Below are 72,089 nucleotides of genomic sequence, written 5' to 3' on the forward strand. Positions count from 1 at the left end.
TCAAATTGTCATTGCGATGACCTGCAAATCTATTGCTTGATTACAAGCTGGGAAAAAAATAAATAAAATAAATAAAAGCAGTAATTAGCAAACCAATACAAGTCATTAGTGTAATGATTTGGAAACAGGATGTGGGCTCAAATCCAGGGATTAGCGAGCAGGAACTTGAGGATATTGAATTTATAATCTGAATACACAACGGAGGCAAAACCATGACATAGGAGTAGCTATGGAATGAATAACCCATGAATTGTGCAACAATCTAAAGGAATATCACATTAGCAACACAAAGACAACACTTAAATCTAAAAGGAGAAGAAAAAAATGTACATACCAACAATACAGTCATAAAAACATTTTATGTTTTTAATTGAAAATACATAGAAACATTTGAAAATGCCTTTATATGCATGCCAAACCATAAGATAGAAGTATAAATTCAAAATGCCACAGAATGCATGTTGTCTTAAGAATAAGCATAAGAATAAGAATAAGAATAAGAATAAGAATAAGAATAAGAATAAGAATAAGAATAAGAACAACTTTATTTATCCCGAAGGAAATTGTTGTGCCAGAGTTTCAAGTAGAACATAACAATAATAAATAGTAGAAGGAAATTGTATAAACAGTTAAAAAAAAAAAGGGGGGGGGGGGGGTAAGAAATACAAATAAAACTATAAAGTGTCAAAGTCAAGGCTATAAAGTGTTTTAAGGTCTCAAGTGCAAAGATTTGAAAATTCCCTGCAGCTGAAGGAAGAGGAATTAAAAAGTCTGATAGCCTCAGGTAGGAAAGACCTCCTGTGGCGTTCAGTGGAGCTCCTTGGTGGTATCAATAGTCTTGGTCTTCTAAGCACAGTGAACACAAACTCACCAGTTCATTGTCCAACCTCTTATTCTTGGACACGCCATGTTGACTGCAGACTGTCTCAGTTAACTAAGGTACCCATGTTCTTGTCGAAGCACCCCAAAAATTCTCGTGGGAACCTGAAGTTGTTATCCAAACAGGATATACTTTCTATCTGGTGCGTCTTAAGTCTACGACTGGGTCTCTTACATAGTAGGAGTGCCCAGAATCCCATAAATGGGAGGGCCCCATTAGGTGACTTCTCAAGGATGATTGCACACTAGCAAGTAACCACACTGACGTTGGTAGTTTTTGAGCACTTGCCTTTACAAATGTCACCTCACTTCTCCAATCAACTTCACTCACTTTAACCAGGAGATTTCCTTTTTTTACTTTAGTCACTTTACCAATGGCAAAGTTGGCATTTGAAAACCCTTTAAAATGTTGTATCCAAATTTTTGTGGTCCTCTAAAACTGCGCTGCCATGTGAATGAAAAGGCAAACTCCAAAAAAAGTGGTATGGTATTAGGCTGGACACATTTCTGTAAAGATTTATTCATTTACTGTCTATACTACTTATCCCATATAGCAAAGGTTGTGAATGGCTGTTGTCAGGTTTAACCTGCTCCTGTTATCAGTTGATCAGGAGGCCACATTTAGAGACATACAACTTTTTACTCTCCCATTAAATTTGGAGTCTTCTATTTCCTTTCCTTTCAGCTGTTCCCATCAGGCGTCACAACAACAAGTCAGCTTCCTCCAATTAACCCTATCCTCTGTATCCTCTTCTCTCACACCAACTAACTTTATGTCCTTTTTCACAACATCCATAAATCTTGTCTTTGGTTTTCCTCTAGACCTTCAGCCTGCTAGTTCCAACCTCAGCATCTTCCTACCTATATACACTGTCCCCCCGATGTACATGATCAAACCATTTCTGGCCTCACTGACCTTCTCTCCATAAACATCAAACATCTGCTGAGCCTCTGATGGACTCATTCCTGATTTTATCCATCCTTGTTGCTCTAAGAGGGAACCTCAAAATCTTCATCTCTGCTGCCTTCGGCTCTGCTTCCTGTCTTTTTCTCACTGCCGATGTCTGCAAACCACACAGCATCGCCGGTCTCAACACTGTCGTGTGCACCATTTCCTTTAATTCTCACTGATACTCTATAATCACACATTTCCCTTGACACTTTTCTTTAGCTGTTCCAACTTGCCTGAACATGTTTCTTCACCTCATTTCCACACTCTCTATTGCTCTGGACTGTTAACCTAAAAACTTTCTTTATCTCCTCATGCATTCAGTCTTGCTGAGACTAACGTTCATTCCTCTCCTTTCCTCCAACTCTCGATACTTTCCCACACCTGTTCTCTGCTCTCACAATAGATCACAATTCATCGGCAAACATCATGGTCCATGGAGATTCCTGTTTAGAGTCATCTGTCATGGCTGGCCATCACCATTGGAAACAAAGAGGGGCTCAGGGCTGATCCCGGATGTAGTCCAACCTCCACCTTGAACTTCTCTGTCACACCACTGTCTCACAGCAAGCATACATGTCCTGCACCAGTGTAGCATACTTCCTCATACAATATCAGAGTTCCTCTCTTGGCACCTTGTCATATGCTTTTTCTAGGTCTACAAAAACACAATGCAGCTCCCTCTGGCCATCTCTATACTTCCCTATTAGCATTCTTAACCCTCCTCCTGTGTTAGGTTTCTGGTAGCATCCCCGGTGTTAACGGGTCGGTTTCGACCCGTGTCTTAAATCAGCTTTAAAATACACTAAAAATAAAAATTTAAATTCCAATTATTTTTCTCATCTCTTGGTTACCTTGTTAGGCTTCCTTATCCATGAAAATATTGGATTTAAAATTTTTTGTTGTGGTTCTCTGGGCCTTTTTATTGTTATTAGTATACTTCTCGATTTCAATAAAAAACAGAAAAATTAACCTCAAGAGAATAATATAAATAAATTAAAGGATGTTGTGTTACCAGAATATTGGTAAGGGGTATAGAACACATCTCTGAAATGAATTTGTTGATTTATTTTTTTCATTTTAAAATTTTTAACTATAGTAACATCTATGGTGTTATGGGTCATTTTCGACCCATATATATTTTCTTCAAGAAAATGCAAAGAAACAAAAAAATGTCAGCAATAGGACTTTAAAATGAACACACTGAAACACAGGACAGGTCATAACACAAATATCATTGGCCATCTTCTGGTCATACGCTGGCAAGTGTAGGTGGCTGTCAGCTTGTCCAGGTTGTCCACTCCTCCTTTGTTTTTATTATAGTCAAGGATTATTGTGGGCTTTTTATCACTTCCTGATGACACAACTGCAGCTTTGTGAAGAGTAGACAGAAGTATCACATTCTGTCTTCTTTTTGGACAATATGAGACAACAGTGGTGGTCTGTAAACGCAAACTTGGAGGAAGGTGGAGCCCTGTCGTTCACCTGCACGATTTCAGCAGGCAACTCAGGTTTATTTTTCTTCACTGTGCCCTCCATGGTAAGTTTCCTCTTGGGAAGTTCTTGTCCAAAGTCATAGGTGGTAAGAAAATTGTCACAAGTGATATTGTGACCCTGCAGTCCAGTGGTCATGTCAAGGACGTGACTGGACATGCTCATCTTTGTTTGCTTTGTTTTTTGGAGCAATACTGGACAAATGAGCATCCCCAGAAGCTCACATGATTGGGGGAGGAGGTGGCTGTCATCGTGTTGGCTGACAATGCATTTATGATTTAAATTTTGGCTATAATTATTGATTTGTAATCTTATTTTTATACCCGGGTCAAAACCGACCCTAACACTACAAAGGACATAATTTTAACTAGAGCATTTTATAATGCAGTGAAAAAAAATGTTTTTGTTGAATTTTGTTGAAATCAAGGTTCCTGACAAAGTCAAGAAGCCTTGATGCAATAAAAAAATTTTAAGTGATTATTTTATGCATTTAAAAACTAAAACGGGTCGCTGGCGACCCTAACACAAGAGGAGGGTTAAACAAAGTACTGCATTTGTAGGCATGAAACCATACTGTTGCTCGCAAATACCCGCTCCTCTCAGTCTAGTTTCACTACTCTTTGCCATGATTTCATTGTATGTCTCATTAACTTTATTCCTCAATAGTTACTACAATTCTGCACATCTCCCTTATTCTTAAGAATGTGCACCATCACACGTCTTCTCTATTCCTCAGGCTTCTTCACACTCTCTTAGATCTTGTTGAATAATCCAACCAGAAACTCTGCTACCGCCTCTCCCTGACATTTCCATACTTCCAAAGATATATCATCGGGACCATTTTAATTTTGAGTCTACAGAGACAGGGCTGAACCATAAGCCCTCTTGTTATGAGGCAAATACTCACCACAACACTGCAACAGTATCCCTAATTATGTACACGATCCTAAATATACTACATATGATAAAGTTTGCCTCATTATGAGAGGTCGGTAGATGATTGGATGAAGAAAAAACAAAGGGGGAGAGCAGAGGTGATGAAGACTGACTGAATGACAAGACGTAGGTGATTGAAAAAGAGGGGAGGGGAACTAGGAAGTATCAGAAACACAAGACTGAAACTATTCAAAGGAAAAGAAGTGCTTGTTTGTGTCACTTCTCACCTCATTTGTCATTTAGAAAAAGATGTGCCTGCCCCGTTCTTTTTTTATCCATACAATTAATATGGTGTCTCTTTGAAGAAGCAACATTGGGTCATTTGTGCTTCATATAATGTTATGCTTATTTTTTTTTTCACATTGTGTCTTGCTATCTGACTTACTAAGCACTAAGTGAACACCACAGATATATAAAAAAGATGATTTCATCAAACATTTTCCTCATACACCTCCATCCCATGACTGCGCACTTGGCACACCTTATATTTTTAATGAAATATTCAGTTTTTTCTGGTAAACATCTAATCTGTTCAAAGCACAACAAAAAAAAAATATCAATATCACTGTTGATGGCGTCCTCTCCATTGCGCTCATTGTCAAAACTACTGGCCCACCCAGAAAAATAACTGTGCGGCATATGACTGAGACTCCACAGCACTATTAAATGTACAACAGAAATTGAATTTTGTCCAAGGCATTAGACTTTCAAGTCAAGGCTTGTGGACATCCATTACCTCCAAACTTGATTAGATCTTATTGGCAGGACCGCTACAGTTTGGTTTACTTTTTGTCTGCAGACGCTGACTTTTTTAGAAGTAACTCAGCGGCTTAGCAAACGACAAATAAGTGTTATACTGAAGCCTATGCACTTTCTATTGCAACATCATTGAAAGTAGTTTAAAAGCATTGCACCCATTTGTGTATATATAAAATATTACAATGCTCTCCACCCACCCGGTGTACTGTGCCAAAACAATTGAACTTTGGCCAAGTATAAATGTCATCCTCTGCCCTCTGCTATTCATATCTACAAATCATTCTTTCTGTTCCTCTCATCGCCCTCATAAAACGAGCACATCACATCAGAGCAATCATTATAACCACTGACCACGAATAAACTCAGTTATGTTACTCATGAGCGTCGCATCTGCTCAGGACCTCACCACCCAAACACCTCAGCTCTCTCCAGCTGATGGAATTGAATGTAGATCCTTGGACCCGGGCAGCAGGTGAAAGTTATCCGTTGCCATCTCAGGCCTGTGCAGCCCCCATAGCAGAATGGCAACAACCATCATTCATGACTGGAGGAGTCAGAGGGGAAACTGAGGTCTAGTCTACAGCATTCACACACACTCTGTAATTACTCATGTCAGCCCATAATGCACTGGGAGTTACTACAGTGATGGATGGTCATCATCTCCCTCACTTCCTCATTTTGTGCCATGCTTTCTTTCATCCTGATAGTCTCATTCTCTCAGTCTTACACGCTCCTATTTATTCCGCATTGCTTCATTTATCTCTTTGTTTCTTTTCTTCTCTTCTCCTCTCTCAGCCTTGACTTCATTCATTTGGTATTAATGTCTTGCCCTGCTAGATGCCAACCCTCTGTCTGCAGACAGAAATGCGGTACCACCGGGTGTTCTGAGTTGGAAATTTCTCACAGATAGGGGAGTAGTGCTGAGTATTGAAAAGCGTTTCTGCTTAGGGGTCACATAAGGATGTTTTAAATCAAAATAAAATGAATGAATAAATAAATAAATGTGTGATTTAACAGATTCCTCACCCTCTCTTTGCAGTTGAAATCGGGGAGAATCATGAAACCCAGGGTTCTTGACACAGGAATTGAAACTGTTTAATTTTTTTTAACAGTGCTGCGATGGTGGACTGGGTCATTTTTAGTCCACATTCTGCGGTGATACTGGTAACATAGTACCGTATGGTAGTTTGGAGATACTGTGTTAAAGCAAAGTGCACTGAATTTGCATTCTCATCATGCATCTAACCCAGGTATACGGTGGGAAGTATTAGAGACAGTCATTACCGACCAGTTACAGATGTCCTTCAGTGGTCATCTTAATTACTGTGACTCAAGATGGTTGTTTAGGGCAAGTAACAGGGGACTAATGTTTATTTCTTGTCACGTTTCCAAATTTTCAACTGCAAGTGAATACCTTAATCAAGAGGCATGCTATTTGTTGCGTCCAGTTCATATGAATTTGTGGTCTCCTTTTTAGTGTGAAACATATGGTTCCCTGTGCTTTCATATCCTTATATGGAAAGTTCATTACATTACACCCTCAATAAAATAAAATAACATAACATAAATTGACAACAAACCTTAAAAGACCTCATGGAGGTAAAATTCCAAGACATGAACTCCTCAACCCCAGCGAAACATTTGTGTGTCGTATCAAAACATTTTTTTAAGCATAGCACTCCATTCGTTTTCGTTGCATATTTCTCAAGATGTTATGATTATAGTTCCTGTCAAAATCTGATTAATATGTCTAACCACTATAACAGACTCATAAGTGGCATTACTTTATGAAATGCTCCATAATGGGTCATAACTGCTCCCTGAATGTCTGAGTTGGCTTGGATGGAACCTGTGAGCGGTAGTTCAAATGGGACGGATGTGGAATGGCAAAACTGCATGAAAGATACAGTAAAATGGTTATATCTCTAACGACTACTACCAGTTTGAAAAGTATTTTTAGCGTCCGTTTTCTAGAAGCAACTTGCAATTTAAATCGTTTAAGCGATAAGTAGATCAATTTATATAAGTGAGGATAATTTATCTTTATGGAGCCTGTGGAATGAGATGCCTCACAGGGCATGTTAACTTCTGGGGATCTTGTAACTTTTCAGATTTATATTCAACCATGTGATTTGTACATTATTGGTGGCTCACGAATAAAGAATATATTTAAAGTAAGAAAAAGAAAAAAAAGCAACTCAGGGAAATAAGATATAATAAAATAGTCAATGCGGTAAAGTAAAAAACTTGATGTAGATCTGTGTAGTGTCACTATTGGTAGAAAACACCAAAAATTTAAAACCAATACAAGTGGATTCAGCAGCCATAAACCCACATAGACTCTTGTGAATAACAACTTAAAAATATTTAAAGTTACAATGTCACACCAAAGCCATGGGAATGTCCATTTACTGTTTTATATCTCACCTTACGGATGGGATCGCTTCTAGCATCCCTGCAACCCTGAGTGCAGGATTAGCAGTAGATAAGGATGGATAATGTGGCGCCAGCATGCTAACATTAGCTTGAGACTCAGGTGATGCCCAAATTTTAAATAAGAGCATATAGTCAGGCTATCCTTCTGTGACATTCTGCATGATATGTCTAAGGTCACTTTAATTGCTCTCATGAGAAAATGGCAAGTATACATGAAGCACATGTGCAACATGTAGGATAGAGAACAATTTGACACAGGAGCGTCACCTAGTAACAGTTATTCGTGAGCAGCACCAGGTAATATTCGCATTTAAGGATTTTAATCAAAGCATTGCTCTGTTGGAAACGCTATCCTCATTCCGCTAATTGTTTAATTGTGTCTAATGACTATGCTAACATTTATTTACTGTTAAAGTAGAAGAAGTGTCAAAACTGGGTCAACTGAAAACACAGTATGAACTGAAGTTAGACATGGCTGAGTTAGTTCAATGTAACACAAATGCCTAGTAAGGACAATGGAACTGTGAATAAAAAAAAAAAATCACAAGTGCTACTTGCCTTTCATACACATTTTAAAGACTCATACAGAATAAAACTCCCTCCAGGCTGGAAGGCTCTATTAAGTAGATCTGAAACGCTATCTCTAGCCCTTGCCATTATAAGGAGGCACTGCTGTGTTTCTAGTGAGGGAACCACAGAGCCGCTTAAAAAGATTATTACATTTTGCAAATTATTTCCACTGGAAATGGCAGTGATCAGATTGGTCATGGATCGGGGGGCAAGCAGGTTAAGGTAGAAATAGATATTGTGCACCTCCTGGCTTCAGTCTTATTACAAACCATTAAAAGCATTTTTTCAATCTTTCTTTTTGATGCCTTTTCTTCACCCCAAGAGGAAACTTGTCATGTTAAATGGCACTCCAATCACCATCCCAACGCATTTTTTTTAGTGGAATTTAAGTAAATGTGTAATGAATACAGTGAATAAAAACACAATCAAACATATTGATTTGCACTATGAAGTCATTAATCGAGTCATTGTCCAAGATGTTTCAAGTAAATAACAGTTAAATTTGGAGTTATTCAAATAAAAACCAAGGCTGCACAGTGATTTTTAAGAAACTCAAGAATGATTTATTGTATTTCTATAAAGATTCGAAGGGACATCTTTGATTCTAGGGAAATGTAAATTCTCTACATTCACAGATAATGAGGCAGGTACAATAACCCAATCTATTGTTGAGATCTGGGAGGCCTAAAAACATGTTACTGAAACAAAAAGGGGGCCAAGGTACCAGCGGTTACTTTGATGCATGGCTCTCGGCAGTGGGGGGCCTGGACCAAACGGGAGTAGACAGCTGGTTGCAAGATCACCTGAGAAGATCCCTGGAAGGCAGAGTCACACCAATTTAGGTCTTGGTGCAATCAGTGTACAAATTTCCTCCCTAGCCCTGCCAACCTGTTCATCTGGGGCCTGGTAGACTCACCTGCTTGCCAACTCTGCCAGAAAAGGGGATCATTAGAGCACATCCTCAGCTGCTGCCCAAAGGCCTTGAGAGATGCTACTGTTACCACCATGACCAGGTCCTGAAGGCAGTAGCAGACACCATCTGGACTAGCATCAACATCAGCAAGCAGCGACACAGACCATAGTCCACAAGCCCCTTAGCAAGTCCCAGGGGACTTGCAGCTCCTGGTCGGCTTAGGGAGACACTTGAGATTCAACATTCTCTCGCCATTTTAATTGGCATCGCTCTGACCTGACATGGTCTTGAAGTCCACTGCAAGCATACGAGTGGTGCAGCAAGAGCTAACTGCCCCATGGGAGGATCGAGTGGGTGAAGCGAAGGGTTTGCAGGCCAGTCTCTACACCGAGTCCGAGGACTCTTCTGGATTTGTAGGCAGCACAGGCAAAGAGCCATCATAAACGTCCTGGAAGTTGCTTCAGGGTGGCTCTGGTAAAGGAGGGGGGTCACATGGTGGAGGGCGCTACCTGGTCACAAGTCATGGCTTGATCATTCCCGGCTGGGTTGCCAGGTTGAGGCTGTAAGACCCAAAAACACCTTATTGCCCTGAGAAAATCACCAACGTTATGTCCAGGTATCAGGTACCGAAGCGTACGGTACTGAACACAGGGTTGATAACTGCCCGCCTGCCTGGATGCCAGTACGGGGCTGCTGTCAGAGAAGCTGTGTGGGGACGGAGCCAGAGCGGCAGAAAGCAACAAGACAGAGAGCCAGTCTCGGTTTGACAGTTGGCGGCGGGGCGGACCTAGCAGCCCAGCTGGATCACACCGTGGCCAGCCTCCTGTCCCCCGTCAGGCTGCCGAGTCAAGCCGTGCCACCGCCATTGGATCCCCCAATGGGCTGCTAACTGCAGCTCGCACCAGCCCAGTTGGCTCCATGCTGACAGACTTACAGAGCCAACCCAGAAGCAACGGCCACCATGACCTTGTATCCCAGGACTTCTTTGAGCAATGGGTGGATCTTGTCACGGGTTCCTCGTCTTCCTCTTCTCAATGGCTGCCTGAGTTTCAGCGATGCTCCATTTGTCAATGGGATGGGGAAAACTCTTCTTCATACGTTCCCCCACATCCTGCACACTGTGAGACATAGTGTGGCACAACATGCTCGTCCTTGAATATGTGGCAAGTACATATAAGGCCTATGAATACAAATATCATGAATCCATCATGCACAAATTCATTATTGTGTGTTTGCTGAAGCAGCTGGTCAGCAGGTTATTTCATGTACAGGGTGTGTGTAGCTCAACTTAGTATTTGGTGTTTGAAAATCAGGACTGTGCCTTTACCAGGATATACATGGACAGCAACATATATATTTTCATAGTTTGGAGGTGATTCCTTGGTGTGTTTATGTTATCCTAAAGTGTTTCATGTCCTTGCTATCAGTAGAAACACTGAAGATGCACCTTTGAGTAGCACTTCAATGATCCTCCAGACTGTTTCTCTGTCCAACTGTTGATTTGTTTCTACGACACACTTACAAGGGATGATACACAGTCTGAAATAGAGATATGCAAAGAACGTTCAGTCTTTGTCATATCATTTTCATCTGTGTTTTATTGGGGCGCAAACAAAATACATCTATATTTATATATCCTATGTATACATCTTGGCGAAAGCTGTCGTATGCATGCTAAACCATGATAAAGAGGCGTGACTAAGACAGACTGGTGTAGCTTTCAGGATAAGTATATATTCTTGACTCGATCGAGTGGACCGTGAGGCTGATTATGGATTTACTGAAGCAGAAATGGAGGCGATGGCTGTGGCATTCTAACTTAATACGCAGCAGGCACTAATGAAAATGTATTTTTAAGGACATTTTGCAGGCAGGTAAGTGCCTGTATTATAGTATCTATGCATTAATAATACATACAAATGACTTCTCCTTCCATGCCTTAAATACTTATCATAATTTCAGCTTAAAAAAAAAAAAGACTCATGTGTCTAGCATGTCAGTTGGCCATAAAGATAGTTATATTGACTTTAACCAAGATCCACCTCTGAGTGATGCCATCTGGGGTTGAACCCATTAGTGTTCCATCCAAAGTAACTGGAACATTGAAAATAGAGACGCCGTCTCAATGCCGGATAGAGAGCATACTAAAGTGTTTAAAATGTGCTACATGGACTGACTTGTGTATGCTCTGCTGTTTGTGATATAATCTCTTTAAACCACCACATGAAAATGCATAACTTCTATAAACACATGAACAACAGTTACTCGGGATTTAGTGGTCCAACAAAATATCTAATTTGTAAGAGCAAACAGATGCCATTCAGCCTCAAAGGAAGCCTGACAACATAGAGTGGGTTTGTTTAAAGAAAATTTACACATCAATCCATTGATGTGATACGATCAAATATAAATCTGCATGATAGATCTCCCGTGACTTAAAGAGCATGTGGTGAGGAGACCTTACTCTAAAAGAAACCCCATAAAGTGGACACCAACATTCATTTAAAACAAAGAACACTAAAGTGCAGCCGGTTGGAATTAGAGTCTGGATGCCAACACACACTATTTTAGATTTCCCCTTACATTATAAGCATGAATGAAACACATTTCATTAATAACTACTATTTTTTCTCTCTTCAGCACTCCAGGATGACAAGTAACGGCAGCAAAATAAAAGGTCATGAGCACCCGAAGGGGCACTTGATTTGAATGTATGTGTCGTTTGGCGCACGAGTGAAACTTATAAATGTGATCCTGTAATGACTGTTCGGCGATAAATTTTCTTGGTTATCTGTAGGTCATCAATCATGCACAAATCTTTTACGATGATGGGCCGGGAAAGGTCATGAAAATGTGTACAATTGAATTAAATGCCATACACATCTTTCTAATAACAAAAAAAATTTTAGCAGCTCCCTGACTGCATATGACTCTACCACTTTCCATTAAATCCACAAGCCATCTTTGGGATCAAGAGGGTGGAGGTTTAAAGCTTTACACAAATGCACCTGAATTATTCAAAAATTTCAGCTCTTACAAGTAATTATACTTTAAAAAAATATTAAAATTCATGAGTGGCACCGAGGTTAGAGCTTCCGCTTCACAGCACGAAGGAATCTGGCTCGATTCCCACAGGTAACCTTTCTGCGTGGAGTTTGCATGTTCTCCCTGTGTCTGTGTAGGTTCCCGCCCAGCTTCTTTTCACAGTCCAAAAGATGCGCCTGAGATGAATAGGAAAAAATTGCCGAGATGTGTGAATAAGAGCATGAACGGTTGTCTGTCTCTATATGCGGCCCTGCAATCGACTGGCGATCGGCCTAGAGTGTACTCCGGCTCCTGCCCGATGACAGCTGGAATAGGTTCGGCATCAACCGCCACCCTAAGAGTAGGATAGGCGGTCGATAATGGATGGATTAACAGTCATCAATAATACCTCCCTCTTAATAATGTTTAATTTACATTTCATCTAAATTCTGGGTACCACCTTGAAATCCAGGGAAACAGCCATTTGATAAAATCTGCATCAGTGATCTTAAGTAATCTCACAAATCAAATTAATCGAACTAAATTAAAATAGCACTAGCTAATGGTATCCAAGGATTTCTGACACACTTCTTAAGAAAAAGTAGTACTGCATCAAAAATATAGCATCTAAATAACAAAAGTATTTTCTAAATGAAAAAACAAACAAACAAACAAAACAAAACTATGATCTAATCATGTGTAAAGGTAAACAATTGTGAGCAAAAGTGTGTATATTTGTCACAGGAGTATGGCAGACTAAGAACACAACCCGATGGGAAAACAAATTAAAACAATGAAAACTAAATTATAATTGAGTTGAACAACTAGGCTTGAAGTGGCATTAAGACAAATAAATCGATTTACCGCCTTAATTTGAGTTATGTACAATACACTAGTAAGTAATTTTGGGTGAATAAAGTTGCAACATTTACTGCCTGTTAAGTTGACATAAGAAGATCTGGATGTGTTGGGAGTTCATGTTCTGTTGTGTAATCTAACTTGCTTTTTCCAAGTAAAAACTATACTCCAGGCCCAAGAAGAAGGACATTTAATTTCACAGCAAGTGTTTTTGGATGAAATCTTGTGTTTTTCTAAAAGCATCATTAAATCAGTGCACTCACACTCATGTAAAGGGTTGACTACACAGACATGTGGGGTACAGCGCTTTTGGACAATGTAGCCATCGGTCACAGACAATCGATATTTCGCATGCAAATAGTCTTTCAGAGGGATACAAAGGGATCCAATCATTAATGAAAAAAGTATTTGTGCTCTTCATTTGAAATGTTCAAAAAAGAACATCTGATTGTTAGGGTGAAAACAAGAAAAATATTGTGTATGAACCCTTTTTCATTCAGTCATTGTTTATACCGTTTACATCCTGTCTATATGGCCTGTGTGATTGATTCAATTAAGACCATTATGCTTAGCAGCCATTTCGGCTCTTCAGATTACATACATTAAGCATCTGACATCATCATGCACAGCAGTACACATAAACACAATGAATGATAGTGATTAAAATAAAGAACAGCATGAATTTCAGACCCGAAATTATACAGACGCTATCCTGAAGCTGTGAGTATGAAAGCAAATGTCAAATTGAGTCAGATCAGACATAAAATGCTCTTTAACCAGTCACTTCCGGAGTTCAATGTCCATGTTATGGCTGATCAACCTCACAGCAGTGCCTTTACCAATGGATTCAATGCATGTGTGCGTGTGTGTGTGTGTGTGTGTGAGGAACAGTTTATCCTGCAAATGGAGCGAAATAAAAACATCTGCCGCTGAATAAACATCATCTATACAATAGACACCAACGAAGTGCGACGATGACGTAACATGAATGAAACTGGAGAAACGACAAGGTTTGGGAAAATTGGTGGCATTGTGGCTGCTAACAAAGTATTGTAATCTCTGCAGTGCAGCGTTCTGGCTCGCATCCTGCCTCAACTTCTACTGCCATTTCCACTTCCTGTCTAACTGTGAACTCGTCCTATTTGAGCCAGGATGTGTTGCATAGTTGTGCTATTTTGATCACTTAAAATATCTATTTAAAAAAAAAAAAAAAAAACCTACTTAATGTTTCAGCCTGGTGGCTAATTGCATTCTTTCTGGAATCCTAACAACTGAATTGACATTGATTATATTTCAAATAGTGAAGCATTTAGGGTTGATTGCTCTTATGCAACATAAACAAGCTGGAAGACAATTAGTTTTTAATATAATGTTTGACTCATACCTCGATCTATTAAAAATTAAGAACACATGTATATTGCATCATTATTATGAAACCCATCAATATTTCCTGATCAATTATCCCCTGAATGAATAGCCGCACATTCTCTAATGCTTGGCATTAAGTATACAAGGAACGTCTGACCTAATATGATACATTTAAAACAAAAAGATATAACTGCCAAAGTAAAAAAAAACTCAAAAATCAATTATTGTTTCAGACAAGTATAAAGTAATGCTGTTCTTAGTGAAGGGGGTAATCAATTTATTTCTCAGAAGGACTGTCTCCAGGGTGAAAAAAAAAAAAAATCACTGAGCAATGTAAAAGAAAAAGTCATTCAGACTTGTAATATTCATCGGTTAAGACACTGGATTGTAATTTCTGGACACACGCCGGCTCCATAAGAGTAAAACCTGTGATTCATTAGAGTTTTGGCTTTCTCTGATTTACACAATCATATCAACAAAGGATGTTCGATCAAGGTGCTTTGCGAGCTACGGACTGAGGAGAATAATCTGCTGGAGCTTTTCCGTGAAGAAACACAGACCGGTGAATGCACCTGCAGAAAGTTAAAAGGGGATAAAGGGCTATGTCAAAGGGAGCCATGGTTTAACGTCTTCTTAAAATCAGGGCGTTTGATGAATACTCAAAATCCTGTTAAATCTGATCTTGGATGAGAGAGTGATTTTCTCTGGATCTTTGACTAATGTTCAAATTGTTTTTCTGATTGGGACCCTGAAACCTACGTGTGTGAGCCTGATCTATTGAACTGGATCTATTTTTACAGAACATTTACACCAGTGATTTTATTATATTCTATGTTATTTGGTTTTATTTTGGGAAATGCAAATCTACGCTGTTGAAGTCACTTAAGCCAGCAGGTCTAACTAACAAGGTAGATGTCACAACACTAATAGAATGCATACATATGTGAATTAAAAAAAAAAAAAATCAGGATTCAGGATTAGCAGCAAAAACACATATAAATAAAAGCTCTCATAATGTGCTCTAATAAGAAAGAGGACTCATCCCACAACTATTTATGACCACAGTGAGTTAGTCAGCTGTGAAAGACTTTTATCTGATATGTGTGACCCAACTACAAATAAAATCAATTATGACAAAATATCTATAAATGCTATCAGAACATCCAGATCTTATTTCCCTCAAATTTCATGTAGAAAATTAGATTAAGTTTTTGTTATTTTAATTTCTTGGTTACTACATTTGTATTTAAATGCCTTAAAGATAAGAAAGTAGCAGAAGAGCGTTCTGTAAATTGGCAAACATTTGTGCTGCTGTATCAACCTTTGCGTAAAAAAACCATAGAAACTTAAAAACATGTAAGAAACGTATACAGTTTTGTTCGATAATTTGTCTTTGTTCACAATATAAAGTGGGTTTCGTGTGTCAAGATAAATAGCAAAGTGTGTCATAATAAATTAAACATGCTTTCCTATTTTCTTTTCCTTTTATTGAATTAATTATTTCATTTTTTATTTGTTCCCCGTGTTATTGCCTGGTTCAGAATAGTCGGGCGGTTCACCCTGTTCAAATCATGACTGAGATCAAAGATTTGATATGTTTTAAATAGCATATCTGAGTTTCATCATTCATTGCAGTCTGTCAGACCCTTGACGGATTTGCGCACAAGGCTTTGTACGTCACAAAGACAACTGGCAATAATAGATTTGCGATTATGAAAGGAAAATGAATTTAAAAATAATAACGATATCTCAAGAGATAGTCAACCTAAGGCTCCGATTACCCCGTTCAGAAGACAGGAGTCAAATATAGAACTTCGGTATGATATAAAAAATATTCTTGTGCTACGTCTTCATGCATTTACAGAAGTGTATTTGATTCAGAAAGAAATTATGCTGAAAAGAACAGGCCATTAGAAGCACCTGCTGGAGGACAAGATGACCTGAAATGAGTAAAAATAAAGCAAGACGAGTGGTAGATAATGAATGAATGAATAAGTCCCAAGTCCATTATGTTTGCCAAGTCCTGGAAACAACATTCACAATTACAAATACTGATGACGATGTGATGATTATTAATATTATTATTATTATTATCGTCTCTCAAAATGACAGCCGTGATGAGCTCCAGCACAAATATTATTACCGTCCATCCATCCATCCATCCATCCATCCATCCATCCATCCATCCATCCATCCATCCATCCATCTTCTGCCGTTTATTCTGCACTCTGGGCTGCAGGGAATGCAGGAGTCTATCCCAGCTGTCATCGAGCGAGAGGTACGCACAGGGCACTCACTAATTCAGGGCAATTTTCCCCAATATTTTCCTAATCAACCCTCTGAATGTTTTTGGACTGCGGGAGGAAAGCGGAGAACCTGGAGGAAACCCACGCAGACAACATGCAAACTCTAAACACAAAGGTCCCCTTTGTCGATTCAAACCAGGGTCTAACCACTGCGCCACCGTATCTATAATCTAGTTTTTGGAAAAATACCTTTGCCTGCTGATGTGAAATCTGATTACTTTGAGCAGAGAGAGAAAACTTTCATGATGTTAATTAAACTGCCCGGATAGATCAACTTCAGAATAGGAACTAGAAACAATCACGGCAGGAAAAAGATGAATACTCATGACTTAAAATTTCTTATCTAAATTCCTGATGAACATCACTTTGATCTGGCAGGTGTCTATCCAGATGCATCCTGCAGTGGTTCTGTTGTTGGCATATTAATGTGTATTTGGTTAAGATCGTATCTTGCTTTTGCGAGATCATAGCACATCATTTTTCATGAAAGCACCGAGCAACCGATTCAGCCTCAGCTGTATTTTGATTTATTCAAAGTAAATGAGTTTAATCATTAATTGTTAATTATTTCCATAGGCATTATCTTCCCTCCCATCCTTGTACGAGCCGGTGGAAGACACCCGATCTTTAATTCCACCATTGAGTCCACTAACTTTGCTATTTGTTGACTAATATGTTTTGTGACAACACCCCGCTTAAACTGCTGCTGGATGTTTTGCCAGCTTTGCCTTGTACATCACACACCGTGTGATCTGTGTTGAAGAGGAAAGAATCCCAGATGACTTATGGACCATGAATCACAGTAGTAGGCAGCCCACTTTAAATCTTAATATCCTGTGCTCCCACAGCAGTATGATACTCTTCCCAAAAATCAATATTAAACCACCAAACGATACATCAACGTGTTGTGGCTGTAGCAGTACTAGCTGGCGCGAGTCACCAGTGACAAACAGGCTGAATTTGTACATTCAGTCACTTGGATTGCTCCTTGTGTTGTACTGGAACTCAGGCAATTCCACACATCAAACACAAACTATTTTGATGGATAAAATTCATGTCTGCTCAACATTTCATGTCCCCGATGGTTTAGATTCTATAAAATAATGATAGGAGATAGTATTTAATGTTTTATCTTGATACACTCTAGAGTGAAGCAGTCCACTTGTTCCCTTCTGTGAAATGGGAACAAGTTTTTTAGTCTAAGTTTACCCCACACTTGTGTGCGTTTTCTCTGGGTTCACCATTTTCCTCCCGCAATCTAAAGGACTCTAAATCGTCCAATGTGAACGAGAAAGTGAACGCATCGATCTCACGATATGTGGCTGTTGATTGACAGGTGCTCCTCACCCCAGTGTCAGCTGGCATTGACTCCTGGTTGCAAGATAAGTAGTATTGGCTGTTGCGTAAACAACAACAGGAATATACTGTACATGCGTGGGTGGGCAGGTCCCCTGGGCCTTGGCTCCAAACTGTACATCTGTAGATCAGTTGATCAGCGATGTGAGGGTCCGCAGAACATCTGTTATACCAGGGTACATCGCTGATTATTTGAGGATTGGGATGCCCTGTGTGGTAACCGGGCTACTGCTAAGGACATTTGCAACCTTCGCCCATTTGTTTTAGTTGTCAAGGTTGTTGCATCATGTTTCCGCAGCCCATGGGTAAGATACTATTAGTGTGGAATTGAGCAAAGGTAATGTGGTGCCCTAGCAGAAGTGAGTTTAATTTTCTTTTTTTCTATCTTTTGTTCACCCACTTACTTTGACCACATGCCATCATGACAGGGGCATAAATCTCCAGATAGATTGAGCAGCTGCAACGGCGTAACAGTTTCTTGATGTAATTCTCTTGGATTTTTTTCACTTCAATTCTGGTTTAATAAGAGTTTTATTCAGGACTCACGTCTACATATTTGGATATGCACACTAATATACATAAGAAAACTGTTTTGGATTGTATTAGCTTTCTTTGTTACTGTAATATCTGATGTATTGCTCCAGCAATTTTGTCATCATGGGCCATTACGGATTAATCCCTGCCGGGCCACAGGCATTTAAGTAAAATGCAGCTTAGATGTTTGTTTTTTTTTTTTCCATTTCATTATTTTTCTCATTTTTTCGCAATTAAGTTTTAATCTGTCAGCAGTTTTGAAATGTTGTTCTGTGAAAGCACTTTAAAACCTTTTGAAGATGTGCATTAGCTTTTCTTTGGTTACTCCATCCTCTTCATCTCCTATGAGTCGCGCATCTTACAGTAAATACTAGATTATATCAGAGAGTTTAACTATAAATATATTAGGAACATCAAAACTTAAATTGGTTAATACATTTGCCTCATATAACAGAGGGGATTTACTGCTTGAAACTGCTATTTAAACATACTGTAAAAGTTACATTTTCATGCAGCATAAACAAATATAACCATTCAGTTTCTCCAGTTTCTCTGGTTTTTCCTGATTTTCCAAAAACATGCAGTAGGTACATTGGAGACGCTAAATTTCCAGTTGTGTGAATGGTTGTATGTCTCTATATATGACATGTGAATGAGTGAATAAGTGGCTGTTTATCTCTATAGTGTAAATGAGTGAGTTAAAGTATATAGTTGTATGTCTATATAATGTGTGAATGAAAGCATGAATGGTTCTTTCATTCATTCATTCAGATGAATGAATGAATGAACTACGGGGAAATAATGAGCAAATGATAAGCCTATCAACAAAAAAAAAAAAAAAAATTGGACATTTAGTTGTAGGCGATGTAACTCATACAATCGGAACGTTTCTCCCTCCATTGAACAGTTAATGTTTTTTTCATGCTTTGGTTGATTATTCACTAAGAAGCTAACAACCCGATAAATCCTGGCGTGCTCTAAAACCTGCGGCGTTGTAAATTTCTCAAGCCCGGTTGTTCATGTAACACTTCTCTTCGGGGCATATCGAAGTAGAGAGCGTTTTAATTTGTTGAGCCATTCAGAGTTGCTGCTGAACAGTCAAGACCATTGGATATCAATATCTGTCAACACAAGAGTAGAAAACGGCTATGTATGTAACATCCCTCTCTATATGCTGATGGTCAACAGAATATGATGTTTTTAGTTTTTAAGAAGACACAACAGGTAAATGGGTGCTGTACCATTTCAAACAATGTCAAATCACATCATGTCCTTCTTCTTGATGACAAGTATATATTATATTTCCAATTCAGAACAATGCTAGTTGTAAAATGTATTTTCATTGGTGGGATTGAATATCTGAACATGAAAGCTTGGCGATTATCTTATTCCTGCCCTTATTTTCATACAAGTCAGTCAAGAAATATGTAAATTGAGCTAGTAGGTCACTTTTAATATGCTAAACTTGTCACAGTCGTGGGAGGAAGATGACTCCTGGCCCACTTTTCTAGCATTTGAAATTTGATTTTTCCTTCAATATGTGCATGGCAGTCACATGACCTGGCAAGTTTACTTCATTTTATGAAATGTGGGTTTTTCATTCCTTCCTTTTTGTGTATTTGTGTATATATGGGATGAAAAAAAAAAAAAAATTGTCAAAGGCAAACCGGTTAAGATGGTCGTATATGTTACAAAATGGATAACTGGAACATTGTGATTACAAGTTCATTTAGCAGATGTTCTTATCCAAAGTGAGGCACATCCGAGACTCTAATATGAGTGAGCTCAAACAGTTGAGTCTGGGGAAACGCTGGTGCCAAACAAAAGTGCATACAATGTTCAAAGCTCTCCCATAATTTAGAATTTGGATATTTATTCAACCACTTACAACTACAGAGGAGACGAGTCTGGCAAGTGACTCAGGTGTAGTGGTAAAGGTGCCAAGTTCCTCTCACCGGCAGTGTAATGAGTGTGAATAAGTATACGGCTGAATGAAGGAATTCTGGTTTGGTTTATTTTTTAACAAGGACCAAGTACTAAGGAATAAGGTTTTTTGAAATTGTGCATGCATGCACGGCTGAATAAAGTCACTCTGTTCCCCTTGTTCACAGGTAAGGTGGTTAGGGTAGGGGAGATACCAGATTCTGTAATAAAGTTGATATTTACAGAAAACAAGGTAAGGCCAGGTGGGACTTGTTTGGTGGTTGTGCTTGCATCCATGGGACCCGGTCAAACAAGGCCTTAAAGGAAAGAGTGGGTCCCCCCTTTTGCAGTGGCTCACCAAACATAGGCGGAAGCCAGGGGGTGAAGCATTTAGATCTTTGTGGCGGTGAAAGTTGGCGACCTCAGCTGCAGAAGCTGGTGGAAGGAACATAGAATGTCAACTCTCCGGTGTGTGAGACTAGATATGGTTGTGCCTGCATCAAACCTCAACTTGGGCTCCTGGAACCAGTACTCTTGAGAGGGGTAGGGCTCCCCAGAATGAGAGACGAAAGGCAGGTGCTATAATGAAGAATGCATTATTGTATTTTGCTGTTTTAGAAAGGAAAATGTGGGGTTGTTACTGGTGAGGCCACAATTATGTAGCCTGTTTCGCCGATTGACTGATGTTTACTTGCATCTCAATTACACTGACTTTTGCATTTTGAAGGTGTTCTTTACTGGAATTTTCCATGGAGGACCAATAAAGATAAGATAAGATGAGATAAGATAAGAACAACTTTATTAATCCCGAAGGAAATTGTTGTGCCAGAGTTACAGAAAAAATAACAGTAATAAATAATAAAAAGAAAAAGGCAGAATTAGAAATAAAAATAAACTATAAACTATAAAGTGTCTCAGTGAAACTATAAAGTGTCTTAGTAAACAAGTGATAAAACTATAAGTGTCTTAGTAACAAGTGAGGTAAGGAGTGCACAATAGTATGATAAATTATGACGGATTTGTGCAAAGGCAGTTAGACATTCCAAATAATGTTGCTATAAATTCCTGAAATGAACAACACTGCGTTTATGGGGCCAAGCAAACACCATCTGGTGTAAATGTGAGATTCACCACTTTATAAGGATTCCTAAGGCTTGAGTTGTGTTGAAAAGTACTCCCTCGTTCAAAATAAACTTTTTCTCTCACTCGTGACTCAAGCAAGAGCCTCGAGTGATTTTGAATTTTGATGGAAGGTTAATGGTAAGTCAGAAACAGATTCCTTTTCAGGCGGAGAGTCAATGTGAAGTGCATTTGTGCATGAACTGCAATGTTGCTATAAAAAAAAAAAAAACAACGTGCACAGCATTTTCGACCAATTTTGACAGGTTTGCCACTCAGACTACTAAGCTATTGGAGCTCTGGTTGAGCATCTCTAGGCAACTGATAGCAACAGGTTAGTAGACAATTTCAAATTTAGCTCAAACCCATTGAGATTCCGGTCACAATGGCTGTTTGTACAATAAATCGCAGCTGATTTCTCAAAAATTAAGATTTCAAGAACAACATATGGATATTGAAAATGACTAAAATGACAGAAAAGCAGTTCTCAAATCCTAAGAATAGTGAATGCCCTTCAGACATCACGTTTGACATTTCTGAAAACTTACTTTCGCACCAGACATGGCTTTTTACGTAAATTCTTTTCTCTGTTTTATCTTAGCTTAACAGGATCAGTGTGTCTGGTCTCAAAACGCCTTCGGGCTCTCTTACTTCACAGTATTGTGAAGACATGAGTAGGTGTACACTTCATGAACAAGAAAGAAAATGAGACATATTTTTAGACATAATAGAATAAATGACCACATAATCAGACTTGTGGGATAGGGCATTAAACTTTAATCTATTTGAATTTCAATATGTCAAAATATGGACTAAGTTACAGTGTGTACAGTCGCCCCTGACGTAAACTCACCACTCCTAGTCACGACTGGTCATTGAAACAACACTGTAGAATGTCAAAAAAAGAACTTTTTACTGAACATCAATACTTTCACAAACCTGACAATGCACATTCACTTGAAGTAGAAATTATTCCGTTTAGTTTAGTCCATTAAAGTGAGCATTTTTTTTTTTTACTCCTATGTTGTAACTTGCGACATGGCTTCCACTTCAAAACTTATATTTGGTTCACCACTATTTTTCCATTCTGTGAAGCATATCAATACAGTATGTCTTCTAGGAATATAAAATATTTTCAGGGTTATGTTAAATATCTAGCTCTGAATACCTTTGGTTTGCTACAATTTATTGAGAGGTTTTGGGTACAAGGGGAGTGGATGATGAAACGCTTCTTTTTCCTGTGTATCGTTTTTCCAATTGTGCTTTTTGCAGACCAATTGCATCACAAAGCAACACCACCTCAAAAATACAAATGATCAAAATGTGTTTCTTTTATATGTATTTCGATACTACTTCATAAAATTAAACAGCCATTGCTGTGAAAACAGAAATCGTGAAGCACTGACACGGTCTTTCCAAAGTCAAATGTTTCCAAACTCAATCTCAGACTGTCATTATTTGTTTTTTTTTTCTCCTCATGGATTCAACATGAAATTTATATGAAGCACCAAGCACCTACTTTGAACAATCATCCAAAACATACAATGACTTAAAATGTTCAGTGATGCACCTATATAAGTCCTATTGACAACAGAATCTCCATTGAACACGACAGAATTGTTTTTCACCATTTTACCAGCAAGAAAAATGACTAAATAACTGGATTCGTCTTAATCTGACAACCAGAGCGGTCTGCTAAGATCAAGCTTCATTTTATTTTACAGATCCATCTGGCCCTTCTCCCATTCAATTTGATGTAGTATTTTTATGAGTTTTATGAATGATGTGCCAAAAGCTGGGTTGGGTATAATATCAGAAAGGGCAAAAAGGTTACTGGTTAATGGGAATATGTGATGCTACATCAGCCCTTCCCAGAGGCATTTTGGGAACAAACTGTGACTGCTGCAGCCAAACTAGATGAATACAACTATAGGGTTTATTTTCATCACGTCTCTCTGTGATTGGTTCTATCTTACATATTCTTTTACTTGGAGGGTTAAAAAAAAAAAAAAAAAAAAAAATTGTTGTTTGCGAGGCATTTTTCGGTTGCCAACTTTTGTTAACAACCAATTGAAATATTATGTAATTATATACATAATTATACAAATTATAATACAAATGATATACAAGTGTGTGTGTGTGTGTGTGTGTTACAAGAGGCTGGTGGGGACACAACCAAACCTGTAGAGAATCCAGGTAAGCACACGAAGAATGGGCATATTTATTTTCACAAAAATTAAAGATTAAGAATTTTTGTGCTGGCTGTCCTTGAGCTGCCACTTGCTCGTAGGGGAGGGGCGTGTTCATTACAGAGAACCTAGGATCCATGCTGTCGGGGCCTTTATGCCCCTGAAAGAGTCACCCAACACAAACAGATCCCAGGTGAGGGATCTGAAAAAGCGGGGCTCAGAAGACCCCTTACAACGATGAAGAATACAATTGGACCCGGTTTTCCCCTACCCAGACACGGGTGACCAGCCCCCCCATAGCCAGGCCTATGGGCGGGGCTCAATAGTGAGCATGTGGTGGCCAGGCTTGCACCCATGGGGCTAAGCTGGGCACAGCACAACAGGATGCCATGGATCCCTCTTCACCTGGACTCACCATCCATACCAAAGGCCAAGGGGGTCGGGTGCAGTGTGAGCCGAAGCGGGGGGACCTCGGTGGTCTGACCCTCGGCTGCAGAAGCAGGCTCTTGAGACCTCACCTCTGTGGGATGGAGCCCAAGCTCGTGTGCGAGGCTGAGAGATTCCTATTAAAATATAGCCAGACTCACCTCAAAGCGCAGTGTGGGGTCTGGTACCAGGCATCTTGAGAGGGGCTGGACTCTTTGAGTTATCCTCGGCAAGAGGTGTTGGGCAGGTGTGGGCATATTTATTGCACCCCCCCCAAAATCTGCGCCTGTACCTTGGGGTTCAACCCAGTGGACGAGAGGGTTGCCTTCCTCCGCCTTCAGGTAAGGGGACGGGTACTAACTGTGGTTTGCGGCGATGCACCCAACAGCAACCCTTCTTGGGGTCCCTAGAGGGGCTGCTAGAAAGCACTACTAATGGGGACTCCCTCATTCCACCTCCAACGCTCACTTGGCGACTTGGAAGGGCGGGTTTGGAAGGAACAGCCACCCAGATCTGAACACAAGCGGGGTTTTGTTTTTGGACTTCTGTGCTCATTATGGATTGTCCACGACAAACACCCCCGGCAGAACTACAACCACGTCCAGGGGGAGGCGGGTGACATTGAGTCTGAATGGGCCATGTTCAGTGCTTCCATTGTCGAGGTGGCAGACAAGAGCTGCGGCCGTAAGGGGGTCGGCGCCTGTGAGGGCAGCAACCCTCGGACGCCCTGGTGAGGGATGCCGTCAAACTGAAGAAGGAGTCCTATCGAGCCTTTCTGACCTTTGAGGCTCTGGGGGCAAGCTAACAGGTACCGGCAGGCCAAGTTACATGAAGCTTCAGTGGTCATCCAGGCTTGGGAGGAGTTTACGGAGACCATGGAGAATGAGTTCCATAGGGCTTTAAGGAGATTCTGGTCCAGGATCTGGCAACTCAGGAGAGGGAAGGAGTGCTTCGTCAACACTGTGTACAGTGGAAGCAGGACGCGTCTGACCTCAACTCGAGACGTTGTAGATCAATGGAAGGAATACGTCCAAGACCTCCTCAATCCCGTGGAAACGCCTTCCAGTGAGGAAGAAGAGCTGAGGGACTTTGGAGCGGATCCACTTATTTCTGGGGCTGAAGTTGCTGAAGGAGTCAAGAAGCTCTTCAGTAGCAGGTGCCCGGGGGTGGAAGAGGTCCACCCTGGGTTCATCAAGGCTCTGGATGTTGAAGGGCTGTCCAGGCTGACACGCCTCACCAGCATTGTGTGGATGTCGGGCAGGACCATGTGGCTGGGGAGAAGGAAGTCTGGACCTCTCTGCTCCAGCTCCTGCCCCCATGACCCCACTTTGGATAAGTGTCAAAAGACGGATGGATGGATGAATTTTCTTTAATCACTCCCAAATGTCATTTCACAACCACTTCCCCAATATGGTTTTATCATGCATACCACTGTGGTGATATTTTAATTATTTTGAGGTCATCTTTTATGATTGTTGAATGGTTAGCTGGCATACATCTGAAATATGGAGTAAGTAACATATATATATGTATATATGTATATATAGACGCTCCAGTTATTTTCTGTTGATACCAGGGCTGGCACAGTTTCTTGACAGAATCCAAAAGCATGCAGTTTATCCAGAGTGAGCCCCACAATTCACCCACTTACAGCTGGGACAGACCCCTGCAACCCTAAGTGCAGAATAAGTGATCTGATGAATTAATGAATGAATGAATGAATGAATGAATGGCCCTGCGATTGACTGGTGACCAGTCCAGGGACTCCCCTGCCTCTCGATGACAGCTGGGATAAGCTCAAACATCCCCCGCCAACCTGAGTGCAGGATAAGTGGTAGAAAATAGATGGATGAATGAATCGAGATACCAACAACACGCTGTTTGCATTGCTGCCAAGGAAACCGAGAGTTAGGCAGGGATAATGGAAGAAGAGTAGAAAATGATTATGTTATCACAGAAAATATCAGCTCGCAATATCCTATGTATACATAGTGTGTGTCTAAATATAAGACAGAGAAAACTTTTAATGAATCTGTAAGTCAATGTGATTGTGCGTTGGCTTACGGTTTTAATATTACAAACGCTCTTAAAGATTAAGTAGGTTGCCATGGTACTTGCAGTAATAAACCCAGAGCCAATACCTCTAATTCAATGCTACCTTAAAGTGTCACAAACAACAACTGAATCTCACGGACAAATTTGTTTCCCTGACAGAGACACACGTAAGGCTAAAAAGAATAACTTGGTTACAAAAGACAATTAATTCTGCATCGGGTTTTACTATTTCTATATTATATGGATAATTCTACAGCTCCGATGCTGGACCGAAAGCTTCCATAAATCCCACCTGTCACAGACCATTTCTCTTTAGAGCAATTCTCTGTCCTGATCCAACTGCTTATCTGCACCTCACAGTTTGTTTTGCATACTACTGTTGGGATCCTGGATTATGCATCTGTGTGCAGCTCCTTTCACCAGTGAGCCTGATTGAGCAGAAGAATGATTTCAGCCGGGGTGCAATGGACACCTGGGGCTCATCAGGCCTTGTCAGGCAGAGGATAGGAGGCTCCTGCTGCCAGCCCTTTGGGGCCAGATAGTTGTCTAGAGAGGGTACTGCTGCATGGATCCCTCTCCCGGTTACCATCTCAGGCAGGCCTTCCCCTCCTTGCCAGTTTCTGAGGGTCCTTGGACATGACTCAAGAAATAACCTGGACCCAACACAGCCCTCAATTCATCTCTCTTGGTTAATAAAACCCCTTAAAACATCTTACCTCCGGAGTGTCCTTGCTTTTGGGTCAGGCATCACCCCCAGAAGTGTCTCGCCGTTCTGACCCAGGGGACGCTCTCAGGAGAGCTCTAGTCACCCCTGATCCCACAGCTACTGCGTCCAGACGCAGAGCTCCTTGTTGCCCTCCTTCCGAGTCCCTTCATTCACCCAGGATGATCCATCTCAGCCAGGCCAGTTATCGCTTTTCCCTACCGCCTTGTTCCCCTGGGCTGCCGGGTGGCGCCCATTAAGGGGAGGATGGTGTTGGGATCCATGTGTCTGTCCGCAGCTCCTTTCACCAGTGATCCTGATTGAGCAGGAGAATGATTTCAGCTGGGGGTGCAATGCACACCCGGGACTCATCAGGTGGAGGATAAAGGCGCCTGCTGCCAGTTTGATAGTCGTCTAGAGTGGGTATTACCTATGGACCCCACTCCTGGTTTCCTTCCTGACGCCCCTGTCGGAGGCTCCCATGACGTGACCCCAGAAACAACCCAAACCCAGCGCAGCCCTACATTCATCTCCCTTGGTCAATAAAAGGTGCTTTACCTCCTGAGTGTCCTTGCATCAAGGTCAGGCATCATGACAAACATACAGATGAAATATTGAATTCCTACCCATTTGTTATGTGTGTGCAGGTCTTTCCCTTTTCTATGGTTTTAAAACTAATAATTTGATTTTATATTCTTAAAATTTAGTGTTTCTGTAAATAATTCAAATGTTTATCTTTATGTGTAGAATCTCCCCTGTGCTCTTTGTTCCTGTATGCTGTGCTGAGGTCATTTTAAATGTTCCAGTTTTGATATTCTACAGGGCTGTCCCAGAAAATTCGAATATTGTGATAAAGTTATTTATCTTCTGTAATGCAATTAAAAAAAACAAATTACTTTTTCATGATATTCTAATATTTTGAGATAGGATTTTGGGATTTTCTTAAGATGTAAGCCATAATCAGCAATATTAAAATAATAAAAGGCTTGCAATATTTCAGTTGATTTGAAATGAATCCAGAATGTATGACATTTTTGTTTTTGTAATTGCATTACAGAAGATAAAGAACTTTATCACAATATTCCAATTTTCCGAGACAGTCCTGTATATGAATTTGAAAAATCTAATGCTAAAAGAGTATAAATCCTATGCTTACATTACATTACATTACATTACATTGCATTTGGCAGACGCTTTTATCCAAAGCGACTTACAATAGAAGTTTTGCTTACATCAAACTTATTACATCTGACACATTTCACTTGTACACGATGATGATGATAATGTTGTGAATAAGTGCATTGTGGTGTGCTGCCGTCAGAAATGTGCTCGCTGCTGCTGCTGCTGCATGTTGTTAATTATCTCGAACACCTTGAGGACTTTGACAGCCTTGATATTCCTCACCCTGCAATCATCAGCACCTTATGACTGCTATTATCCCAGGCACCAAATTGGCTGAGCTTTGCAGCAATTTAAGGAAGGAAACAGCAGCCTGCCTGAGGTCTGGTTGTGTATTGTCTTTTAAGTGCACAATTGGCACTCGCACCATAATGAAGTAGCTGAGAGGTTTTTTTTTTTTTTTTTGAGGGGGGTGGTTCAGACTTTTATTTAGCAAAAAAATTCAAGGGCTCATTAATTCAGATTTCCGACACTAATTTTGAAAAAAAAAAAAAAAGTAAATGCAGGAGGTTGGAGTAGGGATATAATCGGATACAGTGCAAGATCCCTGAATTTCTGTTGCATTGCTATCAAATCATATTTGGTTCTTGAAATCTTGGAAAAAATATTGAGATAAGAATGGGAAGCCAATGGGATTTAGAGAGGTTTGGAGAATCTCTGGTAACAGTTGAGATTACATGCCACAGAGGTAGAGGGGTGCCGGGGAGACCGAGGACATTTGAGTTGTATCGGCAGACATTCATGATACTCAAGTGTGAAATAAGTTCTGGAGGGTCTGCAAAATTGTTGAAGCAAAACACAGCGAGTTGAAATGGAGTCACTTTAATCTCCAGACTCACATCCAGAGATGCTCGAGGTAACTTTTGTAAGAGCACCAAATACCAGTAAACGGGGGGGAAAAAAAAAAAAAAAGCAAATGTGTCATGATGGGAAATATTCCTCCTCATAACCTGCTACTCATTTCTCCTGATCGGCTGGAATAATTTTGAACACACTTTAGAACTAGATTTTAAGAATATTTGTCAATGGTTTATATATGGTCCTTTTGCTATTAAGCTTTTAGTTTCATGAATTAAGCTTATGCACAACAATCTAATGGGCTTGGATGAGGCTAGCCTCTATTTATGCTGCCATAATTTTATTCTACTGAGGGATATTAGTGATGTAATTCTCCCATTTCCCTACTCTTCCTATCCTGTCTGCATGGATGGTAATCTCATTTCTTCTCCCATATCCTTTGGCGCTCTCATTTTGCAGGTTCCTGGGGGCGTGGCTTCATCTACTGCACTATTTGTAGAGTTTTACAAGCATATGACTTATAATTGCAGAATTTTCCTGCCAGTAGTTTTCTAATGTTGTACTGGTTCCTTTTCTTCAGGGAACAGATCTGGGTAGGTCTTCCATCACCATCATCTAAATAAATCAAATGTTCAAAGTCAGTGTGTGGTTGAAGTAACCGGATTAAAAAAAAGGCTTTACCAAGCATTTCTTCTACTTTGGCAACAAGTGAATAAAATATTGACTTAGACGCTGGATGTCCTATGGCATTATTCAACTTGTATGTCAAAGCTTTTCAGTAGGATCTGAAGTGAAGCAGGGCAATTTTTTTTTCTATTTAGCATTCTGCAGGCACTATTTTTCAGTGGTTGACCCGACCCAGCTGGAGAAGCAATGCTGACTGGATGATGCAGGAGGCACAGAGCCACTGAGAACTGTCATCAGTTACACAGACTCCATCAGAGAGCAAATACAGTCCCAGATTATCCTCAAAATCTATTCCTTTGTGTACAAATTAGCACTGAGTATAAGAGATAGCTAGTTAGCAATTTTCTTACCTCCTCTGGCATCCCCTCCTTAATTTTTTTTTTTTTTTTTTTTTTGCGTAGGGTCATGGAACAATGGGCAAGCGGCCTCTAATTGGCTCATTTCCTTCTACTCTCCTGGTGTCACTTGTGGCCTTTCCTGTCTCCTGTGCTTCGTGCTGACACCAACTCGAACTTCCAACTTCATGGACCTTTCTCTAACTGAGGGAAAACATTCAGAAAGTATTTATATTTCTGATAAGACTCTTAAATTGGACATTTATACCATTGAGGATGAGTATAATAACCCCACAACTTATGCATTATTACAAATAAATGGACAAAGTAACCTTGGATGTAAACAACACTTGCCTACTCAGGGATAAAAAAATTAGCAAAAAAAAAAATCATGTTTTGTAGACTAGTAGTATTTGAGGTGAATCACCCTCCTCCCCAAAATTGCAATCCAACATTATCGATTCAGCTGAAGAAAAATAAATGTTCAGTCTTATTCAGGGACCTTGTTTTATTTCCTTTGGGTTGGTTGGTAACTATGCAGTGGACAGGCTTTTTTTTTTTTTTTTTTTTTTAATTGTTTATTGAATGTGGCACTGTTGCACAGGAACATTTCTTCTTAGTGAAGAACTGGGTTTTATATTCTTTGACATGCAAATCATTTCGGTTCACATTTCAAATACAAAGTGAAGGGATTGCACGACTATGCAGGGCATAGGAAAATACTCAGACTAACAAGAAACAGATCAGGAGCGCGGAAGACAAAGGGCAGAAACCGAAAAGCCGGGGATGAATTCTGAGAGGAATGGGAGGAACTGACCTGTCATTCCAACTGGCAGGCTAATTGCTGAAATCTGGGCATAAGGATGTCCTTGGGTACAGCAGCTTTTGGGCCTCAGGAAAATAGTCTGAGACCCAGAGTTGCTCTAGAGTGACCAGGATGCTTGGCTCAAGGTTGGGACAGACTCTAACATTAAATTAAGTGTAGAGGAACAAGAATATTCTAAGTATTGTCTTTCTAGGCAGGTACTTCAGTTCTCTTCACTGTCTTTACTCCAGCTTTTGGAAGTGGTTATTCTCTCAGGGGTGGTTTTGTATTTTTTTTTTGTCCTTTTGACTCCGTGTTCCCATGCTAATGATGACAAACCCTTTTTGAGTCTCAGTCTAATAAGGCTGGAACATTAACTCTCCTTTTACTTTATTTCCATGACCTCAATATTTTCTTTTGAATTTTACTTGTTCATCTCCCAGGTTGTAACTTTTCAAGAATTCTTTCCTTGTCTAAGTTAAAATCAAACTGAGTTTTGTTTTTTAGGTGACATTTGCCCTTAGCTGGTTGCTTAGCCTTTTGATGCCAAGGTTTATTAGAATAGGCCCCATCCATTTCGTTTATATTCTCTTTCTTGTATCAAGTGCCAGAATCTAAGTTTGAATTTGCCATCAATGTTTGAGCACCAAATGGTTCATTTCAAACTCTAAGTGCACACTTTCTAAGTTAGCCAGTTAAAACAAGTCAATCCACTAGTCAATTTACCAAAAATACATAGTAGCCCAGGTCAGAACTATTAGGCAGCTCGACGAATTTGAATTTACAGGACAGCTTGTCATAAACAAAAGGCAAACATATAAATAAATAGATCAACAACAACAACAACAATAATAGTAATACTAATGATAAGGATAATTTATCTACTGTTAATCCTTCTCCAATCACTGGGCGAGAGGGCATGTACACCACGGACCGGTCGTCAGTTAAATTAAATAAGAATAAGAAATGGCTAGACTTCTAAATCCTAAATGCCAGTTTGTACAGAATATGATGAAATCCTGAAAAGTGTATCACATCAGGTCTTAACTATATCATCATTTAATTCAGTATACACTGCGAGATGGTATGACAAGTATAAAAACAATACATATTAGCAAGCGATAAAAGCAGCACGTGAAACATAATGTAGAATTGTTAACAGTGAAGATCAGATTATATTTTGTTTAATTTTATAATTGCATGGATTAGAAGAAGTTTCATTTGAAACTGTGATGATAGATGTTTAATGTTATTGTCCTGAGAAAGTTTTGATGCTGATGATGAAGAGCAAAATGTCGCCAAATGGGATGTACGTAAAAAAGTACATGCAAAACAAAATATTGATCACTCAGGATGTCACTCACCATTTATATCTTTTTTTAAGAAAAAAACACAAATCTATGCAGGACAAATAATTAACAGAACAGAAAACAGATGGAAGATAAAGAATGGAATCAAAAGGGACCAAATATGTTCAGTCATTTAAGGTGTCCTCTTGAAAGCAAGTATGCTACTTTCTTTAACAGCAACTTTACAATAGTGACAGAAACAATCAGCTATCTGTGGCTGTAATTGATTTTTCTTCTGTTGGCTGGCAGGCCAGGACAAGGCCCGTCTCACACTGGTACACAGACGCACAATGACTTGCATTCGGTATCAATTTCAGACAGAAAAGTTTGAGTGAATTACTCAATATGACAAAAAAATGCAAGTTTATCTCAGGCTTTTCGGTACTTAAGTTTCAGAGACGGAAGCTGAAGAGCATTGACAAGATGTTCAACAGACAACCAATTGCTCAACCTGCACAGCATGCGTTAGGGCTATCAATCAACAATACCATGGCACGATGTTCAGTTTTGTGCATGTTTTACAAAAACAGCAGAGGATCCACTTGGTCGACTGGTCCTCGGTTAAGACCGTGGACAGATGGTGACAGAAGACATATCAAGTGACTGAATATACACAGCAAAAACACAACAGTAATCTCATAATACAGCAAAATATTCTGTCATTATCCCAAATATTTAATATGGTCCTCCTGTTTCTAATTTTACATGGTGTGCCATTGCTTTCACTTCTTTCCAATTTGTTTTATTTCTCTGCCAAATAAAGTAATGGAGACAGACTCAATGTCTCTGACCATTCATCCCTTAAGACTTGCTCTAAAATTAGGTTTCTACCATTCATTTAGTGGCCAAAAGCAAATTAAACTCAAAAGAGTTAAGCTTCAAATGCAACTGGTAATGAGTGTTAGTTGCCAGAGTGTTAGTTGCCACTATAAAGTATTTAAAAATGTCTGTATCAGAAACACACTTTTTCACTGTGTTTTGTTTGTTTATCCCTCTATATAATTTGGTTTGAATTGCTGATTTTACTGAATTGTCTGTGTCTTCCTGTAAATGCCAAAAAAGATAAGCAAGGAAAATGAGGAAAATCAATAAATAAAAAAAAAGGAAAAAAAATAAATAAAAATGTGAATGCAGGAGAGTTCCATTTTCAATGTTTTTTTGTTTATTCAGTTATTTATCTATCTATTTTTTTTTTTTTTTTTTCAATGTTGATTCAGAGTGGCGCATTGGTTTGCGCTTCCGCCTCACAGCCAAAGTATTATGGTCGATTCCCGCGGGGAGCCTTTCTGTGTAGACCTTTGCTAGTTTCCCATGCGTCTGCACAGTTTCCTCTGGGTTCTCCACAGTCCAAAAACATGCAGAGGGGAACTTGCCCAGATGTGTAAATGAAAATGTGAATGGTTGTTTCTCAATTGTGGCCCTGTGCTCCGGCATCCCTTAGATCCAATGTGTCAGATACTGAATGTTGAATTTTTTTTTTGTTATTCCTTGCCCCGCCAGACAAACTTGAGGTTTTGTTAAAGAAGAAAGGAACAAGCCAATACTTTAAAAGCCCTCCATGTACATGATGTACATTGCATAACAAAGCATTTTCCAACATCTGACTGTGAATCTGAGGGTATCACGATGAGAATCAACAGTCAATGTAAAGGGCACAGTTCTCCCCTTATTAGTGTGTTGAGGTTCTGAAGCTCACTTATAGTGGCAAAGTATGTTCCTCCAAATGAGGACCAGTTCGGGCCCTGAAGATACAAGTGGATCTAGAATTTGGAGGGATTTTTAAGATGAACTTCCACTTCTTCTGGTCAAAGGGAGTCATCTAAGGTGGTTCAGTTGCCTGATTCTAGGGCTTCACTGGCACCTCCCATTCAAGGGGCTCCTTATTATAACCTAATGGAGAAATGGCTCCAATAGCAGCCAAGGGTGGCTGGGTAGAGTCGCTGCAATTATTCAGTCTGCTTTCACTAAAGATGCACAAAATAGGTGACTGATGGTCGGATAAATGAAAGTTGCCTGAGGGAGACATGAAGGAGATACAATTGAGCTTTTGTGTCATTCTACCGGGAACAAAGTAAATTGAGGAAGCCCAAGCAAAAGGATCAGCCTCTGCCATATTTCGATAGCAAGAGCAATAAAGACCTCCGCGCACATCCCTTAGACACACTCTTATCTGTCATCTTTACTCGACTCTGGTCCCTTTTATTTTCGTTTTATGTCACCGCACCCCCACGAATTGTACGGATCATGCACTTGATATTCTCCCTGCTGCCCTTTTATCAGAAGACTTTCAATGAAGCGGCTGAAAATAAGAATGGGAGTCGGCGAAGTGGCTTTTTTGCTGTCACCTTCGCTGTCCCGCTAAAAAAAAAAAAAACGCTTTAACAGGCAGATCTGAACGTCCACATGAGACAATTTATTTTTTGTGAAGCGGTATACTTTAAGTTTTTTCAGTTAACAATCTTTATTACCGCTGAATATCAGAAATAAATTATCCTCCCCAAAATTCTAGTCACAATTAAAAAAATGGCGCAGGTACATTGTACTTTTTTTATCTCCCCATGGCACAAGACATTTTAATTTCTGCTTGATGTGATAAAACTTATTTTATAATGATACCAATATACCGTTGATAATGTTTTGTGTGTCTGTCATTTGACTAAAGGAATGTCACAAATGTTTCCTGTTATGAAATGAACAGACAAATTAAGAAATTGTTTTTTATCCACATTTTTCAAGACTGTTATAAGAGCTACAATGTCCATTTGAAAACACTGGAAAATGAATGAAACTCTCAGACAGAGTTTTTTTTTTTTCCACTGATCGTACCCACAGTGGCATATTCTATTTGTTGTGATTTAGTATTTGAGAGGCATCACAGCAATTTCATCAGCTGGATCAAACTGAATTTTCTGGCTGAGTTCGATTCATCCCTTTCTGTTTGTTTGCTTTTTGTTTGTTTTGGAGAAATCTTCACCGGAGCAACGGGTCAAGCTCAATTTCCTGTCCACCCTTCAGCCGCGGCAATTGTTGTCATCACTTGGAATCCTTGGCAAATCGTTGTGGTAATTCCAGGTACGAGAGCCTGATTATTAACAGAATCATTCAAAAGAAACTTAAAATCAATTGAAACACATGTTCTGAACATCAACACATGGAGAAATGTGTTTGGTTCTCTTGGGTGGATTTCACCAAGGGAATCTGTTTGTGCCCTTGAGGTTAATACCTCTGTCTAACTTTGAAGAATGTGTTTACTCTGGGGATCAAAAACTTTATTTAATTCACACAAACCCTAACTTCCTGGCCGGCAGACTCTTTTTTTTTATTTTTTTTTTTATAGTTGTTCAGCACATATATGAACAGAGGGCACCCTATTGTAAGGATGCAAACTAACACTGCAGCAGCTTTTCAATCTCTCTCTTTTTATATATATATTTAAATAAATCTATATTTATAGAAAAAGGAACTTTTGATATGGAGTGTGCATGTTCTCCCAGTGCCTTTCTTCATGGTTCATTAAATAACCTATTTTTCCCAGACAATGGTTGTACAAGTAAGTGAAATAGAGAAGGAATGAATGTCGATGTATACCACTGAATACTGTATATATATTAAAGATGTTAATATAGACCTAGAAATATATGTGTTATAAACTGTTACAGCTGCTCTGTTTCAGTCCACTATGCACACCTAAAATACTATTCATAAATGTAATATTGTCTGTGCGCTTTCCACAGGCTCTGATCAAGTAGTTTGCTCTTAAATGAGCTGTGACGAAGATAGCGCCGCTAGAGGAATCCTCATTTAAAAAAAAAAAGAAAGACAGAAAAAAAAGAAACACATCAACACACACAAACACAGAGTGGATTTGCTATTGGAAAACAAGGCAACATTAAATGGGCCAAATACTTGTTACTTGCACTCCAAAATCAGCCGTTGTGTCCATCAGCAGACATGCCCAAACTGGATGACAATACTTAAAGAACAAATCTGTTATCCTGCTGAAGGTAGCCATCAAAAGATGGGAACACAGCTATTACAAAAGGAAAAAATGTATTTATCAGCAGAACGTAGGTAGGCTGTGGTGTAGAAAAAAAATATCCAGAATCAGAATCAGAAAAACTTTATTGATCCCAGAGGAAATTGAGTCTCATTTGGAATGAAGGTGCCAAGTGCACACCGAATATCCCCTGCACTATTCACCCCCAAGCATCGGCCTACTCTGTTGATCCAAGGCAGGAGGGATCCCTGCTGTCATGTTGTTCATGCTAAATTCTAACCCAACCATCCTAAATGTGCAGCAGGAATTAAGACTCATCAGACCAGGCAATGACTTTCTAACAGTTGCTGTTCAGGTCGGAGAAACATGTTTGGACAATAGCTTCATTTTTCTTATGTAAAAGAAATGGCACCTGGTGCGGTCTTGCAATGGTCCCAGTTTATTTTCTTTTCCATTATATTATTCTATTTTATTATTGACAGTAATTGTATTGACAGTATTGACAGTAAAGCTGATGAGCAACAAAATTAAGTAATGGGAAAGAGTAGTGGAAACCTACAGATGCAGTATTTGCTCTGAGAATGCCAATAGAGAAGCACAGAGAAGGCCAGAGGGATAGTGTTTTTGTAGACCCAGAAAAAGTATATGACAGGGTCCCAAGAGAGGAACTCTGGTATTGTATGACGAAGTAATAATAATAATTTATCCTTTATTAATCCCTGTGGGGAAATTCATTCTCCATAATTAGCCCATGATGGATGAACCATGATTAGCAGGCTGCTTTAAACCAGTGAGGGGTTTTCCGTCTTGCTCAACAACACTTCGATGAGACGGGAATCGAAACAGTTCAGTTCCAAAGACGATTACTCTACTTCTTGCACAACGCCAGCCCTCCACTGAAGTCTGGAGTGGCAGAGAAGTATGTTAGACTGGTGCAGGACATGTATGCTGGCTGTGAGACAGTGGTGAGGTGTTCTGTAACAGAGAAGTTCAAGGTGGAGGTGGGACTCCATCAGGGATCAGCTCTGAGCCCCTTCTTGTTTGCAGTGGTGATGGACAGGCTAACAGATGAAGTTAGACAGGAATCTCCACGGACCATGATGTTTGCAGATGACATTGTGATCTGCAGTGAGAGCAGAGAATAAGTTGGGGAAAATCTGGAAAGGTGGCGATATGTTGTGGAAAGGAGAAGAATGAAGGTTAGTTGCAGCAAGACAGAGTATATGTGTGTGAATGAGAGGAACCTGGATTGAAAAATGAGGCAACAGGGAGTGCAGATCAAGAAGTTGGGGGATTTCAGGTATGGTACTTGCGGTCAACAGTCCAGAGCAGCAGAGAGTGCGGAAAAGAGGTGAAGAGACGGGTTCAAGCAGGTTGGAGTGGGTGTAGAAAAGTGTCAGGGGCACTATACGATTGAAGACTACCAGACAGAATGATAGGAAAGGTGTACAAGACCGTGGTGAGACCTGCGATGCTGTATGGACTAGAAACAATTACCAAAAAAACAGGAAGCAGAGCTGTTGGTCGCAGAGATGAAGATGCTAAGGTCCCCTTCGGGAGTGACCAGGATTGATAGGATCAGGAAGGAGTCTAGGAATGAGTTCCTCTGGCATGTGCTGTGAGAGGAACAGCACATGTTAGATATTTTGGAGAGATGGTCAGAGGAGCCAGACTGCGATGGTTCAGTCGTGTACAGAGGAGGGATATTTTATATATTGGTAGATGATACTGGAATTGGAGCTGCGAGGCAGGAGGTCTAGGAGAAGACCAAAGTAGATTTATGGACTTAGTGAGAGAGGATATGAAAGTAGTTGGTGTGAGAGAGGAGGATACAGAGAATATGGTTAGATGGAGGTTGATTCGCTGTGGTGACCCCTGAAGGGGAAAAGACGAAAAGAGGAGAAGAAGAAGAAGCTAAATGTTACTGATCAGCCGTAAAAACAAAACGTGAGCAACTGAACTTATTACAGTCCGTCGTCTGCCTTGGGTGGGGATGGTAAAATAGCTCCACTCAGTGAGTGATTATTGTACATGCAGTTATTTGACTTTATAAAAATCGAGTTAGCAATATAACGCGAACTGTAAAAACTTTAATAATAAATTAAATTTAACAAGTCTTTGGACCATAACACTTAAAGATTGAACAGCATTATTGGCACGGCTTGAAATGTAAAAAATCCAGATGAAAGAATTTAAGGAGAGCGACACATTCACACAGCTGATTGGCTGCGCCGGAGAAATAATGACAATAAATATAGCATCGGCCAACACACCCGACACACACACAAAACAACCACGCACACACACACATACACTTTATTCTACATTTCAATCATACCACTCTTATGTCGTGTTCCTGCTCATTGAAGCTTACCAACTGTTTTTTGGGTGAAAGAGAAAAACTGTAATTGTATTTTGCTTTTTCATCTAAATCTCATTGGAGTGAACCCCTGTTATTCTTGTGGGTCTTAAGTGTGGAAGACACAGAGAACATTTTGGGAGAAAGGGTGGAGAGGAAGTGAGATAGATATAGGGAGAAATGAAGAGAGAAACAGAGGGAGAAAGAGATTATACAGAGAATTTTGTAGTGCAAGACAGAGAGCATGTGGGAGATAAAGTGGGAGAGACAACGAGAGAGGGGAGATAGAAAGAAAGAGAGAAAGAAAACTGAGACTTTTTACAAAGGTTTGAAAAAGGTTAGTTTTTTCTGAAAGAAAAAAAAGGAAACTATACAGAAGAAATAAAAGTCACACTTTCATCCGGACCGCTACATATCCTGCTCCGTTTCCTCCATCCGTATCGTCAACCACTGCATTTTGTTTTTGGTCAAATAATAGTGGGTTGAAACACCGGGACACGAGTCACTCGCTGCAGAAACATCCGATGACACTCGACGAAAATTAATGCTATTGTGACTGGATGGATTTCCCTCAGCAAATTTATGGATTGTGGCGGTTTTGCATTCTTATTTGGCTTTCAGTCAGTGGAGTAGTATACAGTAAGGTATACAGTATATCTCTTGTGCTGTGATTGGCTGAGACCAGAAACCACGTGTTTCATTGCAACCTCCGCGGAAGTTTTATCAGGAGCCTGGTAACAGGCTCATGTTGAGGTTACTAGAAAATCAGCCGGGTCACATTAGAATTATGGGTTTTTGGCTGTGAATCTGTGGCTGTGTTACTAAAAAGCTTCACATCGCTCAGACACTTAAACACAGCGGTGCTGCACTCAATGACACGTCCAACTACACACACCTGCTGGCGGCATCTCTTCACTCGCCACATAAATGTGCATTTTCCCACCACAGGGACAAAGTGCTAGAAACATGGAAAAAAAAAAAAAAGTTAAAATAAGAATTAGTTGGTTCAACTAAGCTTTATAGGGGAAATTCATATTGTGAACTCACAGCATCCCCAAAGTAGGTCTGAACATGTATTTAGTCCAGTTTATATTTCAGCTTCTGCTTTTTTTTGTTCGTGTGTATTTTTGAGAAGCTTATCCAAGTGATGCTCAAATAATGGACTTTCTGCATTTTATTTGTGCATGTATCTGTGTTGACAATGATATACAGATGGATAGCTGTGTAGTGCATGAAAAAGAAGTGAGAGTTTTGCATCTTTTCCCAACACTGAATTACATTTGTTGTCTAAATGGCAAACCGTATTATAATGCATTTAATGTTGGTTAACATTAGTTTTTAGTTGTCACATCAGGTAATGTAGTTTATCGTGGTAATGGTTAATGCGGCCCCTCATTGGATCTGCATCACACTAATGGCGATTCCACATGAGAATACCCTTGCTGTAAGGGTTATCATGGGATTATACAGTGGGTGAGCGTTATCTTTTTTTGTTTTCATTTTGAAAGGATGGTTATTGTAGGAGGACTATGAAGGAATTGAGTTAAGTTGTATCATGGAATGGGAAATGACTCCTTAAATGATCATGTATTATTTTGCTTTCTAATGCAGCTTTGTAAGAGTACCTGAGAAGCCTCAGAACAAATGTCAGGTAATATTCCGATGTTGTACAACTGACGAATGTATCAAACCGGTATCTTTATTTCTTTATTTTAATCTGTCGGAGAAGGATGATTGAGTTGTGAGCTCAGGGGAGCTAACAATAGTGTTTCGTCCATCTCAGAAATCCTCTTACAAGTGTGGCTAACAAAATTGACATTCTTTTGACTTGACAGTTTGCTTACAGTAGCTTTCAGCAAGGAAGTGAAACAAAACCATACATCAACTTTTAACTGTCATAGAAAACTGTACTGTGCTGCCAGGTACTAGGGCAACTATTATTTGCATTTATTTGTCAGGTTATGTAACCCGAGCTAGGTCGTATGAAATTATATAGTTATATCACATCCAAAAAGAAGTGCATTTAGTTAATAATGGTATAGGTACCAGAACTTCACTGTTTGCATGGAGAAAACTTGTAAATTGGTTACATTTCACTAAAACAAAAGGAGCTGAGGGTTCTTTTTCAAAAGTCTAAACAATGACTTGCTTGTTTTACTAATGAAAGGATGGTTAAAAGAAAAGTCCAGAGACGCAAGTTTCACAAAGGTGCAGGTTATTTTGTTCTGAAAAGGAAAGAAAGAAAAAAAAACACGTATCTTAAAAAAGTCTTTTTTCGAGGATTGTTGACCTTGCGCTGAAACGAACTTTAAATTCAGCTTGACAGTCACTTCTGGCTAGTTTGGATGTATTAATTATTCTGAAACTGAGCCAAGAGTCATGAAATCCACGGTCAGGGTGTCCAGGGTATAGAGCATATTTTAACAAACTCTAAAGCCCTGATAATAGTTTGTTTCAGTGAGGACACTGACACAGAATGATATGGATACAGGGCATTTGTGTAAACAACAACAAACCCGATTCAACTGTTTCCCAAGTCACAAACCGACACCACAACTCATATTTACAGTGCTGAAGAAAATGGCAAAAATTTTACACCCGTTGGAATATTTGAGAACTAACTATACACACAAATATATATTTGCATTAGTAACACCAATCAGAGCAATTGCACTGTACTGTTCATTTTTAACTACATAACCAGAGGAGCTAGTCGTCCTTAGCGACCCCATCAATCGACAAAGTCCCTAAAATGTCAAGCAACGAGCCGGCGGCTTGCAGCTATTCTCCAATGGTGTTGTTGCAGCTGGGTATTAGCCAGACACATCAGCCTTGAGGTTAAGGCTCTCGTTGCCAATAATAGGTGGGGCAAGGGGAAAATAAGGAGAAAGTCTGTCTTGATGGAGACAACCTTCCAGCACAGGCATTACATAAACCACCTCAGTGAGTCTATCTGATATCGGACCCAAGTCCTTGGCGGTGTCTGCAAAATTTTGGGGAAAATCCTTTTTCACAAGCAGGGCAGTATGCCCACGCCCGGTGACCTGGCTGACACGCGTGTCCTTTGCATCGTGTTGTGGAGTCCCTTCGTTTGAGGTCCTTCATCGGATTGACCGTTTCAGACAAAGAAGATCTGCAGACGGTCCTTCAATCAATAAAAGTAGTCAATTTCTTAACTCTAGATATTTTAGATTTAGGCGGGGCATGGGAGTGGCGGCTTTTGGGCAGTGCAAGTGTCACAACAATGCACAAGTGGCTCGATAAGTTGATGACAGCTTGGTCAGTAGAATTGTTTCCTGAAGCAGAGGAGGGTTTTGGCATCCCCACAGTGCACAGCCAACATCCAACCAAGAAGCAGAGGTCCTGGGGGACTAGGAACTGCTAGGGCTCCTTACATCTGTCAAGGGTTTGCCATTTTTGATTCAACAATCCATCACAGAGCTCAAGGTCAACTCATTGAAAGTGGCAGGCCGTAATCTCCGGCACCAGCCTTGAAACTTTTGTCCATTCCGGGCATTGCTTTGTCTGCAGCCGGACTTTCACCAGAGCCAAGTTCTTTTCTCCCTTCTGATTTTTGCTTCATTTGCTGCATGGTCAGTGGGAGCCAATTTCCCATGATACCAAAATTCCCTCAGCACCTGCACCATCAGGCAGCAGTCTCATGATGTTAGTTTGGTTCACCTTACACCTTCTAAACAGACAAGCCACAATCCCTGTACCGAGGGTGATGGTTGTCTTTGTAATTTAATTATAACTTATTAATCCCTCACAGGGAAATACCTTCTCTACATTTCACCCATCATGGCTGGAATGTTAGGTCCCAAAGATGTGGCGAGTAAAATAATAGAACAGAGACCCATGAATCTTTGTGATAGCACCACCAATCAAAGCAAGCACACAGTCACAATTTGCTAAAGTATACTCACAAGAAACGGAAAAAGGTAATGCGTAGCTTTGGGCAAACTTCAATCATCTTAGTTACGCAGAATAGTTGTAATATCATGTTGGAAAAATAGCACAGCACTAAAACACTATATAAGAAAAATTGGAGCACTCTTTTCTCAACAGGAAGAGTCAGAGGTCCTTCGGAGTACATGGGACACTCCTAGTAACCGTTTATGACACTGTAATGGCATCTGAAATTTTTATGGAGTGCCCTGCTGGGGCAGCAACATATCGGCTACTGACAGGAAGAATTTGACAAGTTGACTAGGTTTGTCCTGGGGTTTTTACCTGACATGTTGGAGCTGGTGGGTGAGAGGATGATTATAAACAAACAGTGATGCATGATTTTCTGTCGACTGTTTTACCTTCAATACCTGAAAGAGAGACTTGCAAATCATCAACTGACATCTGTTTATAATTTATCTTTTTTGAATATTGTTTGATTCCAATCGTAATGAGAATTTATATATTTTAAACCCCCCCCTCCCTTTTTCTGGAAAATTCATGCTCCAATATAAATCAGTCTATTTATATAAATCCAGTCAAAGAAAGTTGTAGGAAAATATTTGATAACACTGGATATCACAATCACACCAGATCCATCAGGGAACATCTAGTTCAAACACCTACTGGTTGGGTTGCAAAGGGTAAATATATTTGAGCTGCAAAAAGTTAAGAGTATAGAGACTTTCATGTATGTGAAAAAGGTTAAGAGTCTTTTTGTTCAAAACCGAGTGTTTTAGTTGTGTGGATTTGAATGGCAAACATCATTTCACATGCTAACCCCGAAAATTTGCAACATTGAATCTGTAGCATTGTAATCTTAAGATAGTCTCTGCAATGCAAACTGATAAATGCTATTTTCCTTAATATAAAGAGAATTAAAGGCTCATAGAGAGAAGAGGGAAAAAAGCAAATATGCTTCATCTTGCCTTTTCTTGGACAAATTATCATTACGCTATGTTCAAGTCATTTATCAGCTGTATGATTTATCGCAATTTACCACATGCCAGGAGCTAAGGCAGCTTTGAGTTGCATGAAATGTTTATGACTTAAATATGATTTACTGTGAAGCAACGACGAAAGTTTCAAAAGACAAGAGCTCCTTAAGAGTGCACATGCGTTGCAAAACCTATTTACCGGACTGTCTCAGAAAATTAGAATTATTAGAAATTAGAAAATTGTGATAAAGTTCTTTATCTTCTGCAATGCAATTACAAAAACAAAAATGTCATACATTCTGGATTCATTACAAATCAACTGAAATATTGCAAGCCTTTTATTATTTTAATATTGCTGATTATGACTAACATCTTAAGAAAAATCAAAAATCCTCTCCCAGAATATTAGAATATCATGATAAAGTTTTTTTTGTTTTGTTTTTTCAACTGCATTACAGAAGGTAAAGAACTTTATCACAATAATCTACTTTTCTGAGACAGTCCTGTATAAGTGACAATTCTATTTTATGGTCTAAATATTCCATTTAGATACAGTTTGATTGATAAAATAGAATATATAAGGCACCTGAGCTGGCAGGACACTGACTAAAACTACCTGTTGTAAGATAGTTACATCTGTCTCTATTGTAAGTCGCTTTGGATAAAAGCGTCTGCCAAATGTAATGTAATGTAATGTAATCTGTTCTCTTCAGTTCCCTCGCGATTTGAGGCCGTGCAACAAAATGTGCTACCAGCCCAGGTTCCCCAGGTCTGAGGTTGGTAACATCTTCACACAGAAATTGTGACAGTATCTTTTTAGGGGGAATTGAATTCCACAATGTTTCCAGCGTTTACTTCTGCTTGCGAAAGCTAACTGTCAATGAAGAAATCCCCTCTACCCGCCAGTGTGGGCAGAATAAAGAAGAGATAGACGCCCAATTTGTTGAAACACAGCATTATTTGGCCATCACAGCTGCGGTAAACAATATGGAAAATGAAGAAACCCATAAACAAGATAACCATGCTTGCATTAGGGAGCGAGTATAAATTGAAGAGGAACAATAAAAGGCTAAAAGGGCAAAATCTGAGATCGAAAACTGAGCTTAGACTGTCCGTACTGTTCAGAATGGAGCTGCAGCTGCTGCTACTTAAGCTTAAGCCCCAAAGGCGACTGCTGACGGAGCAATTTCGGAACCTGATCATACAAGGTTAAAGGATAAATATTACTAACTAAACTTTGTGCCATGGCTGAGCTACAGAAATACACACTCACGTGACAGATAAAACTGAACGATGATGAGATCATTTACAATTGAGTATGTAAATCTAATTTGTGGGATGGGGAACGCTGTGCCTTGTGTAACATCTTTGAATTTTTTTGTAATTGTGTCCTGCAGGTGCCGCTGAGCAGCACTTTATGCCGTGTGGACGCTCAGCTCATGGTGAATTTGCAAAGTCCTGCTGTTTTCTTCTGCCTATTTCAGACACCACTTGAATGAAGCCCTTGATCGGATTCTCTGATTTCTGTGACGTCCGTGTTACTGTTTCTGCAGTGAACAATAGACTATTCTTCATAAACTAAATCAGCCCCGTGAATTTCATATTTTCTACTCAACCTGTCAAGTAAGACAAATAGAGGGGAAAATCTGGATATGACCAAAACCAGTTGAAAGCAAATGGATAATAAGATAGTCAATTAGTATCCGGCATCAACAAGACTAGGCCAGGATGCCAACAGTGGACAGATACATCTGTCAAATTTAAGCATAACCAGATTGAAACTGATTCATTAATGGAATCTCTCTTTGGAATTTTCCAAAGACGATCATCCTGAAACAGACAGTCTGACAAAAACTCACTCTGAATGAGGCTCATGTTGTCCGTGAAGGGAAAATATTCCAATAAGCACAGAGAAAACACAGAGAAAACCAGAGATAAACCAGCAAAAACTCAAAAAGCCATGATGACAGTGTTCCAGGGAGCAGGGGGTGGATGGGAAAATGGACAGGGCAGAAGTAAAGTAGAATAGAATAGTGTTTATTGTCATTGCAGAGCAAAAGCTTTGCAGTGAAAGAAATATGGTTTCCGGCTCTGTAATATGCTCACCATGAGAGCGGGTACATACAAGGAAAAAGTACAAATTTATATTGTAACAAGGATTGTTTACATATAAGTTAGAGATATAGAATGTCTCTGGTGTATAGAATCTAAATATGTATATGAATATAAACATAAATCTAGTATAACTGTGGAGAATAAACAGATTTTGTGTATGGTGTTGTGATCTATGGATAGAAATATGGATGCCCTAAGAGTAAAAATAAGAATAAAATTAGGGTAGACTGAGAGAGGGAGGGAGTGCAAATTTTCAAGTGCCATGCAATCGTACATTACAGATAGTATAGTGGAATTAGGTGAACTACAACAAAGAAATGACATGACAACTGGACATAAGTTCTTATAAGTGCCTTATCGAAACCCTGAAAATGTATATTTCCTGTAGAAAACAAATATATCACTTCATGGTATATAAATATTCACGAAAAACACACTGTCATGATTATAGTTCTGAGGTTTCAGGTGAGGCGGAGCAAGCTTCCAAGAACTACTAACTACTAAAGGACCTGCAGGAGCTCCAGTTGTTGCCAGATTGTCTTGTTGTTTAAGTGTTTTCATTCTTCTGGATTCCACGTGTTGTCCAAAGCTCTCTACTCTCAACATTTCTCACCATCGTTGGAGCCTTTCTGCTCGCCCAGCCTTCGACTCACCTGGATCACTTTCTTTTCTGCTTCCGCGTTCGCTGACTCAGCCGTGGCACACACACACACACACACACACACACACACACAGAACTTTCAACGACACCCAAACCGAACATGAGATACATGAGACTTCAGGCAGCATGTAGAGAACGTTATACTTCGCTACCAATCTACTTCCCTGGAGTTTAAATATTAATTCTTGCTGTCTGGCTGATGTACTATTTAATTTTTAGCTCTTGCTGTGTCTAGTGGGGATATCATTAATTTTGACAGCTGAGGGACTCAAAGTTATCAGAAAAGTTCATTTAACACCAGCTAAAGATCATATCTTTTAGCCCTGACAATGTTTTTTTATTCATGCTATGAGTTTCTGCTTAGGAAATTGATGCACACTACACACAATGCAAGTTGTGTGCAAATGGTAGATTTACATGGCAGCATTTATGTAAATGAGGGCCTAGATTCAATGTTTGAGCAAACATTGATTAGGAAAGGATGTGTTTCTTTCAGAGTAATGTAAAGGGAACTGTGTTTGGGATAACCACAAATACGCTGTCACAACTGTGCTTCCAGATGACATACTGCCTCCGAGCTATATTCATAAACTGACTACTGATGAGGTATGTACATGTACAAATAGCACACTGTTTCTATTTGATGTGAAAAATTCAGTTCCCCATGTATCTTTGTCAAAGCATGCCAATGATGAATGAGGGGCTTTGGGATTGTGGTGAAAAGGATATGGATTTGCAGGTGACCTTACAGAAACCTTACATTCTAAGTGGAAAAACCGGACGCGTACTTGAATTAGTATTCATCCACTGTCATGATTACAAGAATTGTTGAATCAGTTCCTGCTATATATTAACATACTTAAACATTGCTGCCAGCCGAAGGGTTAACTGCAGTTCATATGGGTTTAGCAGATGTTCAACAAACACTTTGAACAAAAGAGAAGTACAAAGTAGATCTGATTAAAGATGCACCTCCTGTTATATTAACACAACAGTTCAACTACAGGCCAAGACATAGACATTACCCTCCAAAGCAATAGTCTACAGATGATATTACACCAGTATTGAATCACTGTTAAAGGCAGGACTTATCATTCTGTGAAATAATTGGTTTTATCATTTTTCCTTTCAGAGATGTCGGGACAATATACAGAATGAGTGGAGATCCATGCGATAAAAGAAGTCGTATAACTGTGAGATCCTAATTTGCCGAAAATTTACAAAAGTTCATTACAAGTCCCAGGGTTATCTGATCTGGTTGCGTCAGGCATCCTTTGGGTTTTGGATGGAACAAAGCAATTATAACAAGTATAACTTGATTTATTACAAAAGCATGGTGACAGCTCAAGTTTTTTTCAGTCAAATGAAAGCAGTAGCCATTTGACCACAAAGCTGTCTTATACCAGTAGCTGCTGCAAGCTATGCTTGAGTCAGGAGATATTGTCAAGAGGGTGGACCTTAAACTTGCGCTCTGAAAGGAAAGCCACATGGACTCAGGGAGAATTTGCAAATTCCACGCAGAAAGGCCACCTGTGGGAAGTGAACCGGGGTCGTTCGTGCTGTGAGGTGGAAGCACTAACATATGAACATATCATCCTCAAATTTCTTTGTCCAAGGTGGAATTCTTGTAACTCTTAGAGGAGCTTTCAAATTGAATAAGTGCAGCATTGTTATTTGTAGATACAGTTAATGCACCTTTGGAATCGTCTATCATTATTTGGCATCATTTGACAACCTGTCTCACAGCATAACAAAGCCTTTGCTATTCTTAATGCTATGTTGCTCCACAGGTGGATTGTAGTTTAAAGCTCATTATGAAAACTCAATGACTGATTTTTCGCGAGGTATTGTTTGCGCTAACTCAGCTAACCTGCTATGCAGAGTTCCCATACTCTTCCACACACTTAATCAGAGTGACAACAGAACTGTGAGATACTGAAATATGAGCTACGCCTGCAAACAAAACTAGATTGAAAAGCAGCGATGGTTTTGTATGGTATTGTCTATAGTAATTCTTTTTAAGTTTTTCTGCATGATGATGCATTGGTACATGAGCGCGATCACATGTTGAAAAGGGGGGGATTGATCTATCACATGATATAGAAAAGAATTTTCTGCTTCAGTTTTCTCTGTCAATCCGCAGGACGATGATAGTCCAATTAGGCAATTTGCTCCCCATCATTGAACAGCAGGCAATGTTAAAATAGCTCCCGTCTTCCGCGTGTGGCAAGCCAGATAACCCAGCAAAGGCTACTGTCACTATGAAGGGATGCACAACAGTACACAAAAGATGTTGCAGTTTGCAGTGCTTTGATTTGTTTTGATTTTCATTCCTGTTCTTGCTCACCCAAAGGATTACGTTCTTTATATACAGTATGCGCAAATGCCTTTCCGCAATACAAGGACGTGAAGCTGCCTCTAATCATGGTGCACTTAAGGGGTTTTTTCTTGAATATTTGTGGAATTAATCTTCTGCAAATTCACTGCTGGTCAAAAATGACAAAAAGGGGGGATGCTAGATAGGAAAAAATGCAGTGTACTTTGTAACATCCTAAAAGTTTTGTAATTATGGCATGCCGATGCCTTTGAGCGGCACTTATCTATGCTGTGAGGACAATCGTCTTGTTTACTTGCCAAATGTTTTTCCTTTTCCCGATTCGGTTTTCTTGTTCCTATATCAGAAACCACCTGTGTGACAGTCTTGATGAACCACTCTGACAACTGCTGTGAATGTATTCATCACTCCGTCTGATCCTCTCGGCAGAAAACAATAACAATGACCTGATAAGCCTTGTTGGATTCAAATTTTCACAGCAAACATCATAAATAAGCTGATAAGCAATCATGGATGTCAATCTAATCTTTTATAATATGAATATAAAAGTTAGCATTGCCTCATATCAGTATCCATCAATTACATCTAATAGTATTAGACAAAGGTGGTCCAACATCCCTTGAATACATATTATTTATGTCAGCCAACCGATGAAAAGTTGTGTTTGGCATCTTTATAATATGCTATTCCAGAGGAAGAAGCAAACTACTATTGACTCAGTAAGGGAAGGTTGGACTAGGAGGGGAAAGATGCATAAGAGGACCAGCAGCAGCACGAACCCTTGCATTGGATAAAGCCCAAGAGTTTCCAAGATATAGGACTCTGTCTGGAGTCAGGTGTTTTCAAAGACATGGACCACCTTGAAATTCAGGATGGCAAAGGAAAGGGGAATTTAAAAAAGAAATGTATATTTTTTATGTGTATCTGTTTTCCAACTGTTTTGATAATATAGCTGACATTTTCATCTTTCTCTGGCATCCTCAGAATAGTATAGTAAGTTTTGTTTCATTGGTTTCCATCAGAGCTTCTGTCTGACAGAATTACTTAATGTTTACGTTTGTTAAACTGTTTGCCAAATAAACAGTATATGGACCTTTCATTGCCCAAGTTCATTGTAGGTGTGTAAAATCAATTAAAATATAATCAGAATTACAATTTGACTGATTACAATTTCCAATTAAAAAAAATATACATCAAATACCAGGTTAAATGACATCAATAACACTGAAATTGTGCAGCCCTGGTTTACAGTCGCATCTGAAGTCCCTTCATTCAAACCAAAGTCTGAAGTTCCAATTTTGGTAGTTAACCAGGAGGTGGGACTCTGTGCAAACTTGACTAATGCTACCCATGTGTAAAGACAGGATCTCAGTCTTCTAACAGATAGTATCTTCCCTGACATCTGGCACGGGCAGTAGTGCTCTCTCGGACGGAAGAGAAAGCTAGTCTCCACAAGGACACCGTGTACAGTATATCAGGGTTGCCACTGTTGGTTTAGGACGCGACTCACTCAGCATGCCACTGGAGTTCACAGAAAAAGCAGTTAGGGTTTTTTTATTATGAAGGCCCCAGCTGGTCAACCCCTAAAGATGAGGGGGGATTTGTGGATAGAAACCCTAACTTTGACAAAGCAGAGAGTCTGGCAATTCAGTGTGGTCCAACATCACTCTTGTATCTAAGGAGTCCTGAAAAACAGCGGGCAGGTGAACCTTTACAGCTTCCTCAGACAGACAATTCCCATCGCTCCATTGTGCAATACAAAGAAAGCTGGTCTCGTGTTTTGATGATAGAGCTGACTGAAGGCTGACTGGTGGATTTTGAGTCTGTGAACACAATCTTTCAAGATCATATCCAGACAGAAAAGTTATGGAAGTTATACATTTATCACTGGGGTGCAGACACACAAAAAGCAAAAATTTATCAACAGATAGTTATCTCAAACTAAAAGAGAAAACAGTACGTGGCAGAATAACACGTGCATGAAAATGGTAAATTATAATGTTGGATGCTGTTGACTAGATTAACAAAAAAAAAATCCTCTGAAACTGTAATGACAAAACCATTCTCGCATTTGAAACTGATGCACATCAGCCTATAGTGTGAAGCATACGAGTCACAAACCTGGTGCTAAATATGGAACATCCTGTATTGTTTTTAATATCCCTACCTGGAGGTCTTTATTGCCATCCGGTGCTTGGTAACGTCACTCGGGCAGTAATGCCATCAACAGGCAGATCCTCTGATGAGTACTTGAACAACAAGAAGGCAGTATGAAGTTGATCCACAAAGTTTGAAATATAGAAGCATCCAGGTATATTCCAGGGGACTAGATACATCCTACAAGTTCTTGAAGAAGTCATCAGTTGGAAAAGGATGATTTTCAAGAATTGTAAGTTAACGTTCATGATACAGAAGAAGAAGAAAGGTCGAGGACAAATTCCATTTCTGTTACTGCCATAACTGGTTCATCAAGGATGGCAAGATAGGTCTAGTATTTTCAAGGACTGTGTCTACTGGTATTACTTCCTTCCTGAAGTCCTTTGATTCCTGTTGACAAATGAAGTCCCTGCTAAGACAATTCTAACTCAAAAATAAGTCAAAACAGTCTGGGCTTTCGATGCAGCCTCAGTAGTACAAGAGTGGCACTAGAAACACCACAATACCTAGCAGCTAACTTTGAGTAGCCTCAATGAAGAATTTACAAGTAAAATTAGATGGCAAGGAACCCCAGGGACAGTAGGGTATTATAAAGTGGCATTAAGTTGAGAGCAGAGTCGCAAAAGTGTTGAGGATGGCAAGCTCAGACCAAATGCAAAAAGGCAATGATGGGCATAAACAAGAAGTGAGGGCTGGGGTTACTTCCCTTAGGCCTGTGACAGTAATGTTCAATAAAAGGATGGCGCCATACAATCCACGCAACGTGAACTTAAGGACATGGTCACCCCAACTGACACCGGCAAACATTATGCCCCCGAGAAATCTGTCTTGTTTCTCAAGGCAAGAGAAAAATTCCACCCATAACTTAGGCCATAATAGCCCTCTGCAACAATAATACCATTTGACTCCTGATCAATTGGGATGGTGAGACAAGCCGGAATTCACGGTTCTGTTTTGGAATATTGCTACCACATTTAATTTCCAAACAGCCCTTTCAAATAAAACAAAGCCATATCTTGACAAGTGTTGTACTTTACACACGCTGAAAGACTATCTTAATTTTTCTGCTGTTATGTGTCCATACTACATGGCAAAGATTTTATACCACGCAGTGACCCGCGATTTGACTGACGTTTTCTGACGTTCATATTTTGTCAATTCTTTTCTTATTTTATTTTGTGACATTCGCCGTTCACATTCTGGCCTCCTGTGTTCATGTCTTTCCACAATCTTTGATCCCCCACCTCAGCAATATCTGCCATTGTCTGGTCTCCTTGCCTCTGGCTTCACTTGATTTTGAATTACTACTTATCTGACTTCTCATCTGTATGCTAAATCTTGCTTGATTGAGACTTTATTGGATCTGCTGGATGATCTCTGAGTCAAGCACCAAAGTGTACCTTAATGTAGGTGTTGTTCTTGTACTCTATTAATCAATTTTTGTTTCTGTATCCTCCCCTCTCACGCCAACTACCTTCAAATCCTGTGATTCGCACAGTAACTGTTATTAGAGATATATATATATATTTTTTTAACCTGGATTGAGCAGGAACAGTTAGTTGTATTGCAGGCTTGTGTGACGTAGCTGTGGCCACAAAAGGACATTTTACTGTCAACGGGGTGTTTTCCCTCTTCACCAACCCACTAATCGCACTCCCCCCCCCAAAAAAAAAAGAAATGAATGTATGCATGTATATGGTTTTGAGATGCTATTTGGTAGAGAAGTGACTTCTGAATAACGACTACTGGTACTTTGGATCTTCGGTTATTGAATTGCAATTTTTGCAAGTCGCTTTGGATAAAAGTGTCTGCTAAATGACTGTAATGTAACGTCTAAATCACGGCAAAATATTATTGTGATCTACGATTTTTTTTCTCTGTTATTTTAATTTTAGGGAGACAGAATGAAGCCCTCCAATCCCCCTCCACCCCGGCTCTCTCAATAATCTAATCTCTGGAGTTTTTGTAACCATCTCAGATTTCCTTCTGGCATCTTCCTGTCTGTCAATCTCTATCTTGCCATCCCTCCAGCAGTGGTAAGGACTCTAGAGGCACACAGCTGGAGATGAGGCATACTTGTGCAGTAATAGCCAATTACACATCATTTCTAACAGTGCCACACTGTTAGAAATGACACCTACTCAATCAATAGAAACAGCCTCCAGTGTCCGGTGGGATATTAAACTGCACACGTTTGCGCTCATAAGCAAACAGTAGAAGCATTCACCACCTTTGTGCAGAATTTATTTACCTCCTTCAGAGCAAAGCCAAATAAACAATTAGAATTAATCAACCTCACAGAAACCAAGAAAACTAATGATTGCTTTTGCTATTTTGTTTTTCTTTTATTTTTCTAGGTCCTGACAGAGGTATTGAGGAGATACACTCATTCATTTTTATTTCTTAAATTGGCCAAATAAATGATCTTCTATTTATGGCCAATGGACTTTATTATATCCTTTACTTTTTGCACTAGATTTGGAAATAGAAACTTTATTGAGAAAATATAAAATCACAGGCTAAGTGACTTTAAGAGAAATATCAGTGTATATATATATATATATATGCACATACACACACACATATATATATAAACATATATACACACACACATATATACATGTGTATATATATATATATACATATATATATATATATTTGTATTTATGCATATAACTGGAGTATCTTTCCACATACTTTCTTTATACCTGGTTCTTTTGCTCTTCCTCTGCATTACCACCCACTTGGCCACCAAAATACTTATTTCTGCATATTCATTCTCTTTGTTGTCTCTCGCACTAGATCTCCTGCACCACTGAGGCGCCCCTTCCTCCTCCCCTATGTTTCTTTAGATGTAATTGAAACCTCATCAGCTCTCAGTTCAGTTATTGTTAATGAATAATTCATGTGCACAGAATGGGTGACATCTTTTGGTTTCAATTACATTCGTTCTGACTCCTTCCTTGGGGTATAAAAGGAAAAACAAACAGAGGCAAGTCTTTAGAATGTTGTTTACATTTCAACAAATCAAGCACGACCATAGTATAGATATATTAATCAGCGCCCTCAGGCCCTGACATTTGCACACTTACTCGGCTGTTTAAAGATTCACTGCCGATAATTGCCGGCATTGCCATGCATTGCAGGTTCAAAAGACAATTTCCAAAGGCAGAGCTGAGTAGCTTCTACTGGGCAAATCGAATTATCACAACAAAGAATTTCATCACCCATTTCAAATTAACATCACAGGAAACACTACCACCCTGTTTGCATGAAAAACACAAATAACCCATTATCAAAACAAATTACCATTTCAGAAAATAGTCCACTGCATCTGGATGATTATTTTCCTTTTCAGACCATCATCACTTGTACTCATATGAAGTATTCTACTTAAAACAGAAGAGAATGTGATCCATCAGACATATCAGTCACCGAAGGTACATTTGGCTGCTGTTTAAGAAAAAAAAAAAAAAGGAAATCGCTTTTACTGATAATCCAGAATGAGACATCGACAAAACATGTTCATGTTTTGAAAGTCAAAGTAATTGGGGATCATTACAATATTGGACATTATGACTGTATCCGGGATACTTGACCTGACCTTAAAGCACTTCTTTATAATTGGTCAAAGAGACACATGGCATTAAGGTAACCTGAAGATACATTATATTGCGAAACGCGTTCACTCACCTATCCAAATAATTGGAATCAGGTGTTCCAATCACTTCCATGGCCACAGGTGTATAAAATCAAGTACCCAGGCATGCAGACTGTTTTTTTTTTTTTTTTTTTAAACAAACATTTGTGAAAGAATGTGTTGCTCTAAGGAGCTCAATGAATTCCAGCATGGAACTGTGATAGGATGCCACCTGTGCAACAAATCCAGTCGTGAAATGTCCCCGCTCTTAAATATTCCACAGTCAGCTGTAAGCTGTACTATAAGCAACTCAGTGAAGTGGTAAGCCATGTAAACTGATGGAGCGGGGTCACTGGATGCTGAGGCGCATAGTGTGAAGAGGTCGCCAACTATCTGCAGAGTCAATCGCTACAGACCTCCAAACTTCATGCGGCCTTCAGATTAGCCCAAGAACAGCGCGCAGAGAGCTTCATGGAATGGGTTTTGATGGCCGAGCGGCTGCATCCGAGCCACACATCACCAAGTGCGATGCAAAGCGTTGGATGCAGTGGTGTAAAGCACACTGCCACTGGACTCTAGAGCAGTGGAGTCACGTTCTCTGGAGTGACAAATCACGCTTCTCCTTCTGACAACCTGATGGATGAGTCTGGAATTGGCGGTTACCAGGAGAACGCTACTTGTTTGACTGCATTGTGCCAAATGTGAGGTTTGGTGGAAGGGGGAATTATGGCATGGAGTTGTTATTCAGGAGCTGGGCTTGGCCCCTTAGTTCCTGTGAAAGGAACTCTGAAAGCTTCAGCATACCAAGACATTTTGGACAATTCCATGCTCCCAACTTTGTGGGAGCAGTTTGGAGCTGGCCCCTTCCTTTTCCAACAAGACTGTGCACCAGTCCACAAAGTAAGGTCCATAAAGACACGGATGACGTGAGTCTGATGTGGATGAACTTGACTGGCCTGCACTGAGTCCTGACCTCAACCCGATAGAACACATTTGGGATGAATTAGAGTGGAGACTGAGGGCCAGGCCTTGTCCAACATCAGTGTGTGACCTCACAAACGTGCTTCTATAAGAATGGTCAAAAATTCCCATAAACACACTCCTGAACTTTGTGGACAGCCTTCCCAGAGGAGTTGATATTGTTCTAGCTGCAGACGGTGGAGCGAGGTCACATCGAGCACTATGGATCAGGAATGGGATGTCACTTAAGTTCATATGCAAGTCAAGGCAGGTAAGCGAATACTTCCGGCCATGTAGTGTAATTGAACAATTTCTCTCACAATTAGCCAATTGTCTAAGTGGAAAAAAAACATAAAAAAATCCCTAGCAATTGAGATATGAGACCTGTGTCCTGTTTTGAATCATTCAGTAGGAAAAAAATGATCATGACAAGGGGCATTGTGGGAGGGATTAAATAGTTAGCACACACATTAACATGTCCACCTCTGTTGTACCACTCTACCAGCAGTGATGATTAAAGAAGACTGCATTATTAACCTTCAACAGGGGAACCCGAGATCAGTGCAGGATAATGAGCAGTAAAAAAAAGTAATATAATTTATAGAAAACACCATGAATGTCAAGTTTGCGCCTGATCAACACACCTGTCATTCAGATTCATGCATTCCCATTCCCCCTTTTGTCTTTTTCGCTTGTTCTGTCGGGGGATCTCACTGAGTGTGAGTGCAACCCCTAATCTTTTCATCTCTTTTTCATCATGGGTAGAACAAAGCGTCCTGACAGTCCACAAGGCTGCAGCCCCCGGGGCATTAACAGCTGTCACTTTTAACCTGATTAAGAAGTCAAAGATAGCATCTCATGTGGAGATTGCAGGAAAGCGAAAGAGATTAGGACTACAGAGAGACAAGAGAGCCGGCTAGACGATAAATGACCGCCAGTGCTGGTCTTTGGCTATGCTGTTATTGTAGTCTGGCACATTTATGGGTACTGACAAACAATGGCTGGTAGCAAAAGTGATGTTTGTTTATTTATTTATTTTCAATTTTAAAGCAGGAGTAGTCACAAACTACAAAAAAGTGGCTAGGTGCCTGAAAGACGGAATAGTAGCGATAGATTACGGTTTGCGTGAAAGTTGAACAATTACCGATAGTTTAATAATCAATTTGACTCTGTTGACTGTGCTGTGTTGATGATCAAGCGTTTTGAGTGTTTTATTTAGACAGCATGATACTGGCATGGAATTGCTGTTCATGCATTTACTATTTGTGGAATCGTTTTACCTCATTCTGCAGCTCTCCTCACTTCACAGCACCTTAAGATCAAGCTCAATCCATTTCACTTGCTTTTAATCTTACTGGCATTCAACGATATTGCTTTCTCAAGTGTTTAACAGTATATGCATCATAGGACAACTGCATCTATGGCAAGCCAGAAGAGTTCCCCCGGTTGATAATGAAACCAAAATAATTAATCGATGTTATGGAATCTACACTGTGTACAAGATAAATCAAATATGTGTTGCACCCAGTAATGTAAATGAAAATGTAATACATTTGAGCAATGTCATACTTGATATATGTTGACGTCCACGTAACATGTGGGGCTGATATATGGTTGATGCGGTAGTAGACTTTTAGTTTTGGGGCAAATGGTCATTTGGTTAATGGTATGTCAAGTAAGATACGCAAATGTCAGATTTTGGTGCAGAAATATCACTATGTCATTCTATTTTAGTCTGGAAGACATAGCCACATCAAAACTCCCGGCATTAAGCAACATTACCAAATGAAAAAAACTGCAAAATATTACAAGATGAAAATCATACTTGAAGTCCACTCATTCATTTACTATCCTACAGCTTATCCTGCGCTCAGGTTTGTGTGGGGCCTGAACGCGACTCTAGCTCTCATTGGGCACGAGCCGGGGTTCACCCTGGTCCAGTCGCTAGTTGATCACAGGGCCATTACATTTTTTTGTACAAAACATATAGTTAATCTGTAATGTTGCTGGGTATATATATCTAGCTTGAGCATTAATCTTACCACCCTCGGACAGATCGCAGTCTTAATTCAGTGCCAAAGTGTATGTGAGTCTCAAAGGTAGACATTTTACTCATTATTTTGTTTCTCAAATCCTGCAGAATGGGTAAAATGTTAGTGGCTCAGGATATAACAATAATAATAATAATAATTATTATAATAATGATTATAATTATTATTAAAAATAACAATAATAACAATACTAATACTACTACTAATAATAATAATAATAACTATTATTATTATTGTTATTACTATTGGTGTTTTTCTTGTTTTTTAGTATTATTAATAGTATTGTTTGTGTTAATTATTTCATTCATTCATTATCTATAACGGAAGACGGGAGGGTTGGAGCCAATCCAACATATAGGGACTTATACCTTTCCCCCCTTTCATTCACATGGGTCTTCAGTGAAGCTTCTGATAGTTTTTGGACTCTGGAACAAGAGAACCAGAGGAAAACTCTGCAGAAACTATGCAAACAGAATGGAACCAGGGACTTTTTGCTGTGAGGCGGATTCACTAACCATTGTGTTAAAATGCCACACAACCTTGCAGTTGCTTAAGTTTCTTAGGCAAAAGTTCGCCCCACTCCAGTCTCAGTTATCAAGTGTTTGTCCGTTTAAATAATACTCTACATAATTTAGAAAAGTATGAACTATTTTTTGTGAGAGGCAATGGATATGGGGCATTGATATGGGAATAGGGCAAAACCGTTCTTTTTCATTATTAGTCAACAAATGCTAATGCGTAATATCAGAAAACTGTTAAAGTCATCCCGCGCTGTCCTTGATTTTATTCCAAGTCAGTAATAGCTCACTTTTCTGTGTAAATTAAAAGTTTGGCCCTCACAATTGCCATTTATAATTTCTTCATAAAACAAAGTACGGAAAGAGATGGCACTTGGGTGACATGTATTTTGTCTCTCAACCAAAAACAGCCCGTTGTCTCCGAGCCAGAATAAATCTAGTCCTGCTGATTGGTTTTCACATAAAGAACATATCTTTGTAATTAATGGCCTTCTTTTCAAAAACAAACAACGATGCTGTGCCAGAACATTCCTGGCACAGAATATAACCTGTGCAATCCAAAACTGCCACTTTGAAGTGGTGAATAATTGTTCCACACTTCAGTTGTGGAAGAGCATTTTGCCATTTATTCTAAGCTTGGTCCAGTAGTTCCATTGCCACCAAGAATAATTTAAAAATTAGCCCAAGCTAATTATGTTGTTGTTTTGCAGGTGATCTCCTTGTCTGTTTTGTCTGAAATTAATTTTTTGGCCCCCTTGTTTGCTTTGCCTTGGCTTTCTGCTCGACAGTTAAGTTCAGCCACATGCACCCTTTCTCGCAAGCCCAAGCTGTCTTGTGATGGACTAAATAAGGTATGGTCCAACAGCGATGTGATGTGTGAAGACACCCAAACCTCCTAAAAGGGCTCGGAGAGCAAAGATTGTGTTTGTCTAATGAGCACGTGTGATCATGTTGTTTGATTGCCAGTATTTGCAACCCACCGTTCTGGTCTGGTAACCCAGCCATAGTTTTTCCAAGAACAAACTGGGAAAACAAGATGACAACAACCGACAACAGGATGACAACAACACACCTTCTAGTTCAATAGGTTCATAATCACTTATGTGCAATAAATATGCTGCTCAAAAAAATAAAGGGAACACTTAAACAACACAATGTAACTCCAAGTCGATCACACTTCTGTGAAATCATAGTGTCCACTCAGGAAGCAACATGGATTCATTTTGACTTGTTTTAAGGACATTACATCAAAGTTGGATCAGCCTGGAGTTTGTTTTTACACTTTAATTTTGAGTGTGATTCCTAATCCAGACCTCCATGGGTTGATACATTTGATTTCCATTGATCATTTTTGTGTGATTTTGTTGTCAGCACATTCAACTGTGTAAAGAGCAAAGTATTTCATAAGAATATTTCATTAATTTAGATCTAGGATGTGTTTTTTAATAAGTGTTCCCTTTATTTTTTGAGCCGTGAATATTAGTAAAAAACAAAATAAAAATAGAAAAGAAAAGAAATACAAAATACCAATAAAAAATAAATGCAAAAAAATTAAATAAACAATGATGCTGGATAGTGTATTAGATATGTGGTTGTGATTTCTTTGTTCAATAAGATGAGAGAGAATTGAACAGAATCTGATTTCACACAATAAGAAGCCTGAAAATATATTTTCCTTTATACACGCTCGCAATATTATCCATCGCTATCTGCTATGTTCATAGACTTTGTGGAGTTTGTAGTCTTAAGATGTTAATGTATCACTAATGAATCTAACTGTGTTATTTGAAAAAAAAAAAATGGCCCTGTCAAAAAAAAAAAAGTTCATGTCTCAAGGACATAGGCCATTTCCGTATTCCTACCACAACATTACAATTATTCAGTTTCCTTTTCTAGTGTTTCAAGAAAAGATGAATATAATGAGAATGTATATATTTAACTGGCTGGGTATTGCAGGCCACATTTCTGTTTGTTTTACGATAGACAGATGTATTGACATCCATCTACTTTTATGCTAATTGCTGCCTGACATTTTTATGGCACCATTCAGCGGATAATGATATAATTGTAATTGAATAAATAATTGTGTTCTGCTGTCAGCCACAAATGACATGTATAATGCCAGTCCTTGCACTGGTTATGCGGGTCACCGAATGTGCAATAATCCTAAGTCACTTTCTACGGTGTGCTCTCTGAAGACCCTCGCAGCCTCACCTATACGACGGTAAAAAGTTTCGCAGGGTCTCCTCGAATACCTTTAGTCCAGGGGTTGCAACGTATGCCCAAAACGCTGGTTTGTTTGACAGACATTCCCAAGGTCAGACCCTCATACCAGTCTTTACTTTTCAATCAAACTCTTTCCAGTGAATGTGTTGACTGGAGTTATCAATACCTCACACCTCAGCTTTAGCAATACTTCATTGGTGGACAAAGGAGGTGGACTGGCGAACAGATTGACTATCACACACAGCCATCCCTTGAGCCGTGTTGATTGCATTGCCACAAAGATGGTCTGAATTTTAAGCACATTTATGCAGATGTTCACATCTGCCATGTATGAAGGACATCCAGTTGATGTGTCTGGGGATGAAGGTCCTTTCCCTCTTATGTATCTGAGGTTTGCTGGTTTACATGTTAATAAGCCATCAAGTAAGCCCAAATTATTCAAAATTCGAAACCTTTGGCCATGACTTGCCATTAATGATGTCTTTGAAAATAATTCCACAGGGCAGAGAACGTTCAGACTTTTGGAACCTGGAAATGATATGCTATGTCTGTCTGTCTAGGCTCTTTAAAAGCTGTTGCTGCAACCAGATAAAGATACTTTTACTTAAGCAACGATACTAATATTCATATGCACTAATTCACAAGAATTCATAATTCCCTTATGGGAAATTCCTTCTCTCCATTTAACCCATCACAGATGAACAATGAGCAGTTAGGGGTTCAATGTCTTGCTCAGCAATACTCAGAAACACTCGGAGGAGCCGAGAATCAAATCGGAAATGCTCGGTTCCAAGGACGATCGCTCTGCTTCCCCCTATTTAGATATTTAGTAAAGCTTGAAACAATTCTTACCACGTCAAGGACATATGCTGTTGTCAAGCTTATGACAGAATTCAACCATGTTTCCTATGAATGATTTCTTCCGTGTAACTGTATTTACCTAAATGTGTAAATATATAAAGGAAGTAACAAAGAAAATGTTTACTTCAATGCATGAGCGATGGTTTGCAAAAAAAAACAGCTCACACTGGTGGAATTTCAGATAAAGACATTTACCTCAAGAGAGTTTGTAGTACTGTTAATGAGAGACTTGCTATCCCCTTTTTCGGGATCCCTCCTGTGCAAATATTGACTTGTAGTGCTCAGATTGCCAATTGGTTCCTTTTGTAATCCTTCAGAAAATCAGTAAGCCATGTTTAACTGCCGATGCTGCTTCTGTTGTCAAGCTCCCGTACTAGCATACCACGGTTGAAAGCTAGGAAATGATTCTAAATATAACCCACAATAATCGTGCAGCCCATTTGAATAATTGTAGTTATTTATTCAATGTTGGAGGAGGAGAATCACAGTTGAAAGCATTGCAACTCTGATAGCATTTTGCACAAAAAAAGGATGGAACAAGTGTGTCTGCAGCAGTAATTTTCATCAAACTGTTGCGGAATCAGGGTGTGTGTTTAAACTCTTTTTTTTTTATAGATGATAAATTGAAGGCAAACAATCTGCACTGGGTCAAATGTCAAAGAGGTTTATGAAAATACCAACTGATGTTTTTTTTTTTTTTCCTGTCATTACTATTTCCTTTAACTGAAATGTTTAATTTCTGTGCCAATAATATTGGTACAGTGTGGCAACAGACCTATAAGGATAATAATTGTGAACACCCACAACATTACTTGGACCAACTAGTCACAGTCAGCACAGTTGCATAACCTTTATGTCTATGTTAGGATTATCTAGATCTATCTTACCTCGTCCATGGGTAAGTGTTCATATGATTGATAACAAAACAATATCATCGATATTCCAAGATGTAATCAATCAAAATGAACACCAAAGTGGGGAAAGTCATGGTATTCTTGCTTTGAATGAAGAGAATCATTTATATATTTATTGTGATTATGTGTTCAGAGTCTTGTGTCTTATGTGGCAGTTAAAATAGGAAGTAAAAAACAGACACTGATTTTAATCCTCAATCACCTCATGCGGCTCAGTCTATTGAGAAGTATTGCTCTATACCAGCACAGCAGACAAGCTATCCTTATGTTATTTTCAAATATTTTGATAGAACTAAAATGATCAGAAAAAAATCTGTTCAATTATACATATTTGTCCGAACAGCCACCAAGAAAAAGAATAGGCAAACTAAAACTAACCAGTGTGACAGACCTTTGGTAGATGAGGTGAAATATGAGAGAATAATGAATTTAATGTATGTGTAGTTTGCTTCCACAAACCCACATTTTGATTATCAAATTCAAAAATTAAAAAAGACAAACAACAAGGAAACAGTGTCTTCCTACCTACTATGGAGGAAATGGAATTAGTTCCTCACCCAGCAGGTCATTGGATTCCCTCTCATGTTGCAGGGCATCTTCCTCTGCTGCTGGTGAGGAGAAACACTTGACCTGGTTCTCATTTGCTGCTTATTCAAAAATCTGTATGCCGGTGCATAACTTGCTTTTTATGCAGTCTTGAATGGAAGACTGATGAATAAAAGAAGTTTTGGTGAGTCTTTGTGTTAGAGGCTAACCATGCAGCTGGAAGTGGTTTTATCATTGGATGAAAAGTTGCCAGCAAGCCAGTGCACCAAATGTTGTATTCCTTCTTCATTGCAATGCTTCCCTGACCGATGAGACGCGTGGCTCTGGGTTGTAATTCGGCCGAAGATGATTCTGCAGTCCTGTCATTGTTGAAAACCTGATACTTGCTGTCAATTTTCTGCCTTTTTTCACAGCTTATTTTGTCATGTGGGATCATGCACATTTGCAATCAGGTCAGGAAAAGAAGAAGGATTTAGCATTAAAAAAGGCACGCTGTTGCTAAGGTGCGCCCCCTGGTGCTACGAAGCTATATAGTGAGGAATTAATTGCTGGCATTTCCAAATGTTCAGAGATATTACTTTATTTGGTAATGAAACCAAAGAGGTTCGGGCAAAAAGTAATAGCAATCATAGGGGCTACATGAATTAATTACATTAAATTATACTGAAAAAGCATGTGCTCGTCGCCCTCTTCAAATAATCGCCTATGTCATTCATCTCATGAGGGGATGATTTTGGCAAAAAATCATAAAATTGTAAAAAATTGTAAAAAAAATGACTTAGGCGATTATTTTAAGAGGGTGATGAAATATAAGCAGTTTTTCCTCATTCAAAATACATGCATATCTTTACATACACACACAGATATAGCTGCAGTATATATCTCATACCTTGTATACATACAAAGACATGTGTATGTGTGTGTGTGTTTATTGATTTACTTTTTCATTTATTGACTTGATTTTCTGTGTTTGCACTTTAGTCGCCCTCTATCGCAACCTTTATTCTTTTTTTTTTTCTTTCTATATTTGGACACCTCTCCTTTCACTATCTATCTCTCTATCTCTCTATCTAGATAGATAGAGAGATAGAGAGATAGATAGATCGAGTGGGGAGAACAAGTAATCGATACACTGCTGATTTTTCAGCCATTTCCGCTTGCAAAGCATGTAGAGGTCTGTCATTTTTATCATACAGGACTGCCTCAGAAAAATAGAATATTGTGATAAAGTTCTTTATCTTCTGTAATGCAATTAAAAAAACAAAAATTACTTTTTCATGATATTCTAATATTTTGAGATAGGATTTTTGAGTTTTCATAAGATGTAAGCCATAATCAGCAATATCAAAATTACAAAAGGCTGAAAAATATTTCAGTTAATTTGTAATGAATCCAGAAGGTATGACATTTTTTGTTTTTGTAATTGCATTATAGAAGATAATGAACTTTATCACAATATTCTAGTTTTCTGAGACAGTCCTATAGATGCTCTTCTGAATCTAAAACAAAAATCCAGAAAAACACATCATATGATTTTTAAGTAATTAATTTCCATTGTATTGCATGAAGTAAGCATTTGTACCTTCCAACTAGTAAGAATTGCGGCTCTCAGAGACCCATTAGTTCTTTAAGAGGCCCTCCTGTTCTCCACTCATAACCCCAATTAACTGCACCAGTTTGAACTTGTTACCTGTATAAAAGACACCTGTCGACAGACTCAATCAAACAAACCAACCTCTCCACAATGGCCAAGACCAGAGAGCTGTGTCGGGATATCGGGGATAAAATTGTAGACCTGCACAAGGCTGGGATGGGCTACAGGACAATGGTGCTTGGTGAGAAGGCAACAACTGTTGGGGCAGTTATTAGAAAATGGAAGAAGTTCAAGATGACTGTCATCTCCCTCGGTCTGGCACTCCTTGCAAGATCGCACCTCAGGGGGCATCAGTGATCATGAGGAAGGAAGGGATCAGCCCAGAACTAAACGTCTGGACCTGGTCAATGACCTGAAAAGAACTGGGAGCAGAGTCTCAAAGAAAACCATTAGAACACACTACGCCGTCGTGGATCAAAATCCTGCAGCGCACGCAAGGTCCCCCTGCTCAAGTCAGCACATGTCCGGGCCCGTCTGAAGTTTGCAGATAACCATCTGGATGATCCAGAGGAGGAATGGAAGAAGGTCGTGTGAGCTGATATGACAAAAATCGAGCTTTTTGGTCTACAATCCACTTGCCGTGTTAGGAGGAAAAATGATGAGTACGACCCCAAGAACAACATCCCAACCGTGAAGCACGGAGGTGGAAACCCCATTCTTTGGGGATGCTTTTCTGCAAAGGGGACATGACCACTGCACCGCATTGAGGGGATGATGGATGGGGCCATGTATCGCAAGATCTTGGCGAACAACCTCCTTCCCTCAGCAAAACCCTTGAAGATGGGTCGTGGCCGGGTCTTCCAGCTTGACAACAACCCGAAACACACAGCCGGGGCAACTAAGGAGTGACTCCGTAGGAAGCGTCTGGCAAGGCTAGTGGCCTAGTGAGTCTCCAGACCTGAACCCAATGGAAAATCTTTGAAGGGAGCTAAAAGTCCATACAGCCCAGTGACTGCCCTGAAACCTAAAGGATCTGGAATAAATCTGTATGGAGGAGTGGGCCAGAATCCCTGCTGCTGTGTGTGCAAACTTGGTCAAGAACTATAGGAAGCCTCTGATCTCTGTAATTGTCAACAAAGGTTTCTCTACCAAATATTAAGTTCTGTTCTTCTGATGTATCAAATACTTTTGTCATGCAATAAAAAGCAAATGAATTACTTAAAAATCATACAATTTCTGGATATCTGTTTTCAGTTCCGGTCACGCACAGTTGAAGAGTACCTACGATTAAAAATGACGGACCTCTACATGCTTTGCAAGTGGGAAAGCTGAAAAATTAGCAGTGTATCAAATATTTGTACTCCCCACCATCGATAGACAACATTAAATAAATTGACAAAACTGTTGGTATAATAGCTGTGTGTATTTGTATAGATATGCAGGCATAAACTTATCTGACTGATCCACATTCCCCAAATTATTTTTAGCGTTTTGTCATCTTCATTCGGGGGAATGCAGATTAGGGTAAGCAGGGCAAATTCTGGTTTTTATTTTGATATTTTATGTTAATCATACACTTTGGAAAATTATGAATGACTCTCAGCTGATCGTCTCCTCTGAGACATGTATTGTCCTCCCGGTTACTTCAATCTTGTTATAACCAATATTAAGGACAACAATGACAGCATGGAGATATTCGTGTTAGATCAAGTCACATATTGTCAAAGGTTGTAAGCGGTCTGTGGGGATTTGCTTCGGTTTCATTAGTATTGTTACAGTGGTGTGAAGCTTCACAAAAAAACACCACACACACACACACACATTTTTTCTCTCCTATCGGCAGCAGGTTGTTTCTGCTTAAGAAGCTCCATGGCCTATGGAAGACCAGTTTACATGATAAATTTTAATTTTCCAACATTCCCCTGCATCACCGGAGAAACACATAATGCTAAACAGGAGATGGAAACATCTTTTGAGTTCCCACTCGGAAGAAATGCAAACTTTTTAATACGCAACAACTTGATGTGAATATTGTTCTTTTATTTGATTATTTTTAATTTAATAATCTAGCGTAGATGCTGCACTTAGCCATGATTCCCTTTGCCATCGAAGTTGCAACTGCCACCAGTTAATTAGTCTGCAATATTTTAATGCCATGCTCTATTTCATTTTATTGTGCTGTCTTGCTTCCCATGGAGACAAACACTGGATGTGTTGCTCTTCAACTCAGTCTCATGCCTCTGCCTCCCTCTCTGTTTTTCACAATGTCAGAGGCAGGCTGTTTATGTTTCACCGTCAAGCAAAGATTGGCCCGGGTTAGAAGTTATGCAGATGTATTAAAGGGATTAGATTTTGCATAAAGTTACCCTTGTTGGTTTTATGAGGCTACCGGAAGCGTGAATATTCATAAATGTGTCTGTCGGCCAACTGAAAGGGCAAGCGTAATTGTCATCTAATGAAGTTTTGGTGTGAACGACATTTACGACGTTCTTCCTGAGGAATCCAAGAAAAAAATACGGACCCCTGTTTGTGGATGAGATTCACTGACAACTTAAAACTTAATAACTTAAAAGCTTCTACCTAGTTTGAATCAATATTTAAATCAGTATCGTACAAGTGACCCCCGATATGCATGTAGTGTTTTGATATGTTTTCAAATTGTTATTTAAAGTTGTTAATTGAGGCACGCCGGGGCAGTCAAAGGGTGTTCAGGAAAAAGAAACGCATGTGAATTAGCTTGTGTATATTTCTTTAGTTTTGTCATTTAGAACAGAAAGATGTGGAAAATACAAACTCTCCTTCTATTTGGTGAGGTTTGAATATAGATACAGACGTCGGCGTGGACATGATGCTCCGGGTTTGTCGAAAAATGACGGGAAAGGGGGGTCTAATGAACCGGTATGTGACGCTAATGGAACCTTCCCCCATTCATCAGGTTATTGGTGCATTGGGAGTGAGAACGTGTTTGCTTTTTGTTAGAAACCAGACATAAATCAACCAATAATTGCTTTGGATAGTTTTGTTTTTCTTTCCCAATGAGAGAAATCTATTTCAGGGGTTAGACTGAGTGAACCATAATTTTGCTGAATGTTTAGGATCCTCACCTTTGCTGCACTTCATCAGTTGGTGTGTTTGTTCATGTCCATCAGCGGGCCAAAATAACATTTTATGAACTCTACTCAAGATCCCTTTGAGTAAAAGGAGTAGCGCCGATCCTGGTTTAAAAGCAGTATTCAGGTCATTGTGTTTAAACACAACATTAGAAGGTGTATAAATAACACTGCAGGCGAGCAGAGAAAACTATCCCGGGTGTTTCATTCTCAGCCGTCTTGAAGGTCTTGAAGTCTTACCAATGGAGCGCCCCAAAACACTGATGAGTACCTGCAGAGATGCATCTATGAAAGTTCTCAGTCATCCAGGTCATGGCTTTCGTTTTTCCCATCCTTACATATTCCTCGTATTCCGGAAGACTCCCCGTGGTGTTTCAGAACTGAAGAAGCCTTGCAGAGCGAGAGGCGAAACAGCTTTGAAAAAAAAAGAAAAAAACTCAATAAGTTCAGTTGCCACAACAAGATTTGAAAACAAGTCCCTGCAGAGACGAGCTGTCGATTGTGTGACTTCCTCTTGTCTTAGGTGAAAATGTTGATCCGCAAGCAGGAACTCCCACACGAATCCCCATTGTATTATTATATCCAAAACAAATCCCCTTTGTTGCAGTCTGGTATTTAGTGATTTCATTAATACGGTCACATTACCAGGAAATCCAAAATTTGCCATCCGGTCTGCACGCTTAATACCAGGGGAATATTACCAATTTCCATTCAGGATCAACATGGTCGTGCAGTGGTTACCGCTCAAACCAAGAGGATCTCCGACGAGGGGGGGGGGGGCTTTTTTGTGTGGAGCACTCAGTCAAAAAACATACAGCAGTTTCAGTGAAGACTTTATATTCCCCCACGATTGTGCACAAGAGAGTGAACAGTTGTATGTCCGTGTATGTGGCCCTGTTATAAACCATTGACTGGTCTATGTTGAATCCTACCTATCGCCCAATGACAGCTTGGACAGGTTCTGGCCCCAGCTGGAGGATAAACTGTATAGATCAAGGGTGGGCAAACTACGGCCTGCGGGCCACATCCGGCCCGTTGGTCTTTTTAATCCGGCCCGCCAAAGATTGCTACAGAATTCATACTTGATTTAAATGATTGGATCAATGAATTCGGGAGTTCAAACAGGAGATTATTTCATTTTTGGAGCTTATTTCATCTTGTGGTGACCCGGCCCGTCTGTCAAAATTTAAAAGTCAATGCGGCCCCTGAGCCAAAAAGTTTGCCCACCCCTGGTACAGATGATTATCGAATAGAATAATAATAATAGAATAAACGATTGTTTATTCTTTTGAACGTCTCCTCAAATGAAGAATGGAATTCTCCGAAACTGATTTTCTGTTTTGTTTTTTTAATGTGCAGTCTTTCTTAATTCCTACATCATCTCTATCTTAAATATTCAACCAACTTTAGTCCCATCTTGTCGAAACACACATTTACCTTCCAGAAACCAATCTCTGGTGTTTTTTCAACTCCACAATTACCTTAACCGTTGTGTTGTCTTGCGGGTAAAAAGTGACCCACTACCATGTTTAGCTGTAGAAAAAACACCTCAAACCTTTTTTTTTTCCAACTTGAAATTTTATGACTTTTCCTAAAGATTAGAAAAATTTTCCCATAATTAGAAAAGGTGATACTTCTTTTTTGTTTATGTTTCCATGTGGGCTGTACACCACTAGGGTACAAAGATTGTCTTATGGGTCATTTTTGACCCGTAGCACAAGGGGAGTAAACACAATGTTAAGATCGTGCGAGGGTTAAGGTCCCCCGTTATGTACAGTTATAGATGAGTAGCCGTGCTTTGCAACAGACATCGCGCTTTTCATCCACAGCAAAGGAGAAAAAGTCAAAATATATTTTATTTGAAAGGAGTTGGCGTCATGACATTTGATTTTTAACTTTCAATTGACCTCAAACAGACCAAACAGCAACAACTGAAGGCCTGAATGGAGTCCAGGGGTTTTAAAATACCCAGGTCTGCTTGAGACCCATTTAAAATAACACAAAATTGTATAACATGAAACCAAATCAATAAATAGAGCGCTTTTATGACAAGGACACCTCATGGCTGGATGATTTAATCCTTCCACCCTGCTGCTTGCTGGTATCTATGTAGCCACTCAATCAGGATGGAGTGGGATCATTTATCTGATTCACATGACAAAAAAATTCTGACTATATCATATACGGCACATAAAAAAAATTAAAAAAAATAGCACAATTTTTTGTGATATACACTAATTTACTAATGTTCACAGGAGGAGACATTGTTGTCCGCTGGGTGTGAGGCAGGCAGGAACATATTCTTTTAAATCGGGTACGTTCAGAGATATCTGGAAAAGCAAGGCAAGATGGACGACCCATTAACATGATAAAATGCTGTGGAGGTCACCAGGCCAGCAACCAATCGCAAACAAACCAGCAAAGCTGCCATCTGCTGTCATGGTTGCCATCTGCAGATGGCTGTCCTCAGAACGTGTGCACAGATTTTTTAATAAATAGATTAAAAAATATATATATATACATATTTATATGAAACTGGACAGCTCTTCTTGACTCTGATGAATTTAATGAGCCACATTAGGTCAATGATGAAATTAACCTCCTGCCACCCTTGAAATATCACGCACATTGATCTGGAAATTGTACATGATCCCATATATTCCATTCAATAAGGCAGCTGAAACACTTTTGCTTATACAGATATCCAAATATAGATGAGTGAAATGGGGTTTCTTTTCTTATTTCTCCATTTTTTATATTTGTGTTGATTATTTAGTTTCGATGCATCATCTGGTATTTTCATACACTGGCAAGGGTATATATATATATCGGATATGTATAGGATTACCTATATATATAGATAGATGGATAGATAGATGGATGTCTTGTGGAAATTGAGTATGTAGCCAGGTTTTTTCTGTTCCACAAATGGAAAATGTTTGAACAGAAATTTCCGGACTATTGGGTACATCTGAATGGACGCACCAGCAAAAAAAAGAAAAATACATAGATATATGTAGCATATATTAACATTCACAAATATGTACTGGAAGAGTTGTTTTTTTTTTTTTTTTTTCCGGTGCCTGTAACATAGCTGATGAAAAATAATAAATAACTCAAGGAAAAGTCCACCCATCCATCCATTTTTTATCCCCGCTTTGTCCTACACCAGCTGATCACCATCTTCATCTTCCTCCTGCGCATTGAAACCATTAAAGTCGTCTTCTTCAGTGTCAGAATTGAATATCCTCGGAATTTCACAGAAATTTCATTGGTCCGATGTGACGAGGCTAAATGTTTTGGCGGCATGAAGCTCGTAAACCCCCAAAAATTCATAAATTAGCTGCATCATGTAAGCTGCAGCGATCGAAGCATGTGAAAAAAGTAACGGCTTATAGTCCGGAAATTACAGTATGTCTTGTACCTGAAACTTCTGGTTACAGAAGGAGATCATTTATTGAACTAATATGACATCACAATGAAATTATAGTAAATCATTGCCATTTTTTTGGTTTGAAATAAAAATACGGTTTGAATATGTCACATATATATACCAACATTTACACATGAACACTCAAAGTGCACTCCAACAATTTCTCTGGTTCTACATTATGAAGTTCTTAATGCCTGGAAAAGAGTTGATGACCTGGCAGCCGAACCTCGCTCACTCCCAGAGTAAACAGACAATAGGTATTAATCTACTGATTTGGAAAAAGCAACACATGGCAGAGCATTTCAATGCTGCGTGCACGTCTCCTTGCAAGGAATGGCAGGATTGAAATGTCAGAAAACTCGGCAAACGCAACGTCATCAAGACAACACGAAACGTAGCATGCATATGGAGGCAGACAAGCGTGCACTTGCACACACAACCTCGTATATCACACAAAAAATCTATGAATAAACCGCAGAGGTAAGCTCCATAGTAACCAGGGATGTTCAGAACGTGGGCTAGCAACAAAAGTTAAAGTTTTCCCGTTCAAATACTTCATTTAACAGGAACATGTACTTAGACATATCCACTTGGAGAAAGGGGTCCACTCCCCTGCAGCTCTTCCAAAACTCCCCACTGTGAAGCTCAAGATCGAACTGCAACAATTACCGATCAATAAAATGAGTGGGGTCATATTACTTGTTCTCAGGATGTCTTTTTTTGCTAATTCACAGAACAACTGCTACAACTAATTTTCGCCGTAAGCAAAGCCAGCAATAGCATAGCCAAATCCAAGATTTTTTTGTCATCATCATCATTACCCATCCATTATCCATCCCTTATCCTATGCTTAGGGTTTTTGGACTGGGGGAGTTTACTGGAAAACCAGTAGGACACCCATGCAGACTCGAGAAGATCCTATAGGAATCGAATCAAGGTCCTTCTTGCCTTGAGGAAGAAATGCTAACCTCTGCGCCACTAGGCTGCCTTTTTGTTCTTTTTAATATTATTATTATTGTTTTTTAATTATAAGTCGAGTTTGCATGTTCTCCCCTTGTCTCCATGGGTTTTTTCCGGGTTCGAGGGTTTCCTCCCACAGTCCCAAAAACATGCAGAAGGTTAATTGAAAAATTGCCCCGATGGGTGACAGGCTTCAGGATCCCCACGACCCTGTGCAGGATAAGGGGTAGATAATGAATGAACAAATTATTGTTAGCCGTAGAAGTAGTAGTAGGAGGAGTAGGCTAATTGTGTTCATTATTTTTTCTGTGAATATCTTCAGTTAATATCACATCAAGGGTGGGCAATTATTTTGGCTAGCAGACCACATTTCTCATTTATCATGAGCGGGCCAACTCAGTATCATGTAAACTGAACAAAATGAAAATTGCAATTTCAATATTTTGATTTTTTGGCATTTTATTGAATCTTTAAAACAATTAATGATCACATACATGTAACGACATCATTTTGCATGTAATCATCCATACAAGATTAAACAAAACTGGAAAAAAGGAGTTTCTAAATTGAATATTGATTGAAAATACTTTTAAATTTAATTAAAATATTCAAAGAAAGTAGTTGTGGGACGGATAAAAAAGCAAAATGGGCTGGATTTGGCCCGCGGGCGATAAAATGCCCAGGTCTGTATTACATGTATCCCTGTTTTCTTAACACTTTTGTTAAGCGTTTGCCCATTACACTTCATGGAGCGTGAACATGAAGTATTGTAACTAAATAACAGAAGCTCTGAAAAGAGCATCAGTTAGATGAATA

This window comes from Fistularia commersonii, chromosome 9 (genome assembly GCF_037954325.1).
Source record: "Fistularia commersonii isolate RoL2024-O1a breed Wild chromosome 9, RoL_Fcom_v1.0, whole genome shotgun sequence".
Taxonomy (NCBI): domain Eukaryota; kingdom Metazoa; phylum Chordata; class Actinopteri; order Syngnathiformes; family Fistulariidae; genus Fistularia; species Fistularia commersonii.